Genomic DNA, 72089 nt, shown 5'->3' with positions numbered 1-72089 from the left:
ATCATATGACGTCATCAGTGAGAGATATCCCAAAAATTACACTGGAATTTCGGTGACTCAAGACAAGCGGTACGTTATTTATGATAAGAAAAGAGGTACCGCTAGAATGTACGTACCTCATTTCTTAACATATATTACAATGAACCACTTGTCTTGAATCACTGAAATTTCAGTGAAGTGATTGGATTCCTTGCCCCTATAATATACATAGCTTTTGTTACCAGTGTGTAGTTATTTTTTGAGAAAAATGCAAAATTAATCACAAAATTGATCATAGGGTGTTAAGCTATCAGTGATTGCAAGCAAGACTAATTATATGATGCCTAGTACAAATCATATAACATCACGTTTATTAATATATATATATAATATTATATTGGATAATATAATTCTGGAAAGGATGAATAATAAATAACAAATTCCTTGGAGTAACAATTGATGAAAATCTAACTTGGAAATTTCATATCAACAACATCTTAAAGAATATATCCAGAGGCGTAATAAAACAACTAAAACAACTACTCACTATATGCTATATACTTTAATACTTCCGTACATAACGGTATCTTACCATGGGAAAGAATCGTAAAAAAATATTTGGATTACAATTACAAGAATTACAATTTGCATTATGGTTACGGTACTTGCGAACTGGAAATACGCACTTTTATGTTTAGTGCTTACAAAATCAGTTACCAAATGCTTTCAATAGTTATTTTGTTGAGCAGAGATATCAATACAGGTATCACACAAGAAACACCGAAGATTACAAGATCTGTCCAACAAAAACAGAGATTGCTAACAAAACAATAGGAACTGCCGCGCCAAGAAAATGGAATTCGATTGATAAATACACCAAAACGGCTAACTGTTTAGGTCAAATTAAAACAAAACTTATGGAAAATTACACTTTGTGCTTCTTAGTTTTCTTTACTTTAATATAAATTTTTTTTATTTTATACTTTTTTCTCCGGTCTCCGCTACTTTTTGGTTTCCTTTCTCCCTCCCCATTTCTCCTCCTTTTTCTGTCTTTTTTGTCGTTGTCCTGTTTCTCTTTATTAAGTTTTTCTCCTCCTTATTCTTCTCTTCTTTGTCTTTCCTTTTCCTTTCTTCGTTTTCCTTCATTAGATCTTGTCGAAGATTGTTGACATATCGAACCGTACTCTTTGTTAATGTTCTGCAAAAATAGTCGCAATTCTCTTTCAACTTAAGTATCCAATTACGTTGGCTGACATTAGCATCTGAATAATTTACACATTTTTCAAAGGTTTCTTGCTTCAATACACGGAATGTTTCTAAGTCTTCAAAGAATTTTGGACCTTCGTTATAAATTCTGTTCCACAAAGTTCGGTTAAAATGTTCATACAACATGACGTCAGCAGTATTCCAATTTTTGATTTGCGTCGAAAGATTTCTTGAAATCTCAGTTTTAAATTTATTACTGCGAACATTTGATGGTAAATATAAAATGTCGGTAAAATTTAAACACATGATGTTTTTCAACAGAATAAGAGATTCATCTATATATTCAGTGATGAGAATCAAATCAAATTCCTCTTCAAGTTGTTGAATTTTATGTTTAATCGCAGTGCGATTTTCATAGAAAACAGGGTGTAATCCCAAGTCAAAGATTTGCCCATTCCATAAAGTGAAATTACCATACTTAATATTCTTGAGATAATGTTTTGGATTGGAAAAGAAGAGCTGTAAGGATTCAGTTGTTGGATATGGCTGGTTACAAATTTGTTCACTCACACGAAAATATCCAAAGCTTGATTCAAACTGTGTTACTGGATCTCGAAGTGTTGCAAAGTAAAGTGCGTTTGGGACCACAGTCTTCATTTCCAGACGGTTGTATCTGGCATGGTTGATTAACATCTGAAACTTCTTAGGTTTATAGTCAAAGACCATATTCCGTTGAAAAAGTTTATAGTAATCAAAATAATGTTCCTTTCGTGGTAAGGCGAGAGTTTTATTCGTCGATATTCCATATCGGAGTAGTATTTGGTTCAATAATGAACTCGCAGCCTTGTGTACTTTAATATACACAAAATTTCTTCCACATTTACCCGCAAGTGGTGATTTTGCAAAACTCGTCTTCTCTATTATCCTGTGCAAAAGATATAAAGCAGAAGTAGAAATATTACTGGAAGGAAAATGTTCAGAGCGTTGAAAGCTGTACAAAACATGTTTAACGTATAATTGCAATTATATTACGACCAAGGCTAATGAAAGTCGATTCCCAGTTTCTCGTCAACCGATCCGGTTGCGAATAATTGCCTGTCAAATAATTGTTCATGTTTTAGAGAAAGAAAAACTATTTGAAATGATATAACTCATACAAAAGATTCTTATCATTTGATTGGTCAATTAATATTGAATATTTTTGCTATTTATAGAAAAAAACTATTGTACTCCGCGCCCGTGCAATAGTTCATTTTCCATTGCACTGGCGCGCAGCTACCATGGCAACGCTGATAGACGCGGGCTTATATCACGAACGGTGACCCGACTCGCCAATTATAGGTGCAGGTGTCGCTTCGAAAATAAATACAGTTTGTAATATTTTGGTAATTTATTTTGTTTTCCGGTGATTTATAAAATTAAGTGAAAGATAAAGGATTTTATATGAGTTATATAAAACAAATATTGAATGTTTTCATTCGTTCAGTTGTTGTAGAGTCAAGTATGCGGTATACTGGATTTTGCCATTTTTTGGCCGCCATCTTGATTATCAAAATCTGAAAATGACAACACATTTCCTTCTACTTTTGAGAAAATTAGTTATAATTAAATTCAGTCAGATTTTCGAGGGTTTACATCCGACTGCTATTTTCTTTTTATCGTGATGACCCGACCGTCCGTAGCACAACCCCACATTGTTGGTAATATTGTCCATTCGAGTACTCGTAAAATGCTAATAAACATCTCAGAAAAAGTAATTAACTCCCTTAAATAATGACCATTGTTCACAAACGGGAGATTGTATTACAAATTTGTAAAATGCGTTGGAAGCAGAATTTATTTCTGCGCATTTTGACATCTCATTTGATACGATAGCCAAGAAAACAATAAAACACCAGTCAATTGAATGTACTGAGGTCCAGATTTGAAAGTTGCACTTAACAACAATACAAAGACACTCAGATATCATTACATACATTGACATTTTCAGTTTTAAACTCACGTGATTTAATGGTTTTTACAGATTTGTAATACAATATCCTGTTTAATAAAAAATAGCCATTATTTAAGGGGGTTAGTAACTTGTTTTGAGATGTTTATTTTTTATTTTTCATTCATTCATTTTCATTTTTTTTTTCATTTTCATTCATTCATTTCATTTTATTTTTTTATTTTTTCATCCTTATCACAAGTCAAATAAATTTGGCAGCCTAGCCATATTGGGATCCATTTAACATTGGTATATAGTTTTTAAATTAATTTCAAACAATACCTTGTCAATGGTATGCCTGTGATTATTATGAGGTTCATATACTTCCAAAGAAAACCAATTCTTTTTCATGTTTCAATGGTAAAAATGGTGGCCACATGAAATTTAAAATGACGGCCAATAATGACAAAACTGGAATGGTTCTCACATAAACTAAACAGATACAGACCAATCACCAACATCCAAAGTCCCAGCATCAGCGTTAATGGGCCAATCGTTCACGCACGTACATACCGCGTATTTTTAGGTCTGTGTTCGCGTCAACGCGAAGAAACACAACACACTGAATATCTCGTAACGTGAAGGCACGCAACGTTGGCGTGATTTGTTACAGACACGCACAATCGACGGATCGGCCCATGTGAGAATTCTCAGTATACAAAGCACTCGGACTTTACCTGTCTACGGTTCCAAATCCTGATTTTTTAGCATACTTTAAAACAATTTATACCTCATTCAGGGGCGTAACCAGACCTGACCTTCCGGGGGGGGGGCAAGATTGTAAAATTTCCCAATTTCTGAAAAAAAAAAATCGTAGTATTTATGTGCAAGCGGCTTGCCACGAAGCATTAAACGGGTCCAGGGGCCCGCCTTAGGGCCCCTGGTGGGGTCCAGGGGCAAAGCCCCGGCGGGGGTCAAGGGGGCGGAGGCCCCTGAAGCTCCTGTTTTTTGGCATATTAGAAGCTAAAAAATCAGTGTTTCAGAGAACAAATTTCACAATGAAAGTAGTAGGACCCTATAGATCTTCTTCCCTCTTTCTTTCCCTTTTCTCTTCCCCCTTCCCCTTTTCTCTTCTCCCTTCCTTTCTTTCTTCCCTCTTTTTTCTTTTTCTTCTTTCCCCTTTTTCTTCCCTCTTTTTTCTCTTCTTTCCCCTTTCTCTTCCCTCTTTTTCTCTCCTTTTCCCCTTTTCCCCTTCCCAATTTTTTGCTCTTCTTCCCAGTTTTTTGTGCCCGGGGGGACAGCTTGCCCCCCAGCCACCCCCCACTAGTTACGCCACTGACCGCATTTGTAACCAAAATAGCATAATTTCTTCTTCTTATCTTACCCATGTATGGTTCCGGGTATGGTTCCGTTTCGAATTCGGTTGGGAATTGGTTGCCAATCTGTAGGTGGATGATAAAGCAACGCCGAGACGCACGCGTAAATCAAAGCTGTTGACACTAAAATACCGATGAAGATATTTTGCTTCATCTGAAAATGAAAAATATGTACGCATGAAATGTTTTCACTTACGATATAGAAACATTTAAGGAAGTGATTCCAATATTAACAAAATAACGATAACAGTGAAAAATAATTATGTAATATTTAGGAAAAAAAACCAAACGTTCATTCTAACAGTTTGGAAAGTGTTTTAAAGCATCTATATTTCAGTTCATTTGTGACATGTTTATATCGTGTTGCTTATCAATGGACAGCTAAATTCCCTTTACAATGACACCACATTTGAAACAATCACCCTTTTCACGACTGAGTACATGTCTAGTAGTGGGGTCTCAAACAGAATGTGCCAATTCTGCAATTCTGTGCTCAAACAACACTAGTCACTAACCTCAATAGCGAGTGGAAAAACCATACGCAATCACAACAGCCTGGCTCCTCCTCCTCATCATGTTGCTTAATAGCCTTTTCACACGTTGCTATTGGATGGCATTCCATTCTTCAACCAGGATTCGTTGACTGACTCTGGTACGCACAGCACGACCAAGCTGGTCCCACAAGTGTTCAATCGGGTTGAGGTCTGTGCGGATGGCAGGCCGTTCCATTCTAATTCTCTCTACTCCCATATTCTGTAGGTAGTCGTTGACTACCGTGGCTCTGTGGGGGTGAGCGTTGTCATCTTGGAGGATTGCATTAGGTCCCAGATTGCGAAGATTATGGGATTGCAGCTTGCTGCACAGAATTTGGCACATTCGGTTAGAGATCCCACTAATATGCACAAGTCGTGTACTCAGCCGTGAAAAAGTGATTCAAATGTGGTGTCAATAGGGGGATGCATTAGCTGTGTATTGATATGTAACAGGATATGAACATGTCACAATAATCGGAGATATATGTGCTTGGAAAAGGTTCCAAACTTTTGTTGAGGAGTAAACACTGGATCGTGGCCATCAGAAGGACATCATGGTTAAGGTTAGGGTTATGGTTAGAGTTAGGGTTAGAGGAGGTCACGGTTCAGTTGACATGGATAACGACATTTCATTGGTTAAATGCCAAATAATATTATTAGTTACTCCCTGTTTGTTCACGAAATACGGGAAAATATCCACGGTCTGGTGCCGTATTCCATGAAGCCGAATATATTTTTTTGAATGCTTATGAATTATAGTTGTATTCATGGACTACTTCCTTATGATTTCCTTATGATTTATGTGCTAGATTACTACTACATGTACCATGTCGTTAAAAATGAACTCTTACCTTCATTCGCTGTATATCATTATGCATGGTTGTATTTAATAGGTCTATACGTTTCAGTGACCTCTATATAGTGTCTGCGTCAAGTAAGATCAAAGATACGATAAGATACAATGTGAATATTACATAACTGTATAAATTGCAAACAGGTCAAGTTCAGGAATACCGCTCTATTGTACCGCGCCACTGTGACAAGTTCTAAAAACAACAAACTCGGCCAAAGGTCAATAATATTTGGACACATCTGAACAGTCTCTGTGCAACGTCAAAGTTCAAATGTAACCAGAATCTCGTTGCAAAATTCCGCCACTTTTTTCTCAGTCGTCTGGTCTGGTACCGTATTCCATTCAGCCCTTCGCGTTATGAGAAACGGCACATAGATATTTCCCGTATTTAGTGAACAAACAGGAGGTAACTATTAGTTGTCTTGAAATTTTAAGATATACACAACTGCAACAGCTATACCGAATATAGAATTATTATAACTTGCAAGCAAAGATAGAAACCGTACCATATTTTGGAATTTTACCTGCTTAAAAACAATAAATGTATAGCGATAACTATAATAACATTGTGTATACATCGGGGGGGTAGGGGGGTTAAGGGTGGGTTGGATTATTTCCCGGTAAAACGAAGGACCATGATTAGTAAAGACAAAACTTTTTACCCCACCCAGGTGATATGGGAAGCTGTTAGGGGTTGTCACAGTCGTTGTACTGATGAACCCTGCGCCAATTGTAGGCTGCAAACGTGGTTCCGACATATTCTAATGACGGCGGAATAAATGTAAAGCGCTTTGAGGCTGTTTACGGCATTAAGCGCTATATAAATATCTACATTTTTTTATTTATTTTTTTTAAATTTACATAAATGTTTGTTTTATTGCATATCATTAGACGTTTGAATGCAAAGCTATAAGCAAAAGATTAACACAATTCTTCATCCATTTTGGTGCATCTGAACTTTTGTTCTGATTGAATTGTGCAACTTTCACTATTTAAACCCGTTAGCTTCAACTGCACGATAGACAATCGTAGAAACTTGAAACATCGATGCAGTGATATTTATAGAAAGCGTACCATGACATTTATGTGACTAAGAGGGTATACAGTAGTTGAACAAATATTATATTTCCCATGCGAAGACAATCAGATTTAACACAGTCTGTTTATAGGACGAGGTTACGATATTACTACTTACTAAACAAAGATATACAGTTTCTTAAGAATGACTTTTTTCTAGATGCTTATTTTCAATTCTCACAATTTTCCTCATAATACAATGAAAAACAAAAGCAATAGCTTTACAAACCCTAATAAAACAAAGTCAAACATAAGAATAATTAAAAAAGAATAAAAATATATTTCTTTTGTTTTTCATTGTATTCTGAGGAAAATTATGAGAATTGAAAATAAGCATCTAGAAAAAAGGTATTGTTATGTTTGACTTTATTTTATTAGGATTTGTAAATATATTTCTTTTGTTTTTAATTGTATTATGAGGAAAATTATTAGAATTTAAAATAAGCATCTAAAAAAGTCATCCTTATGTTTGACTTTGTTTTATTAGGATATGTAAATATATTTCTTTTGTTTTTCATTGTATTATGAGGAAAATTATGAGAATTGAAAATGAGCATCTAGAAAAAGTTATTCTTATGTTTGACTTTGTTTTATTAGGGTTTGAAAATCTATTTCTTTTGTTTTACATTGTATTATGAGGAAAATTATTAGAATTAAAAATAAGCATCTAGAAAAAAAAAGTCATTCTTATGTTTGACTTTGTTTTATTAGAAATTGTAAATATATTTCTTTTGTTTTTCATTGTACTATGAGGAAAATTATGAGAATTGAAAATAAGCATCTAGAAAAAGTCATGCTTATGTTTGATTTTGTTTTATTAGGATCTGTAAATCCATTTCTTTTGTTTTTCATTGTATTATGAGGAAAATTATGAGAATTGAAAATGAGCATCTAGAAAAAGTTATTCTTATGTTTGACTTTGTTTTATTAGGGTTTGAAAATCTATTTCTTTTGTTTTACATTGTATTATGAGGAAAATTATTAGAATTAAAAATAAACATCTTAGAAAATGTAAATATATTTCTTTTGTTTTTCATTGTACTATGAGGAAAATTATGAGAATTGAAAATAAGCATCTAAAAAAGTCATCCTTATGTTTGACTTTGTTTTATTAGGATATGTAAATATATTTCTTTTGTTTTACATTGTATTATGAGGAAAATTATTAGAATTAAAAATAAGCATCTAGAAAAAAAGTCATTCTTATGTTTGACTTTGTTTTATTAGAAATTGTAAATATATTTCTTTTGTTTTTCATTGTACTATGAGGAAAATTATGAGAATTTAAAATAAGCATCTAGAAAAAAGTCATGCTTATGTTTGATTTTGTTTTATTAGGATCTGTAAATCCATTTCTTTTGTTTTTCATTGTATTATGAGGAAAATTATGAGAATTGAAAATGAGCATCTAGAAAAAGTTATTCTTATGTTTGACTTTGTTTTATTAGGGTTTGAAAATCTGTTTCTTTTGTTTTACATTGTATTATGAGGAAAATTTTTAGAATTGAAAATAAGCATCTAAAAAAGTCATTCTTATGTGTGACTTTGTTTGATTAGGATCTGTAAATCCATTTCTTTTGTTTTTTTATTGTATTATGAGGAAAATTATGAGAATTGAAAATAAGTATCTAGAAAAAAGTCATTCTTATGTTTGACCTTGTTTTATTAGAAAATGTAAATATATTTCTTTTGTTTTTCATTGTACTATGAGGAAAATTATGAGAATTTAGATATACAACCCCTTATAAAACAAAGTCAAACATACGAATAACTTCTTTCTAGATGCTTATTTTCAATTCTCACTGTTGATTTTGTTTTTCATTGTATTATGAGAAAAATTATGAGAATTGAAAATAAGCATCTAGAAAAAAGTTACTGTTATGTTTGACTTTATTTTATTAGGATTTGTAAATATATTTCTTTTGTTTTTAATTGTATTATGAAGAAAATTATTAGAATTGAAAATAAGCATCTAAAACAGTCATCCTTATGTTTGACTTTGTTTTATTAGGATATGTAAATATATTTCTTTTGTTTTTCATTGTATTAGGAGGAAAATTATGAAAATTGAAAATGAGCATCTAGAAAAAGTTATTCTTATGTTTGACTTTGTTTTATTAGGGTTTGAAAATCTATTTCTTTTGCTTTTACATTGTATTATGAGGAAAATTATTAGAATTAAAATAAGCATCTAGAAAAAAGTCATTCTTATGTTTGACTTTGTTTTATTAGAAAATGTAAATATATTTCTTTTGTTTTTCATTGTACTATGAGGTAAATTATGAGAATTGAAAATAAGCATCTAGAAAAAAGTCATGCTTATGTTTGACTTTGTTTTATTAGGATCTGTAAATCCATTTCTTTTGTTTTTCATTGTATTATGAGGGAAATTATGAGAATTGAAAATAAGCATCTAGAAAAAAGTCATTCTTATGTGTGACTTTGTTTTATTAGGATCTGTAAATCCATTTCTTTTGTTTTTTTAATTGTATTATGAGGAAAATTATGAGAATTCAAAATAAGTATCTAGAAAAAAGTCATTCTTATGTTTGACTTTGTTTTATTAGAAAATGTAAGTATACTTCTTTTGTTTTTCATTGTACTATGAGGACAATTATGAGAATTTAGATATACAACCCCTTATAAAACAAAGTCAAACATACGAATAACTTCTTTCTAGATGCTTATTTTCAATTCTCATAATTTTCCTCATAATACAAAAAAAAACAAAAGCAATAGCTTTACAAACCATAATAAACAAAGTCAAACATAAGAATAATTAAAAAAGAATAAAAAATATTTCTTTTGTTTTTCATTGTATTATGAGAAAAATTATGAGAATTGAAATTAAGCATCTAGAAAAAAGTTATTGTTATGTTTGACTTTATTTTATTTGGATTTGTAAATATATTTCTTTTGTTTTTAATTGTATTATGAGGAAAATTATTAGAATTAAAAATAAGCATCTAAAAAAGTCATCCTTATGTTTGACTTTGCTTTATTAGGATATGTAAATATATTTCTTTTGTTTTTCATTGTATTATGAGGAAAAATATGAGAATTGAAAATGAGCATCTAGAAAAAGTTATTCTTATGTTTGACTTTGTTTTATTAGGGTTTGAAAATCTATTTCTTTTGTTTTACATTGTATTATGAGGAAAATTATTAGAATTGAAAATAAGCATCTAAAAAGTCATTCTTATGTTTGACTTTGTTTTATTAGGATCTGTAAATATATTTCTTTTGTTTTTCATTATATTATGAGGAAAATTATGAGAATTGAAAATAAGCATCTAGAAAAAAGTCATTCTTATGTTTGACTTTGTTTTATTAGGGTTTGAAAATCTATTTCTTTTGTTTTACATTGTATTATGAGGAAAATTATTAGAATTGAAAATAAGCATCTAAAAAGTCATTCTTATGTTTGACTTTGTTTTATAAGAATCTGTAAATATATTTCTTTTGTTTTTCATTGTATTATGAGGAAAATTATGAGAATTGAAAATGAGCATCTAGAAAAAGAAATTCTTATGTTTGACTTTGTTTTATTAGGGTATGTAAATATATTTCTTTTGTTTTACATTGTATTATGAGGAAATTATTAGAATTGAAAATAAGCATCTAAAAAAGCCATTCTTATGTTTTACCTTGTTTTATTAGGGTTTGAAAATTTATTTCATTTGTTTTCATTGTACTATGAGGAAAATTGTGATAATTTAGAATTACAACCATTATATAAAACAAAGTCAAACATACGAATAACTTCTTTCTAGATGCTTATTTTCAATTCTCACAATTTACCTCATAATACAATGAAAAACAAAAGCAATAACATTACAAACCCTAATAAAACAAAGTCAAACATAAGAATAATTAAAAAGGAATAAAAATATATTTCTTTTGTTTTTCATTGTATTCTGAGGAAAATTATGAGAATTGAAAATAAGCATCTAGAAAAAAGGTATTGTTATGTTTGACTTCATTTTATTAGGATTTGTAAATATATTTCCTTTGTTTTTCATTGTATTATGAGTAAAATTATGAGAATTAAAAATGAGCATCTAGAAAAAGTTATTCTTATGTTTGACTTTGTTTTATTAGGGATTGAAAATCTATTTCTTTTGTTTTACATTGTATTATGAGGAAAATGATAAGAATTGAAAATAAGCATCTAAAAAAGTCATTCTTATGTTTGACTTTATTTTATTAGGATCTGTAAATATATTTCTTTTGTTTTTCATTGTATTATGATGAAAATTATGAGAATTAAAAATAAGCATCTAGAAAAAAGTCATTCTTATGTTTGACATTGTTTTATTAGGATCTGTAAATCCATTTCTTTTGTTTTTTATTGTATTATGAGGAAAATTATGAGAATGGAAAATAAGCATTGAAAAGAAGCATCTAGAAATTCTTATGTTTGACTTTGTTTTATTAGGGTTTGTAAATCTAAAAAAAAATATGAGAATTATAAATTTATTGAAAAGTTTAGTGTCTCAAATGAGTAAGAGGTATTAGGGTTTCTTTTCAAAACATGTCCGGTTTTTTTCCGACCCTAAATCGTGCCGTATCTAAAATCATATAGGTAAGCTTAAAACTCACGCTGAAATAACGAACTACGAACTAGAAACACTGACTTCTGGTTCACTTCCGGGTTTCCGACCAGATTTTTCGCCGATTATCGACGCTATTATCGACCATGTGAGCAACTTGGTAAGCTTATTACACAAGATAGCATGGAAATGTCTGCATTTTTTAAACATCTTGGTTGACAAAAGTGGCGAGGGGTGTTTATTTTAGGGTGGGGGGGGGGGGGACATTCGGGGAAATACGGTACGCGGGCTTGGAACTTATTGGAAGTATTTTATTAGTCCATTTTACTTTTGGGTTGTATTTTTTTTTCGTTGAGGATTTTGATTTTAATATCCGTTTTAAGTTGTGCAAGGAAATAATGAAGCGCAAATACAAGTGTTAAAGTAAATGACAGGTCTGCGGGGTCAACTTCAATAAGAAAAGCTCCAAGGCGATAAAGTTTCATCTGGAACATTGAAGTGAAAAAGCAAATATGCAACCTTTATTTTTAGGTAGAATCCGTGAATTTTATTTAGGGAATTATTTTGTTTCTTTTAAACAAAGCAACAGTTTTACAATGGAAAGCGTAAGTCACTATTGTGAAATAAAATAGTACGTAATACTTAGTAAACATCTAAAAAAAAACAACTAACCCACCCCCTTAAATAATGGCCATTATTCAAAAACGGGCTATTGTATTGCCAATCTGTAAAATGCGTTGAAAGCAGAATTTATTTCTGCGCATTTTGACACCTCATTTGATACGATAGCCTAGAAAACAATAAAACACCGGTCAATTTAATGTAGTGAGGTCCAGATTTTTTAAAGTTGCACTTACAACAACACAAAAACACTCAGTTATCATTACACAGATTTCTTCCATTATACTGAATACAAATCAATAGAATTTACTGCAATTTTCAAATCTTGGGTTACATTGATTTAAATGTACGCTGTGACGTCAATATTTAGTCAATTGCTACAAATGAGGTGTCAAAATGTGCAGAAATAAATTCGGCTTCCAGCACATTGAATATAATGACAATATTGTGTCTGCTATTAGTGTAACCTGGAACCACCAAATGAAAACAAAATAATGAAGTCAATTTAATGTAAATGCCTTTGCTTTAAAAAGCCATAATGCAGGATCTTATAATATGAAATTGGTTATATTTTCAAACCTGATCTTTTTGGCTATTATGGGTAATGTTTACTTTATCCCAACGCACACCTAAATGAAATCAATTTTATGTAAATGTCAATGCCTCAAGTAGGACAAGCCAAATTCGTTGTGTTTGTAGGTCAACAAATCAACAAAAGAATTTCGATATAAAGTCGTATTGCGACATTAAGTCCCAAATAGAACTCCACGGCCAAAGTGGTATCTTTCATTTTACCTCATTATTTCGGAGTTATATAAATTGACAGAAACCCTGCCTGACAGTTTGTACTATAATTGTTGTTATTACAGCATTTTGGGTGAAGAATAACAAAATATAAACTTTAATGAAGTCGTACATTATTGCTTTCATGTACAACCTGGAAAGGTAATATTATGATGACCCTGCGATGTAATGTTAACGTAGTATACGTAGAAAAGTGCCACCCACATACATCACCAACTCAGTTATTTAAATCAACATTTTACGCACTTTTATTAGTATATGTTGTAGCTGCATATTTTTTATAAAATTATCAATATTAGATTGAACAACATTTGTTGCTATAAGAAAACACATTTTTACGCAGAAGCCTTTTGCTATTACAATGTTATTGTTGTTACACGTCAAAGATGCCGTGTGTTTTTGTAATGTTTCTCAGCAATTTTGCTGTTGAAAAAGACAGAGCCGTGTTCATAAATAGGACAATATTCACAATTTATAATAGAGCCTAGCCTATTTATAAATGCATTGATTGCAATGACATGACAGCAATATTGCATAAATTATATGATCGTAGATCGAACTTAAAAAACTAGTATAAATGTGAAAAAGAAAAAACCAGAATGACAATTAAATGGATTCAAACAAATAGTTACCGCAAAACTAATAAATTGCAAATCACGCGTAAGTGTAATTATTATGCTTTATGTACAGTAATACTTCCCTTATCAATTAAACTTAATTTATTTTAATCCATTCATAGGTGTAATTTCTTTATAGCCGATGCGGAAAATTTGTTGGGATGTAAACCTTTAGATATTAACCGAATGAGGAGCCGACGAAAGAAAGGCAACATGGTTTGTATTGAAATCGATTACATTACTAGTAACTTATACGATAAACTATGTCCTATCTTTAATGTTGTTTATACAGTTTGCTGCGCCTCACCCATTATTTACGTTTTTACTGCCTCGGACACATTATTTGCGTGTAAAAGATAAAGGATTACCCTTTATTTCTTAAGGATTACCCTTTATTTCTTATATAAGAACTGCCAAAATAGATGATTTTCCATTTTTGAACCCAATTCTTGACCGATTTCAACCAAATATATGTTACTCCCAGTAATCTTAACTTTCCTCTCGTGTATAATTCGTCATGTTGAGATCAAAATAAAAAAGCCTGTTGATCAACAAACACACACAATATTTCAATTTCCATTACCTTTGAAACTTTAGACTAAATACAATACATAATGTAATGTAATGCAATGCAATGCAATGCAATGTAATACAATGCAATGCAATGCAATGCAATGCAATGCAATGCAATGCAGTGCAATGCAATGCAATGCAATGCGATACAATATAATACAATACAAAATAAAACTTATGCACTTATTCACCAGAGATGTTTTCGTAAGAGCCACACTCCTTCTCAGAAGCAATATGACTATAGTATCATCAATTATTATTGGTTGCTAGGTATCGTTTCGAATGTATGCGTCATACTGATTTCGTTAAGAAGAAATGACTTGTTTTCGGTTTAAGTGTATGTTAAGGGCTGGGGTATGAGCGACCTTGAAGTTCCGGTATCTGGAGAGGGGAAGCAATGAGTTACCCCAAATCACAGCGGCAGGTAGTGACTGGGCCGCCGAGTGCTAATATATATTTATTTTGGAAGGTTCGTGTTTGTTTTAAATTTTGGGGCGTTTCTCCAAAATTTGATATTTTTGGTCATATTTCAAAAAAGCGACATGCCAAAGACAACTCTTTGGGCACATAGTTTGTTATTGTTATTGCAGTTCTTTTCCACATACCTACGTTAACATTCGATTGGGTGATTTACTAATATTATATATTTTATGACTGCAATTTGGCGTTTTCAATGCGTTTTACACGTATCATGAAATTAACGCAAATATCTAGTCACGCTGCTTTAAGAATTTTTACCTGATCGTCGGCTTTTGCAGGCAACAGAATGCAGATTGGCTCACGATAGATGTCGTATTCCTCTATGTGGTTCACTCATTGATAAAATGAGTTTGCATTCCTTGTAACAACACACACATTGCCGTCTGGAAACCGGGTCTGGTACTGATTTTGGGACAGCCAATAGACTTCAGCGCCGTATCAAATCTCATAAAAACCACACGACTGACGACTATGTGTTTATGTTTCCCGCACGAAAGCTTGTGTCTACATCTATTACTATACTTCTTTGGAAACGTTGACCTTTGACCATTCTTTGTATAACGCCCTGATATGACCTTGTTATGTTCGCTTGATTGGGTACGTTATAGCATCCATTTCATTGAGGTGTTAGGACTTGGTCAGTAGATAATACTTGCAGGGATACAATAGTTTAACATGGTGTGTGAGCATGGTGAAAGACTCATTATTGATTAGGCGCGGACATATTAAAGGCACAGGTCCTTTGCGTGTATAGCAGAAAATTATAATAGAATGTGTGAATAGAATGTTTGGAATTTTGCAACTAAAATACTAACTGCATTCTGCATTATGTATTTATTTATTTAAATTTATTTAGGCCTATGCCTATTTATTTATTTACTGACTTATTTATTTATTTTATTTATTTGGTATATTAGTTAGTAGGCCTAGTTAGTAATATTCCATGATAGGCCTACGTCGGTTTATTATTGATTGTTGATAACTTGACAACTTGATTGATTGATCGATTGATAGTCATTTCACATTATATTCCTAGTTTATAGGCCAATTTGAATAACATTTATTCTATTCAGCAATATCAAGGATTACTATCAAACTTCTCATAGGTGATTGTCAGTTGGCTCAGTGGTAACGCAGTAGGTTTTACAACACCGAGGTCCCGGGTTCGATTCCCACCTCTGCCTATTTTTTGCAAGGCTGAGAAAAAAATGAAATTTCTGGACTGCAAACTTATTTGGCGCGCGATCTGAGCTGGTCCTTTTCTGGTGGCTGTGTCTGTTACAGGCACACTCCCTCTGCATCCAAACCAGGTTCACGCTCATTACACTTCCCTTAAGAAGTGGAAAGATTTTATATTTTAACCTTAAGGGATCTAGAATGTGGGACATGAGAGCACCTCAGACGTATCGAATTGCATTCTGAATACGAAGCATGTCTTTCTGATATCAAATAATTTTCATTTTTTGAAATTCACGATATAATATAAATTTTATGACAAATTATTAAAATTTGATATTTTTCAAATTTTTGATATATAACAGTCCTCGAAATAAATTTTATAAATCTAATGATATATTCTTAAAGTGTATGTAGCTGGGAGGAAAAGCCGACGATCAATTGAAAATTTTGACCTTTTATATTGAAGATATGAATTTTTCCCAAAAGACCAATTTTTTTGGTGTTTTGGGAAAAAAATCCATATCTTCAATACGAAAGGTCAAAATTTTCAATTGATCGTCGGCTTTTCATCCCACCTACATACACTTTTATATAAATCATTCGAGTACTGTTAAATATCAACAATATCAATTTTTAATGATTTGCCATAAAATGTGTATTACATTGCGAATTTTAAAAAATCAAAATTATTTGATATCAGAAGGACATTCTTCGTATTCAGAATGCAATTCGATATGTCTGATGTGCTCTAATGTCCCACAATAAATACTGTCCAAACGTTCATACCCCATCCCTTAATCACCTAAGCACACTTCTAAATTTCATCTATGACGCATTTGCATTCGCATGTACCTAACAGACAAAACCACTTCATGTAATAACAGAACACATTCAATCTCCTCAGCATGAGAGGAGTTCGGAAGTTAAGAGCCCCGATATGCGTTTTCGCGATATTAAGCCTCGTTCAACTATTTAAGAGGCACGCGAATCTAAATTTAGCGCACATTAAAATGATCTCGCTGATGCAAGCAAATCCCGGGATCAGAATGAGGGTTCTTCTATTTCTTACGGTGTCTAGCTTGAAGGAATTTTGGCAGACTGCTCTAGAAATTTTCAATTTACTTAAATATCATTAGTTTGTGTAAATTAAAATTAAAATTGTAGTCTAGAGAAAGAGTACATTGTATTGCACCAGGGGGTATACAGGTTTGGTTGAGTATGGAAGTGGACCCATCAATATATTAATTTTCGGTCAAAATTAAAACGTATCGTTTTTAAAATTTTTAAGACAAAATTCTTTTTAAAACTTTTAAGGCAAATAGTTTTTAAAACCTTTATTGCTGCGAAACATTGAATAAGGAGATGAACCGATGTTTGGTACTCTGTCAAACCCATAACGATGTTAATGGTGTTCATAAAAGGAGGGAAGCAGAAAAGAGATAAAGACTGTACTGCGATAGTCTCGGAGCAAAGGGTTTTGAAAAATGGTCGAGTTCAACACCCATGTCTACCAATATTTGTTACCTTGTGTGTTAGACCCTCTGGATCACTGCTAGGGGGTAGTGTACTCAAATTGTAGGGTACGTTTTTTGCAAGAAGTCACGAAAGGTCACACAAGGATAAAATATTGAAAACGCTTCGATCTTGTTGAGAGCTATATCAAATTTCGTCTGATGACAATGATTAAGAAAATGTATGGTTTGTGCTATCTACGACCTATCGTTATTGAATTATCCTACAAAAACCTAATTTTTAGCCTAAATGACACGTTTTTGGTTGTACACGGATCAAAATTTCAACTTACTCCAATTTGGGCAAAAATGATAGCAAATTGTGTAGCTGAGTAGAACCAGGAAAATAATAGTTTTGCCCATCTACTGTTTTCACTTACTGAGATAGAGTGCAAACAAGGTCAAAGGCCATTTGTTGCCATAAGCTACTATTGATCTCTGTCTTCAATTGCATATAACAAGTACTTTAGAAGGTAAGTTCTACCGTTTCTTGATTCTTATATCAAGATAAGCAATTTGACACCATTTTTGCCCAAAAGTAATTTGGCATTTTGACCCTCGAACAACCAAAAACATAGATCGTAGATAGCACAAACTATACATTTTCCTAATCCTTGTCATCAGACGAGTAATTTGATATATTTCTCAACAAGATCGAAACATTTTTAATTTTTTACCCTTGCGTGACACCTTTCGTGACCTCTAGCAAAAAAACGTACCCTACAATTTGAGTCCACTACCCCATAGTAGTGATCCATAGGGTCTATCAAAACACATCATGGTAACAGCTATTGGTAGACATGGGTGTTGAACTCAATCCTTGATTAAGGCCCGTTTTATGATTTAGCTTGTAGACAATGACAATAATGCATATCAATCTATGAATTACGTTTTGGTCTTTAAAAAGAGACAGGGGTTATGTGGTGACATCCACCCGCTGGTCATCGTTGTAAACGAAGATTTAGAAAAACGAGGGCATCTCATTCTTAGGACCAATAATGATCCTTATCATTGTTCAGTTGTTAAGTCACACGGGGTTTGCTACGCGGCCTAGTTTCCTACACAATACTTAGATGGACGTGTTTTCGCCATTTCTCAGATGTGATCGAAGACAGTTTCTTTGCGTTTTATGATTAAAATGTTCTCACAGCTAAGGGGTACGATAAGTCGGTGAGTAATGGGGTGGCGTGTTATGGGAGAGAAAAGTTACAGTAAGGCCACGGGCAAGTTACAGTAAGGCAAAGCGGCGAGTTACAGGAAGGCCAAGCGGCGAGTTATTTATGGAAGAGTTACAGTAAGGGCTAAAGCCAAGCGGCGAGTTAAAGTAAGACCAGGCTGTGAGTTATAGTAAGACCAGGCGGCGAGTTACAGCAACGCCAAGCATCGACTTGCAAAGACTAAGTGGCCAGTTACAATAACACCAACTGGCGAGTAAGGCAAGGTGGCGAGTTATGATTCCTATATTGTACATAGGTCTGGATGTTATTGTGATGACATCATTCTTGGATTTTGCCAAAATCACAATTGGATTGGAGCATTGAAAATTGACAAAAAATGGGATCAAAAGGATGAACCCTTGTCTACCGAAGGTAAATGCTTAAATGCCAACTAACCAGTGGCTAGGTGTAGTTTTATAACCATGTTTATTGCGCTCATTTTGTGATTTGGGGCTTCATTCACTCAAAAAGGAGTGACAATTACTCCAAAAGAATTAAGTTCTCCCTCACAAAGAGCAAATTTCACTCCAATAGAGCGAAGATCTCTCCAAACAAACTTGTCCTTCATTTCACTCTTCAATAGAGTGGAATTGGAGCGAAATTGCATCTTTAGGCATATTTCCCTCCTTTTGAATGATTTTCACACCAATTAGGCCTACTCTCTTTTTAAGAGTCAAATTAGGAACGATTGTTTTTTGGAGTGATCCTTTATATGGCTCCTTGAAGTGTAAAAATGGGCAAGGATATGTCTATTGTCATGATTGTATTGTTTTATAATGTTCAGATACTTTCTATCACCACCACCGGATTTACCCAGACATATCAATATCGTAAATGCGAACACTTCTCGCCGTAAGCTCCATTTTGAGTTACAAACCTCTCGACTCACCCATACCCACCTTGACCAGGCCTGTTGAAATCATATATATATTTAAAAATCCTGCTGGAGGCTGGTTTTGAGTTAGACCCCTACCATCACTACCATCCCGTCATTGCCATACCTGTCAAAGCCCCCATGCGAACAGCCCCGCTGGAGGCGTCGTTTTCGAGTTACGGCCCCTACTATCACCAACATCCATGCTTACCTATCGAAATCATAATTTTTGTCCTGTAACTCGCCAATAAGCATTACTGTAACTCACCACCTGGTCTTACTGAACTCACCAACTGCTCTTACTGCAACTCGCCACTTGACCATACTGTAACTCTCCCATTAACTCGCCAGTTCTTGCTTACTGTAACTCTCCCATAAATTGCCGATTGGCCTTACTGTAACTCTCCCATAACTTACCGCCTCGTAACTCGCCATTTATCAATCGGCTAATGGGGTGTTGAATTGTGTTGTATTAGAAGCGTGTTTCGAGTTATGTTTTACAATAAGGTGTAGCCTGATTGCGTTTGACTAACACAATTCAAAGGAGTATTTTTGTATCAGGGATATCCCTGGTTGTATAGTCCTGCCTTGTATTTTGGTGTTGGGTATATAGATAAATAATGATAATCAATAGTGTAACATATAAATGCATTTATACTCGCCCTAGTTTCCTTGTGAAATATTGTCGTAAGGTCACTAATCGTTTCCCTTCTCTTTCTTTTCTCTATTATTGAATTTGAGAAAAAAGGAGTATATTTTGTCGAAATTGGTCTTCATACCTACAGGAGTGTTAACGGAGTTTTAGTTTGATTAAAACAGATCTCTGATTAAAATAACAGCAACTCAAAATCTTTGGTTTGGTTGTGAATTCCAATAAAAGCATGATCCAGTAATCAATGTGTTGCATATTAAACTTCTCTATGGGGAATAATGTATTGCTATAAACAATATATGTCAATCTTTTGACAAACTCAAAACTTTTACAATAGTTTTTGGAACTGAAAATAAAAAGCGTTGAAATGGCCAAATTTGTTCTGCACGTTAGAACTATGCCTCATAGGTACATATTGCCAATAGAGCCCACGTTATAGTGTTCAGTGCAACTTCGAAATTAGCATCTCTTTTGATTTAAATGGTCGCCATAGCAACAGTTATTATGATATTGATGCAAATGAGGTATCAAAATGTGCTGATCTTAGTTGCTATGTATCGTTTCGAATGTATGCGTCATGCCTGATTTCGTTAAGAAGAAATGACTTGTTTTCGGTTTAAGTGTATGTTAAGAAGTGGAATGATTTTATATTTTAACCTTAATCACCTAAGCACGCTTCTAAATTTCATCTATGACGCATATGCATTCGAACCAAAAACATGTCATTTAGCCTAAAATTTAAAAATTAAAATTTTTTGTAAGATACCTCAATAACAATTGATCGTAGGTAGCCAAAACTATACATTTTCTTAATCCTTGTCATCAGACGGGTAATTTGACATATATCTCAACAAGATCGAAAAAGTTTTAATGTTTTACCATTGTGTGACCTTTCGTGACCTCTAGTAAAAAACGTGCCCTACAATTTGAGTCCACTACCCCCTAGCAGTGATCCATAGGGGCTATCCTAACACGTCATGGTAACAGCTATTGGTAGACATGGGTCCGGGGGGGGGGGTACTCAAGTTTGGTTTTGGTAGGGACGTGCCGCTGAGATTTTGGAAGTGGACCCATAAATATACCAATTTTTAAAGAAATTTGGACACATTGATATACCAAAAGTCAAAATTTTCGGCCGAATTTAACCAAAATTGTCTTAGTTTTTACAAATTTTCCCAAAATGTTGGGAAAATTTTGAAAATTTTGGCTAGATTAAGGAAAAATTGGGCTGTTTTTCGAAAAAATTGAGGAAATTTTGAAAAAAGGACCCATTCATATACCAAAATAGGCTTTGAAAAAGGGGTCATTGATATACCAGAAGGCCGAAAATGCTACCCATGTTTGCGGCACGTCCCCGAATGGTCATTTGTACTGAGTACCCACCCCCCGGGACATGGGTGTTGAAATCAATCCTTAATTAAGGCCCGTATGAGATTTAGCTCCAAGACTACGACAACAATGTACAGCAATCTATAAAATTATGCCGTGACATCCACCCGCTGGTCATCGTTGTAAACGAAGTTTTAGAAAAACGAGGACATCTCATTCTTACATGTAGGCAGGTAGGTGCAATAATGATCCTTATCATTGTTAATGAAGTCATAGGGACTTGCTACGCGGCCTAGTTTCCTACAAAATACGTGGATGGACGTGTTTTCGCCATTTCTCAGGTGTGATCGAAGACAGTTTCTTTGCGTTTTATGATTAAATGTTCTCACAGCTAAGGGGTCCGATAAGTAGGTGAGTAATGGGGTGGCGTGACTGCCGTGTTATGGGAGAGAAGAGTTACAGTAAGGCCACGGGAATTCATCTGGAATAGCCCACTGCAACATTGAAAATTGACAACAAATGGGATCAAAAGGATGAACCATTGTCTACCGAAGGTAAATGCTTAAATGCCAACTAACCAGTGGCTGAGTGTAGTGTATAACCATCCTTATTGCGCTCATTTTGTGATTTGGGGCTTCATTCACTCCAAAAGGAGAGACATTTTCTCTCCAAAATATGCCTAAAGATGCAATTTCGCTCCAATTCCACTCTTTTGAAGAGTCAAATGAAGGACAAGTTTGTTTGGAGAGACCATCACTCTATTGGAATGAAATTTGCTGTTTGTGAGTGAGAATTTAATGCAATTAATTGGAGTAATCGTCGCTCTTACCAATTACTCTCTTTTTAAGAGTCAAATGAGGAACGATTATTTTTTGGAGTGATCCTTTATATGGCTACTTGAAGTGTAAAAATTTAGTTTAGCCTCCCCCATTCACCAAACCAATCCAACCTGGATGCCTTTATTCTAAATGTACAAGGATATGTTTACCATGATTGTATTGTTTTTAATGTTCCGATACTTTCCATACCTCTGTATAAGTAAAGTAAGTAATAGTGTTATTACGTTCCATGAAGACACTATCAAAATCAACTGGTCGACATTAATTTTATCAGCCCATTCTTTTTTCTTTCGGCAAAATAGATAGCTGCCGCGCGTAAGCTACTATAATGTAGTTTAGTTTAGTTTAGGATCTCCCGATTTTGCGAGCTTAACTAGTGAAGTTACCCCGCAACTATTGTTATCTACTCAACTTACTCTATCACTATCACACCGCTTTACCCAGACCTATCAAAATCACCTCTCGCCGTAAGCTCCATTTTTAGTTCCAAACCCTCTCGATTCACCCATCACCAGGTCTGCTGAAATCATATACATGTGAACATGCTGCCGAAGGCTCTGTTTTTGAGTTACTCCCTCCCCCAAGCACTACCGTTCCGTCCTTGCCATACCTTTCAAACCCCTCATGCAAATAGCCCCGCTGGAGGCTCCGTTTTTGATTTACGGACCCGACTATCACCAACATCCAGGCTTTAGCAAGATCAAAATCATAATGTTTGTCCTGTAACTCGTCAATAAGCCTTACTGTAACTCACCACTTGTCTTGGTGTTACTGAACTCGCCACCTGCTCTTACTGTAACTCGCCACTTGACCTTACTGTAACGCTACCATTACTCGCCAGTTGTTGCTCACTGTAACTGTCCCATATCATATATTGCCGCTCAGCTTTACTCTAACGGTACTTTAACTCCCACATAATATAACTTCCCGCCTCATAACTCGCCGTTTATCAATCCCCATACTAAGTATCTGGGGTTTGAATTGTGTTGTATTGGAAGCGTGTTTCGGGTTATGTTTTACAATAAGGTGTGGGAGTTGGCCTGATTACGTTTGGCTAAAACAATTCAAAGGAGTATTTTTGTATCAGGGATATCCCTGGTTGTATACATAGTACTGCATGCCTTGTAGTGTTGTGTTGGGTATATAGCTAAATAATGATTATCAATAGTGTAACATATAAATGCGTAGGTTTATACTCGCCCTAGTTTCCTTGTGAAATATTGTCGTAAGGTCATCAATCGTTCCCCTTTGCCTTCTCTTCTCTAATTATCTTGTTTGAGATCATTGAATTTGAGAAAAAAATTGTACTTTGTCTTAGCTTGATTAAAACAGATCTCTGATTAAAATAACAACTCAAAATCTTTGATCTGGTTGTGAATTCCCAATAAGAGCGTGATCCAGTAATCAATGTGTTGCATATTAAACTTCTCTATGGGGAATAATGTATTGCTATAAACACACCGTGTAAAATAGATGTGAATCTTTTGACGAACTCTTTTACAATAATTTTTGGAACTAAAAATAAAGCGTTGAAATGGCCAAATTTGTTCTGCACGTTAGAACTATGCCTCATTTTGCCAATAGGGCCAACATTATACTATTCAGTGCAACTTCAAAATTAGCATCTCTTTTGATTCAAATGGTCGCCATAGCAACAGTTATTATGATATTGATGCAAATGAGGTATCAAAATGCGCTGATCTTAGTTAGGCTGTCTTCAGATGTAAAATGTGCTAGAAAGGTTTTAAGACTCCTCTAGTCTGCTTTAAGAAGAACATTTCTTGTGACGTGTTTATGTGTCAAACATTTCTTGTGATGTGTCAAATGTGTAACCCTGGGCAGACAGATTATGTCATCATAATGTCTCACTCTCTATACGTGTATCATGAGTTTCTCTACCGGTAGTCAGTTTGAACATAATTCCTCCCCAAAATACAATATCCGCATTGTATAACAAAGGAGATGGACTAACCTCCGAGCTGTAGCCTTTTGTTAATCTAAGCGCCTTTGCAAAAAGTAATTTCGGTTAAAAAACAGCCTCCTGGTAGAAAAATCCAAGATATCACGTATTTTTTTGTTTACAAGTTTCTAATTACTGGATAACAATGGCTTATTTTCGTGAAAACAACAAACCTTTATTTATTATCATTAAAGCAAATTAACAGTATAAAATTATTGATCTATACAGATCAAGTACTATAGATGGCATAACGCAAAATAACAACCACATTTATGAAGACGCTTGTCGATCTAGCGAAAACGTTCCAGGTGAGCAAAATATATTTTAGTGTTGAAGTTAAAAATCTTAAATTCTTAATGGCTTTTCCGTGGGACAAGACATTTCAAAATTTAATAAAAGTTGGTTAAAACGTGAACACTTACGTTATGCTTCCCCTTGAAGATTTTTTTCACTTCACAATATTTAGTACTCACGGAACTTTTTTGTCGACGCATTGTCGACACGACGTTACTATTCAATCCACAAGTATGGATGACATTGTCATACGTGTACGAGTGACGTCAATTTGATGTCATTGAAGCGTATTCATTGTTGAAACGAAGGTTTAGTGGCAGGAAAAATTGATTTCACGCCTATAAGTTGTCGCGTACACGTAGGAAGATGTGATAACGTCGGGCCCTTTCTTATAAACTGTTATTCCTTTGTGATTCAAACGCGCTGTACACTCTTAATCCACAAGAATTTATGTTTCAATCCTATGCATATTATATCAAGCATCCTTTTTTTCTAATTGAACAGTTGTATTTGAACATGTAGCATTGTTTATCACTCGGTGGTGCATCAAAATAAGCTATTGACTCGTTACCTCTCAGCTAAATCATATTAAATTACAAATAATTGATTTGTTTAACAATAACAATACTTTTAATAATGTGTCAGTCATGATACAAATTGGCAAAGAAAAATTGACCTATCAATGTAGCTCGCATGTGGTTAACTCCTCTGTTCATTTAATTCCACAAATGTGTAGGCTTCTAATATTTCTGGATGATATTCAGAGAAGCTTAGGCTTTTCTTCCTGGTCTGATCATGCTTATGGTTGCTTTGTTTTCCATAAATATCATGACATAAACCACATGTGTCACTCAATCAAACCAAAACAAGCCATACTAGCGACATTTTATTTATAACGGTGTCGGTATGGCTATAACAAACCTTTTTTTTTTTTTTTTTAATTAACATCAAAATGACCTAATTCTTTCCTCCTTAAATCGTCGATTTGAAGAATGCAGGCGTCTGGCACTTTCTTTGTTGCCTCTTAAAACGAAGAAACGTAAAATTGTGACGGAGAGCCTGGAGGTAGCAGATACCGTGGACTCTCGGGTGGTGATCCTGGGCTGTAGTCATCTGCAAAAGAAGAAAGGGGATACACAGTGTGAAGAAATGCAATCGTTCAATACTTAAATATTTCAGTGTATTCATAAATTACTAAGTGAAAGCTAATACGGAAAAGGAAAACGACAGTGGAAGAATATTAAAAAGGAACTTTTGTTAATTAGCGCTGTTTAAACTTTTACACAACGTTTTAACAAACTCTTGCTTCATCTTATTATTTTCCGCGTAGACACGGGTAAATGTAAATCTTTGTTTGGAAATAGTTTACAATAACTATGATTTCTCAAACTGATGAACCCAGGATAAATGTCCCTTTGGATCATACTGACTATAGAGGGCGAAATTTTTGGCCATGGATGCGGTCGGCCAATCGCGTGTGACTATAAGGATTATACGGTTCAATTATAATAGTCAGGTATATTTTCAGTATTATGGAAATCACGATGAGATTTATGATAATAATAAATATAAGCCAGCGAGTTTAAGGCTATTTCTATTAAAGTTAATATAATAATACCCAAGTGGTCAGATGGGTTTTACTTAGAATGAATCCTGGAAAAATTACATTTTGGCATAACTAGTGACCAGAATTTCCGTCGATATAGTTTCCTTTACGACAGAAAAATAACTTTCAAAATTTAGTTTTTGAAAATATTATCATCACTTGGTGGTCTTGGAATGACAAGGCAAATTATACGCGATTACTTGTGACACTACAGCCATAGTAAGTTTTATCAAATGGTACACTACCAAACGTGTTGCAAATGTAAATTGATGCTTTTAATTTAGCTAACATCGTTATAAAAATGTGTGCCAACTGCCTCTCTGCTCTGTCCAGAACTTGAATCGTTGATCATACAAATGAAAGGGGACACAATAGACATGGTAGGTAGATGGGAGTTTTGAGAACATCACGCTGTTAACCGCGATCGCGCAAGCTATGTCCTTCATTTTTCTTTTATCAAGCGATCATTCATGAATGCTCTGAGGGATTTCTGAAAACTGTTGAAATGCTAATTGTGGGATATCTATTCGCTGTAGAAGTAGTGATGTAACAGGATTAATTACCATAGCGGTAAGTGAAAACAAATTTTAGATGTATTGCCCTGCACTACAAGTAGGCTGCACTCATCACCTGTGATAGATAGAGGTTATCCGTGTTCTATAAGCTGCATATCCTATCAGCGACCGTTATACCTTGTTTAGGACTTTCAAAAGAAGTACCTGCATGTGAAACCACAACTGTTTCAAAATAGCCCGCCAAAGGCATGCAGGTTGGTTTGAATGAGGAATACTACGGGGACCAGCGCCTTTTATTAGAAGTCACGCATGAGTGAAGTGGATAACCTCTATTGAATTTGATACTGCTTTTTTCAAAGACACTTATCGTACAGGTGCGCGTGGACATGGGCTCTGCATAATGTGACATTTCCATAGAATTACGACCCAAGTCTTTATGATTATTTTTGAAAATCAATGGTGCGATGCAGCGTCACAGCGTACGTCTAGTGTAGGGCAATATATTCAAAAATTGTGTTCACCCATCACTCTGGTAATTAATCCTGTTACATCCCTACTTCTACAGCGAACAGACATGACCAACTAAATAAAGGAATGCTGCGTCGAATAACTACCTTGAATGAGGAGCTTGAGTATGGAGCAAAACCAAGTTCATTTAAAGCCATATTATAACCATCTTATTTCCATAAGAAATAGAATTGCATTTTTTTGTATCAAATGTTAGTTTTCACTGTCAGATATGTCCGCTTTTAATTAATTTAACAGACGAGGCAATACAAAGAAAATCGCTATTTAATACCAGCACATATGTCGCCAATGCGAGCCACTCATTCGAACGTGAGTCGTGTCGGCTCTTTTGCTACGTCACGACTGCCCCCGCGAGTCATGTACGTACTGTGTTATGCACATCGTGTACGCGTTCGACTAATATTTTCATTGTAATAATAAAACGACTGTTCCTGCGGTTTATTCAAAATCTCGACTTTCGACAAAACCACAGCACCTAAAGTCTTGATTTGTGCAGGAAATGTTAGCTTACATAACAATCGTGTAAAAAACAGAATTCTGAAAAATACTGAGGGCGTCCTCATCAGCAAATGTTATCATATGGCTTTAATTAAAGTACGATTGAACAATAGATATTATTTGTTTAATTAAATTAATGAACATACTTCGGAAAACTACATCCTTAATTTCTGAATAAAGGATGTTATGAAAACAACAGACTGAAAGAAGTCACTAAATTAGTATATATTAAGATCACCATTGACATGGCTCAAGGGTTTCGGGTGCTCAACTGATGAGGTTAGAAAAGCCAAAACCAGACAGAATAGAAAGAGATAATGGCATCCTTTAATTTGAAGTCACGAGAGGCCGCTATACTAAGTACAACATAATGGTTTCATTTAAACAGCTGGTTTGGCCATAGATTGTCTCCCGAGGGCAATTTTGTGTAACATTGTCTGATTGATTGATCGTTGACTCGTGAGATATACGGGTGCTTCGTCCACACGTAGAGTATTTGTAACGAGCAAAATATCGCACCGTCATATAAGGTAGCGCTTCTTTTTTTTTTTTAATATTTTGTCTTCGATACAAATTCAATGGTCGTTATAAGTCCACGAACTGTAATCGCGTAATTGAGATATTGTTTGATTATTCGGGAAGCACGGTGGCCCAATGGTTGGGGCGCGAGCTTCATGATCGGAAGGTTGCGGGTTCATGCCCCACCACGGCCAGTGTGTTGCATCTTTGAGCAAGATAGCTTAATTCCCAATTGCTTCACTCCACCCAGGTGTAAAATGGGGAGCTGCTGGGGGTTATCACAATCTAAGTCGCTGAGAGTACCTGCGCATCAGTTGCGGACTTGGTGAAGCGGAAATGATTCTGATATATCCTAATGGCAGCGGAATAATTGTTGAAGTGTGCTGATAATGCCACGTAAAATCAAACAACATTTCTTTTATTGAATTTCATAATAAATTAGCATGTGCACTGTAATTCGACTCCGCAAAAAATAATGACACAATGAATCACAGTCTGTATTGTACCCATCAGTGACAATGTTACATAACATGTACATACTTTTGATTTGTTAAAGGGAATTGAAATAAAGCTTTCTTCATCGTCACTTTGCAGCGTAAAGCCTTAGCGCTTTTCTGTTTCACATTTGGCAATATGCTTCAGCTTTACCTCAAGGACGGACATCAAGCAGATTCTTACTGTTGGAGCTCTTTTAATTCACTTGAAACCATTTTGATTATATACTTCAAATAATTATGAAAACGAAAAAGAATATAATATTCTGAAATTGACATGAACATTTTTAAAGTATGAAATTCATACAAAGTTGAATACTTTTGCTCTAGGTAATAAAACACGGGGTTAATATGGTTATTAAAATTGCACTGCGTATGGGTGCTATTTTCTTTTATATAATACTAGCAGGATATGCCTAAAGGTAGCACAGTAAATGCATTGGGAACATTGAATATTCTCTTGAGCAATGGAAGTCAGCAATGGAAGTGATTCTCAAATTTTTCTGAATGTTAAATTTATGGAAGAGGGAACAAAAAAATGTTATAGGACATGAATTGGGATTTTACAACATTTTAGAGTTAATATACAGACTTGACATTTAATATGGAATATTTGTTCGCAAAATTCCAAGACTGGCCTGGAAGGAGTCTGCATAAACCGCACGGGCTAAATATTAATTGGGGTGTGTTGGGAGATGGTGTAAAATAGTTGTTGATAGAAAATGTGCTTTCCATAGGTTTTCATTATGTTGCTCTTTATGTAGCAAATTTGCCTAAAATGGCGGATTTAGGGAGGCTGAATTGTACCTTTGTGTGTGTTTGTGTGTGGGGGGGGGGCACAATTTCGGACCTTATGCAACATTGTGCTGTTATTATCAAATTAATAGGTGTTTGAGGTGATATTTCTTAAACTTCGTCAGCAATTGGCATTCATCACAACTGAAATACACTTTTAATGCACTTGTAATCTACCAGTTTGAAAGTGGGAGGAGCTTAAAAATAGGGCTCTTAAAAGTGGTACGTACTCAGAAGGTTTGAATGACCCACTGGGGTCAAATGTTATAAACCTACGGTATTCTTGGTTGTCCAATGAACTCACGCTGTTTCTTTGTGTACAGTAAGTTTATAACATTTGGCCCCAGGGGACCATTCAAACCTTTTAGTGCGTACCACTTTTAAGAGCCATATTTTTAAAGCTCCCCCCCCCCACTTTCAAATTGGTTGATTACAAGACGTGCATTTCAGTTATTCACTTATTGGTATTTAGGTTCAGTAAATATCGCCTCAAACCTAAATGAATTTGATATCAGAAAAAAGTTGCTCAAATTCAGAATTTTACTCCCACAAAAATCAAATTCAGTCTCCTTAAATCCGCCATTTTAGGCTAATTCACTACATTATGAGCGCCATAATGTAAATTAAAGGAAAGCACATTTTCTGTTAAACAATTATTTTACACCATCTCCCGACACACCCCAATTAATATTTAGCCCGTGCGGTTTATGCAGACCCCTTCCAGACCAGTCTTGGAATTTTTCAAAAAAATATTCCATATTAAATGTCAAGTCAAGTGTATTATGATCAAATTATGGTTTGGGTATATTTTTATAGTTAATCTACTATGGTGATTGCAAAAATGTGACACAACATCAAACGGGTTTAAAAACAAATGAATAAAGTTAAAACCTAACGTTTAGAAAAAAAACCCACTTTTCTTTATCAAGAGAGACCAGCTCTCAGTTGTAAATGTATCTAATAAGACACTAGTCGCGTTACAATGTGCAGATAATTAAGCTATACATGAGGCAGTGCAATGAAATCTAATGTTAGTGCTACACAACCAGAAAGACAAGTGTATCTAGTATTACAGAACTGAATATCATGCAAAGGTGATGACAGCACACTCTAAATCTTCTGTCATTTTAATGATCATCAAAACTGGATCTATTGTGCTGCTTTCTTGTGTGCGTTTTGTATGTGTCCGCTAATAAATTTGCTTATTTTACTTATTGGAAGTCAGCATGGTCATATAGAGTCGTTTTCATTAGTTTATTTCTAGTGTCAATATATATAGTCAGATGGTGATAGATTGCAGTCAAGTAACCTATTTAATGTTTTACAAGTAAGCAGGTAAGGCAACAATGCCGTAACATCAGTATTGGTGCCTAATGATATTCATCGTAACCATGGTTACGTAGCACACAGTACAATGTTTTGTGACCCTACAATTACATAGATCCGTTTGGTCGAGTTCAGTGTTCAATGTGGTAATCTTTAAATATTAGGTGGACCCGCTATTAAATGGTAAATAGACTTGTTAGCGTTTTTCCTGATTTCGTATATCATTTTCCCGGATCGTTTTCATTCTCCAATGTATGTTGGCTCACTTGTTATCGTATTTCTTTTAATTTTGTTTAAACAAAGTATCATACATTAGTAAAGACAACAATTTTTTACATTATACTATACGTTTGAATGCAAAGCTATAAGCAAAAGATAAGCATAATTCTTCTACCCATTTTGGTACATGTAAACCTTTGCTCTGATTGACTTTTGTAACTTTCACTTTCTTAACTCGCATCAACTGCACGATAGACAATTGTAGAAGTAACGTGTAATCTTGAAACATCGGCTCAGAGATATAATAGAAAGCATACCATGACCTTTATGAGACGTAAGAGGTTATACCGTAGTTGAACAAATATTGTATTTCCCATGCGAAGACAATCAGCTTTAATACAGTCTGTTGGGATGAGGTTAAGATATTGCTACTTACAAAACAAAGATATAAAGTTTCTGGTCAAGTTAAATATAAACCATGTGATTTTTGTATATACGTGGGTTTGGAAATAATACTAATACGATTGTTAAAATAATGATATCGAGAAGTATTTTATTACTCGGATTGGTTTATTTATGTTTTTTTCGTGGAAGGATTTTGTTTCTTATGAGTGCGAGTTTCATAATACGACTTTTACGTTGTTTAAGGGAAATATGAAGCGTAAAGAGAAGTGTAAAAGTAAATGTCAGATTTGCGTGGTCAACTTCAATGAGAATCAATCTAAGGCGATAACGTTTCACCTGGAACATTGAAGTGAATAAGCAAATAATTTTTTTATGCAACCTTTATTTTTAGGTAGAATCCGTGAATTTAATTTGGTCAATTATTCTGGTTCTTTTCATCAATGCAATAGTTTTAAATAGAAAGCCTAAGTCACTATTTGTACGTAAGTATTCAATACATAGGTACGTAGTATCTAGGTATTCATTATGTTAACGATTAATCCCAAAACGTTTTCGAAAAACAATGCGAATGCATTAGATTTAACCAAATACTAGATTCCTGATTTGCATATTCGTGAATTCAATAAATGAACAATTTAAATGTTTTCAATTTGTGATGTGCATACATTAATTGCAAAGCATTCAGTGGAATACAAATCAACTCAATACGATTATTTCAATTACAAATGCATGAAAATTTTACATGTTTAAATTTTAAAAACGACAATTTTGAGTTGAAATCTCTAAAAGCATGTTTAAACGAAATTACGACGATACTCTTAAAATTTCTGCCAGATATACAAGTTACATGCCAATCGATCGTGAATATAAAGACAATATTCACAGTATAAGGAACATTATTTTATTTTTGTTAAATTCTTTTTATTTCTTTGATTTTGCAATTATGACTTTAAAATGCCGGATGAAATTGAAAAATTGATTTATTCATCAACAATTTTCATTAACTATATCAATATGTTAAACATGTTATATCAACAATGTTCTGTGGTCGATCCCACAGTCATACCAAAGGATATGCCAGTATGGCTGTCGCAACCGAAAAACGCCCTCAAGAGATTGCCTTCATTATTTAATGCGTTTTGATTTGTTTTTCAACACAACATGTACAAAATATGGCCTAATAATCTAACCTGTCTAATCTGAGACTTGGCAATAAATAAACTGATAAATAAATATATAAATACAAATTAAATAAAAACAATAAAGCATTATTATTCAGAACTTAAAAACCTACAAAATTCCCATTGCCTCATTGTTTTGGCGATACTTTACAAGCAACTATTGCACAGCATTTACTATGATATTATAAGTCACCTTTTCGGCAAATCCCAGAAAGAACCCTTTGCAATCGATGTGCACGTCACTGCGAATACTGAGCTGCATGGACATCATTATAATAAATAACTGAACCAATATTCAAATCAGGAGATGTGACGTCATTTAAAACTTGTCCAAATTATTTTTACCGAAATATTACGAAGCTGTATTTTCTCCCGACGACCTACGTCGACGTGCGTGGTGCAAAAATTCTTGCCTCAAGCAGTGATCTTATTTTTTTTGTTTTTATTTTATGATCGCTGTTGTCTGAAAACCTGAGACGTAATTACATAGGGCACTACAATCGTGGAAATAAGTCTTGGAACACTTGCGTGTAAAGAATGGAAAACTGTCACCCCTCTCCCCCGTGCAATGTTGAGAAATGCCGTTATTTTCAGCGGTTTCCACATTGATTGATGGGGAGAGGAGAAGGGTAAATCATTGTTGTATATGCCATGTTTGTTCCCAATCACAATATATATATGTCATGCCCATAATCATAAGAAGTTCTGCACGGAATTTTGACAGAGTGTGCCAAGTGTTCCAAGTACTTTTTTCCAAGATTGTAGCTTAACTGCCTTATTGACCTGCGCAGTAACCGCAGAGCAGTGAGACGTACTTTGTGTTTCAATTGTAAAGGCTTTCTGGATTTTCCGAAATGGTCTATGAAGTGAGTGATTACCATGAAATGAATAACGCATGCTGTTAAAATACACACCAGCCACTCTACATGCACTAGTAAATTCTCCTGATGAGCAATAGTTTTCTACCAATATTATGGAATCCCTCGGAAGATGGTCTCGGTGTTTTCTGTCCTGTAACGTCTGCTCCACGCCCTGAAGCAATACTGGCTCTAATATCAACCATAGATCGGTCACTATGAACACTGTACCAGCTGCCGGCTTCTTTTAAAACTGGCGATGCTGGGGCACTTGAAAATTCATCGTCAGAATTCACTCTTTCCCATTTATGGAGAAGCAGGGCATCTTCAGAACCCAGATTTAAAGGTTCCAAAATCGGTTGATCTTGTGAATTGGATGATGGACTCTGTGGTGGTGGTGAAGGGCCGTCCAGAGAATCATTAACAGCATAGAGTTTGTTTGTTATGTCTTTGCCAACGTAGCTTTCAAATACGGTTCTGAAGAAAGGTTCTCGTCGGAGGAAGGATTCTAGTGATGAGCGTTTCCATTGGATATAACGACAATTAGTGTCTGATATTATTGTTACCTGGAACCACCAAATGAAAAAAACAAAACAAAGAATGACGTCAGTTTAATGTAAATGTCAATACCTTAAAGCCATGATGTAAGATCTGGCCCCGAAGGGAGTGTTGAGAGTACCAATCAGATTCAGATCTTATAATGAAATTGGTTATTTTTAAAGCTGATTTTGTTTGCTATATCTGTAATGTTTACCATGTCCCAACTCACATCGAAATAGAAACCGCTAAATTTGTTGTGTTTTAAGGTCAAATAGAGAATTTCTACATAAACCCGTCCTGACAGTTTGTACTAATATTATTTCAGCAAGAATAACGAAATTAAAATTTGACTGAAATCGTACATTATGGCTTCAATGTACACCCTGTAAAGGTGATATTATGATGACCCTGTAATGGTAACATATTTTTACGCATCAAAGAAGCATTTTGCAATTACAATGTTATTGTTGTTACACGTCAAAGATGCCGTGTGTTTTTAAAATGTTTCTGAGCAATCTGACTGTTCTAGAAATTTATATTGATACCTGAAATCTTCATAAAATGGGCGATATTCACAATATATAAGGCCATGCGTTTTGAACTGAACACCCAAAAAGGGTGGTGGAGGTAGCGGGGCACTCTGCACAAAACTGTAAGCCAAGTTTTCATTTTGGGAGCCTCGTAGTCGGTGTGCAAATATGTTGCTATTTTCCTTAAAAATGAGAGTTTATCAATAAATTTGGTATCAAAAGAAAGCTGACATTATTATCCACACTTGTATTTTGTACAAAGTTAAAATAGTTAGCTGCTTTAGGGTATATGATAGGCCAATGTCCTCCAAGACAATAAGAAAAATTAATTCAATTTTGGTCACTTTTTGAAGGGTCAAGTATCATTTTATGAAAGTGATAACCCCCATACATATATATTGCAGGAAAGGCCTTTCTATGATCTATTAGAAAATGACATAAAATAAGATGCAGGGGTAACACAGAAATGTTAGTGACATTATACCCCTGTACCACTGTCAGTTGATGTTTTGTCTCATTCACATAAATGTAGCATTTGACAGTATTTCGAAGTCTCTTGTTGGATTCCTTGTTCAATTTCCTTTCAGAAAATGTATACTTTTATCATGCTGGGGGTATGGTTTGAAAAATATGGGCATTTGAAGGTGAAAGAGTGTCGCGAATTTCAAAAATCAGTGTGTGACGAAAAGTCGGCGAGGTTAAAACGCATGGCCATAATAGAGCCTATAACCTATATATAGATATATTATTTGCAATGGCATTACAGCAATATTGCATTATTATATGCTTGAAATCGAAACGAGCAAAACTGTTTAAAAAAACCGATAGAAATTGCAATATATCTATAGATTCAAGCAGATAGTTACTGCAAAGCTCATCGCAACCAGACATTTCTGATATTCTGATTGAAATCTTCGCAAATCACGAGCACCTGTAATTTTGCTTTATGTAAAGCGATACTTCCCCGTATCAGTTGAACTTAATTGATTTGTTTGAATTCATTCATAGGTGTAATTTAGTGAGAGTCGAAGCGGAAAATTAGTTGGGATTTAACCTTTGATATTAACCGAATGAGATTTGTTAAAGGGACATACCGTCAGTTTACATGGAAACATTGTAAAAAGGTAAATATCCACTCATTTATATATTTTTCAAACAAAACATCATGTACAACCAAATTTTAGGCCTAAACAGGTAAAAGTGATATCAAGCTAATGTATTCAGATGCTTTTTAGTCTTTCTCAACTTACATTTCCACTCTTTTACACAAAATTAGTCACTTTTATAGTATTTTTAATGCTTTTTGGATATAAAATGTATCTATTAATGACAAAATTGGTGGCGCTATTTTGTTACTGGAAATTATCCTTTCAAGCTTTTAATACAAACAATTCCTTTTATTGTTTGATAAAATATGTTTATAAAATTTCCTTGTTGCTTGTTTCACCTATTCCAACCGTTTTAATGGCAGTATTAATCACCAAACCCTTGCAAATAAAGAAATATGATTTATGATAAATAGCGCCATCTATAGTTTGCATTTAGTTAATAATGAAGCCAATTCTATATACATCAAACAACCGTGTTTAGAATGATCTGAGGCACTGTAATTATGGTAAACAAAATCAATTTTACTCTCAAGGATTTCAAAAATAATAAAATATCTACTGAAATATCACTTTTCAACATGGAATTTGAAGCTCGTGCTTCTTCCACTTCTTGGGAAGTTGTCCGCTTTCCTCAAGTCAGCCTTTCACCCATTTCTCACAGAGTGCAATTTACACAATATAGGTAGTAGACTCAATACATTTGCCTCAATATTTGAGTGCAAAACCCCGGGACAAAACCGCACTATACACAAATGGGGGTTAAGTGTTCATTCTTATTTTATTTGGAGGTATTTGGTATTCGCAACACAGAGTCTATGGCTAAACTCTGCAGCAATTGGGGAAACCCTTATTATGCTCCTTTAAGCGTCCTATTGGTGTTGACTATGCGGCTACATGTAACTGGACACTTTAATGATCAGTCTGATTTAATGACCTAATTAAAGATAACATCGCAGGTAACTTCTGTGATTGTCTGTTTCAGAAATTGCTAATAATACAATTATATTTCCAGCGTTCACGTGATCATTGGAGTTTGCTCGTGACGTCACATTGAATAAATTCCATTCACTATCAGAGGAGGTTTGTGGGTGTAAATGCAAAGGAGCGAATAAACATTTAATTAATACATCATTGATTTGCTAAGAAAGTGACCGGAGGTGTCATCAAAGTTGTATTGAGGTATAATGTGCATACATTACATTTTTTTTGAGTATGGAATATTAGGACACAAAAGATGCTGTCTGGCGATTTGGATGAAGCGTTTGCAATGTGTATCATGAATTACAGATATTATTCGTCGGATAATGGAACAGTCACATTCAAAGATTTTTTTAATTGTAATCCTGTACCGAATATTGTCGCAGTTCAATTTTGGTAAAGTATTGAAAAAATTGTAATACTTTGGGAAAGAAATATAATAAAAAATTGGACTACTCCACGTGAATTCTACACTCCCTCTTTCGTTCACAGATGGAGTAAGGTTTTAAATAAAATAACCAATTGGGTAATTATCATTAGAAATTCTCACTCCAGCTGTAGAGGGTATAGGTAAAGCTATAAAGCTGTAAAGCTCATAAAACCTTAAAAACAGCGGCCCAATTAAGTGGAATTCACTTGAGAAACATACAAAGACTATAAAGACGATCAAGCATTTCAAAACCAAAGTGAAAGATAATATTATTCTTAATTACATTTAGTATTTTATCTAATTTCCTTGTACGGCTTAAAGTAATTTAATTTTGTATCGTATTACTAGTATCTGTAATATGGTTAATGTAGTATTGAATTTATCTCTGTAATTTCTTGCATATTCTTGATCACAAAACAGGCTCTTTTGGTTTTTGTTAGGGTAAATGAGGGGGAGGGAGTTTTTGACATTTTGCGGTATATTTTGTTGTTGTTGTTATTTTGAAACTTTTTTGTTAGGACAGGGGGTTCTTAATACAGGCCAACCGGCCTTCCGAGAACCTCCTCATTCAATGTATGTGTTTAATTGTTGTGCTGTTATATTTTATATTTGAATGAAATAAAGATGAATGAATGAATGAATGAATATATAGGGGACACGATATGTCTGTATTTCATTCATTTTGCTGATTCGTAGGAGCAAAAAATGGCTCCTTAAGACAAGAATTAAGGAAGGATTTGTTTCCCGGTTCAGTGTACATTTATTGTTGCAAGTGGGAATATTTTATATATATTTTAACCTTAATCACCCAATACACATGATCACGCATCTAAATTTCATCAATGACGCATATGCGTTCTAATGTTTCAACAAATAAAACAACTGTATGTAATAACAGAACACATTTCTGCCTCCTCGGCATGAGCGGATTTTTGAATTTAGGAGCCCCGATATGTGTCCTCGCGATATTAAGCCACGTTCAACTATTTAAAAGGCGCATGTATCTAAATTTAGCACACAACAAAATGATCGCTCTAAAGCTAACAAATTCCGGGATTAAAAGGCGGGTAGTGTTAAAAGGGTTCCATTTCTTTTGGTGTCTAGCTTGAAGGAATTTAGCTGTCTGCTCTAGAAAGTTTCTACTTACTTAAATGTCATTAGTTTCGTACAGCTCACGCTATATAGAGCACATCGTATTGCACACAATTTTCTGTTTAAAGTTTGTTTTGTCGCTTAATCAATGTTAACAATTCATATTTCAACGCTCTACGAATTTTATTCGATTAATGTATAATCCAGGTGCACAAAATAATACAAATATATAAATTATAACTAGAACAAAATGAAAAAAGCAAAAACCCAAATATGTACATCACTTTTCTTTTGTTGGTAGATTGCTATTATCCAGTAGCAACAATTGGGACCATTGACATGCAGTGTACTCAACAAGTCAAAATAAAAAGGTGCAATATGGTACAGTTGTCTAATTTGAAGTAAAGTTGTAATAAAGTGATATTTTTTTACTAATATCAATTGCAATTAGGTCTGGATTGAGTTTTGACTATAATATTTGAGAGACAACATAATCTCTACCTACCTGGAATAAGGTACTTCTTTCATCTTGGATAGCTGATTGCCATTCTGGTGAATCTATGAATTGCCCTGGATAAATGTGATGTAGGAATCTCCCTCCAACTGTAACACGCATTCTTGTAAAGAATAAAAGAGTAAAAAGAAAAACAGTTACCATGGTTACAGAATTACAGGTCATGATGATTGCTTGTAATCATGTCGATCCAGAATAAGAAGAAGAAGGAGAAGGATAAGAAGAAGAAGAAGAAGAAGAAGAAGAAGAAGAAGAAGAAGATGAAGATGAAGATGAAGATGAAGATGAAGATGAAGATGAAGATGAAGATGAAGATGAAGATGAAGATGAGGAAGAGGGAGATGAAGAAGAAGAGAAAAGGAAGAAGAAGAGCAAGAAGAAGAAACAAACCAATATGCATTATAAATATAGCTACATAATTTAATTGAATTAAACGTTGGTGACTTTTTTTTCTGGTTGACATGATATAAGGCCATGCGTCTTGAACTCGCCGACTTTGCGTCACACCTTGATTTTTCTGTCACGATGCACCTTTGTTGGTATAAATTGTCATATCTGGAAATCTAAACACCCTATGATAGTAAAAGTATACATTAGTCCAAGGAAAGCTATTGGTCCAAGGAATCTAAAAATGGAATCAGAATTAGTGTAGGGTATATGTGAAAAGAAATAATGTAAAAAATGCAAGCCCATTTTATATTTTTGATGAATTTTACTTGGGGTACTGGTTTTCATTCATGTGTACCCTCCATCAATTTTTAATGCAGTTTTGAAAAGTTCAGACCATTACCTTTCTGATGATATAGGGCTTTATGATAGTAAACCAATGTGTATTTCAGAAAATGGTTGGTGGAATTTTATACCGATTCAACCCATCAGTCTAGTACATTTTGAAAAATATTTTCTTAGGGTAACACCCTACACTAATTTCAAGTGCATTTTTGGATTTCTTGAGCCAAGAGCTTTCCAAAAATGTATACTTTGGCTATTCTAGGGGGTATACTTTTAAAAATACAGCGATGGTTATCTCTAGCAGTATATTGCGCTTGAAAATATGGGTTTACTGTGTAGAGAATAGGGACGAATTTGTATGTCATGTGACTTACCTGTGACTACCAGTCCTCTTATATTCTTTAAAGAAAATTAAGGTATTTAAATGTTAAATTTATAGTAATAAGGACACATTTGAAGTACATAATGAACAATTTTACAATTGTGTGCACTTAAAATACAAACTACCCATAGAGTTTGTACATGAGTGCACCGCTGCCACATGCACCGCTGCCACCACCACCCCTGGCTTGGTTAATTGGATTGGGTGCCATTCTGCCAATGTTCAAGATATCTTAATTATACTGTCCATAGTTACTAATCAATATCTTAGCCTTCATTTGATACCAAATTTACTGTCATACCTATATTTCTTCTAAAGATACACTCAAAAAACAAAATGATCACAGTGAAAAGTGTGACGCCACCACCCTTTTTGGGTGTTGAGTTCAAAACGCATGGCCTTAATTAATCACACATTTTCAAGATGAATGAGAGTATACACAGTGTTATAGCTACATTACATACAACTTTCCAAGTACTTCCATGCTATACCCTAATCTGAACATTTTATATAAATGCATGTATGTAGAAATGACAGTGAGCCCATTATGTTAATTGAATAAGTGGTGTGTAAGGTCAGTGGGTGTGATCTTGTGGTAGTGATAGTTTATGAGTGGAAATGGGATGCAGAGGTGTGTGGGAGTGTACATGTGGATGAATGGGTGAAAATAAATGTGTGGATGTTTTACTATGTAATTTGCTTTTTTCTTCATGTTTTTGCTGTATTTATATGTACATTGTATTTTAGCATTTATACTTATGTATTTTAATATTTTATATGTGTATACTTTTGTAAAATTGTTGCATTTCAGTTTTTATACTGCTATGACAAATTGTGTAATAAACCTTTAATGAATGAATGAATGAATGAATGAATGAATGAATGAATGAATGTTCTATGACATTGCAGTTTTGTTTCTTTGTTTTTAATTACGGTAATTAGAATTGGATCATAATTGCCGATTGACAGTCCGCATGGTTCTTAAGGTAAGAATTAGTACTTCAAGAGCGAGTACTTTTAATCATCTGTGTTTTAATATACATGAGGGTGATATTTTGAAACCATTGCTATTTTGCCAGAAGCTTTATGCACCCATGCTATTATGTATTGCCGTAGCGTAATCATAAGGCCAACGAACATAAATATTATGTTTCCTTGTTTAGTGAAGCAAGTTTACTATTTGGTTGACGTAAACCATTTAACTGATCATAAGACGCGTGCAAGGAAGATATTGATATTTATAATTCTAAGCCAAAACAATTGTGACGTTTTTAGCACCAAAGTGTGTATTTTTATCTTTAAATAAAATTTTGAATATCTTCGTGAAGATTAATATTCATCCAGCAGTTAAAAACATTATTTTGAAATTAAATCTAATACTCGAACTGAAATTTTACAACTCTCTTTGCTACTCGTTACGACCGAAACCATCGGACTTCATCAGGCATCTGATTGATGATGGTATGACTTCGAGGGGAGTCAGGGAATGCAGAGTGGAGGAGCTCGCCATTAAAAAGAAAGGGGGACCCACGCTTCTACACACATGGGACTCGGTATTACAAAATATTCCTTGCCGTCTCACGTCACGCCATCATCAATCAGATGCCTGATGCAATGCAGCAAAGTGAGTTGCAAATTTCAATTCCAGTTTTAGATTTAATTTTAAAATAATGTAAAATATTGAATGTTAGGTATATATCTAAAACGACTAGGAAAGAAAAATAAAGAAGTAATAGAAAAGTAATTTGTAAATTCTCAGCCTCCATTTAGTTACAATTTCTGAACAGAAAAATTGTCATTTTACCCGAATGTCGTTTAAAACATAAAAGCTTTCAATATTTATAATTCGATTATAATTTTTACGCGGTCTTTGGAATTAGTAGTCCAACTAAAATATTCAATACAAATTATCATTGTCCTAAAGTGTCTGAACGAGAAACATTACATTGAATTATCAAAGCCCTCACCAGACAAGTTGACACTCGCGGAATGTTGCATCGATCCCTGACAACTATCAGACTTATCTTGCGGTGACCTAGGCGGCCTGTGGCAAACATGACCAATCCTTAAGAAAATTTGAACTCAATATGAAGCACTGATTTCCGTACATTTTAAAATTAAGATATAAAACAATAATATTTCCTGTGAGCAAAATAGGGGGAAATGAAGCAGGGAAATAAAGTAAATGCAACAAATGGGAAATACATAACATTGGCAAGTGAAGTAATTTTATCCTCCTCTTTCAGCTTCGTTATTAGAATCGACCGAGTTCTAGATCGGCATCTTATTCACCCTCAAGTGAACTGCGCGTTGTATAGTTAACTTTAATATCATCTGATCATTGAAAATGTCAACTCCATAAATATTGAAGAGTTTTTCTCCTGACTTCAAGTTTTACAAATGTATGTTACCATCTTTACTATAATCATAATATGGATACAATGGTGAAAATATAATGTGTTCAAATAGTGTTTGTTGCAATGTCAAAGCACTACACCAACATAAAGTACGAGCATGGAATTTAGAAGTTACACTGTACATACGATAACTTAATTTATTCATTTGCTTCATTACATTGGATATGATCTAATAAACTGCTTAGCTGAAACATAACGTGGTGTGGATCCGGATGTAAACGTTATAGAGCACACACTACTTATTACAACGACTAGCTTTAATGATGTTTGTTATCCGAGTAAGTACGTTGTAATTTTTTAGCAACTGAAAACGATATGGTTTTGCTTTGTGGCTGAGTTGGGCGAAGGTTAATCTATGTAATGTGTTCAACTTCAAAGAAGATAATTGTACTATCGTTTTAATAAATAATATTTTACTCTGAGCAAGATCAAGTTTTAAGCACGTCCATGTGCATACGTTCGTGAACTTCTTAAAATATTAACATCATCAATCCTTGTCACGTCATTAAATTGAACAGATCGTTTGCCAGCATATACTGGTATGTGGTCTATATTCAGCCCGATTTTCTAAATAATAAGAAAGGCTAGATTTATATCAATCTATCAATTTTGAGTTCGTTAAGTGACGAATTTGATTTAATGCGAGGGTTGAAAACCATCGATCATAAACAATAGGAGCTGCGATATGATTTTCAAATCAATATTTGCTTTCGACGAAACATCTGTGACTTCTCGAAAGTGAAGGATATTCACGATATATTATAATGATCGGAATGTGCCCGTTCAATGTATTTGGTTGTGACAATCTCTTCTTCGCCGTTTCTCACTTTGTTTTAACTATTGATGTTGGTAAAACTTATAATCTAATAAATTGGTTAGCTGAAACATGAGGTGGTGTGGATCCGGATGTAAACGTTATAGAGCACACACCATTTATTACAATGATTAGCTTTAATGATGTTTGTTATCCGAGTAAGTACGTTGTAAATTTTAGCAAGTGAAAATGATATGGTTTTGCTTCGTGGCTCAGTTGGGCGAAGGTTAATCTATGCATTGCGTTCAACTTCAAAGACGATAATTGTACCATCGTTTTAATAAATAATATTTTACTCTGAGCAAGATCAAGTTTTAAGCACGTCCATGTGCAAACGTTCGTGAACTTCTTAAAATATTAACATCATCAATCCTCATGATCCTTGTCACATAATTAAATTGAACAGATCGTTTGCCAGCATACAGGGTGTAACAATAAAATTTGTACAATTTGAAAATAGCATGATACAAGTATCCCGCCTATTTTTTGGTTTGATATTTATTTGTCTTTCAAGATAATTTCTTTAGCCACCAGATAAGCTTTGTTCCAATAAAATCGTAGGTATACAAGTGAAGATATAGCCAAGTATGTAACCTAGTCTTAAAACCGCTTGGGCCACTTTTGTCTAAGTGTTACAAAAGTGACTGAATAGAGTTGAACCATGGACCAGTTGAACGGTGCTCTTATGATAGGTCGATTTAAACAATGGGGTATTCGAAGTGATAGAAATGATTGCATAATATAATATCTCCTTGAGTTTTTGAAAGTAACAACTGAGCACTGACATAACAATCTCATTTACTAGAAATCGTGGCTGCAGCTCACCACCTTCAACCCCAATTCACGTGCGTATTTTTATGGTTGTGACATTCGGTAGCACATGGAGTAAAGCAGGCAGAAACCATGATATTGTTTATATCTCATTTTCCAAATTCACGTCTTCCATCAAGGCATACAATTACATATAAATAAGAAGTATGTAAAATCTGTTGACAGAAATGCTGGCAATAGAACAGCTAGAAGCCCAGCTGAATTAATTTCAATTTTTTATTGTTTTGTACTTATGTGTGCAAAAACTGTTCTCAGTTTTACCAATGATATCTCAGGGATATGAGAAATAACTTTAATTATAAGATAATTTGAAAGAAATTTCATGACTTCATTTATAGATTTTAAAGAAATATCATATTATTATTAAGTTCATGTTAAATATATGAAGAAACGCCACTTATAATTCTTTTGTGTCAGTTCTTTGATGTTAAATGCACGATAAGCACAATCTACGCGGTTCAAGCTTATACGCTAACATGGCAAAAGTGGCCCAACACGTTTTCTGGACGATTTAATTAATTGAACATAACTTTTGAACCGAAGCTAGTAAAGAAACCAACTAAACGTCTTCTTTTAGCCAAGATATTACTGATTCTATTGCATATAACATTTGTGCCGTAACTCTTTTAGTGTTTTCCTGAGAAGTCAAAATGCAATTGTACAAATTTTATTGTTACACCCTGTATACTGGTACGTGGTCTATATTCGGCCCGATTTTCTAAATAATAAGAAAGGCTAGATTTATGTCAATCTATCAATTTTGAGTTCGTTAAGTGACGAATTTGATTTAATGCGAGGGTTGAAAACCATCGATCATAACAATAGGAGCTGCGATATGATTTTCAAATCAATATTTGCTTCCGACGAAACATCTGTGGCTTCTCGAAAGTGAAGGATATTCACGATATATTATAATGATCGGAATGTGCCCGTTCAATGTATTTAGTTTTGACAAGCTCTTCTTTACCGTGACTCACGTTCTTTTAACTATTGATGTTGGTAAAACTTAAAATCATTATTCTGTTTGATCAAGAGTAGAGTTGTAGTGTGCGGATCGGGGAATGGTAAAACTTCTTTATGATACGAAAATTGACAGGCCTGCTGCAACTGCTGTTTGATTGGTTTTTTTTTAAACTGTGGCTCCGTGTTCAGACACATGTGTATGATCGTTCAGGCCAATCGCCAATTGATCGCCACGTTTTTAGCTAAATTGGTTCAGTGGTTTGTATACAATGTATTATAGAAGCAACAGCGTATTATTACAATAGCCCGTTGAATCATATGGGCTACACCACCAATGTGGATGATACTAACACATTTTGGGTTTGTTGCAATGTCAAAGGACCACTACCAACATAAAGTACGAGGCATGGAATTTAGAAGTTACACTGGACATACGATAACTTAATTTATTCATTTGCTTCATTACATTGGATATGATCTAATAAACTGCTTAAAACTGAAACATGACATGGTGTGGATCCGGATGTAAACGTTATAGAGCACACACCACTTATTACAATGATTAGCTTTAATGATGTTTGTTATCCGAGTAAGTACGTTGTAAATTTTAGCAAGTAAAAACGATATGGTTTTGCTTCGTGGCTGAGTTGGGCGAAGGTTAATCTATGCATTGTGTTCAACTTCAAAGAAGATAATAATGTACCATCGTTTTAATAAATAATATTTTACTCTGAGCAAGATCAAGTTTTAAGCACGTCCATGTGCAAACGTTCGTGAACTTCTTAAAATTTTAACATCATCAATCCTTGTCAGGTCGTTTGATTGAACAGAAAGTTTGCTAGCATTTACTGATTTATATTCAGCCCGATTTTCTAAATAATAGAAAAGGCCAGATTTATATCAATCTATCAATTTCAGGAGTTCGTTTGATTTAATGCGAGGGTTGAAAACCATCGATCATAAACAATAGGAGTTATGATATGATTTCAAATCAATATTTGTTTCCGACAAAACATCTGTGACTTCTCGAAAGTGATGGATATATTCACGATTTATTATAATGATTGGAATGTGCCCGTTCAATGTATTTGGTTTTGACACCGTGTCTCACGTTGTTTTAACTATCGATGTTGGTAAAACTTAAAAATCATTATTCCGTTTGGTAAAGACATGGCTCGTGCATTAGCATCAACATCTCAGTACGCGTGCAACAAGTGATACGCATTTATTAACCTATAAATATTTCACTCTAGGCAAGATCATGTTTCTAAAGGAAACAGATCTCGGACCTAAACTTTTATTTGGTTGATGAGAAACAAAATACGTGGGTTTGCCAAATGTCATTAAGAATAAGATACTGTCTATCATAGAGATTTGAAAATTCAGATTAGTTAAAATTGTTTCTATTGAATCAAAGAGTTTTAATCTAAGCCCATAAACAGTATTGTCTTATTAATAAGCATCCACAAGTCATTGGTGTTATTGCGTTTATTAATAATAGTCAAGTATAGTTATTTTTAGATATCTAGTGGTGTTAGCAGACTTTACAGAAGGTTCCATTTCCATGGCAACCATAAGCGTATATATTAATCTGTCTCGATTGTGAATGTCATAAGCACTCTATTTCTATGAGTGTTTACAGATTTTTTGTACTATGCTGGTGTGCCTTCTTGTATATATTTTGACATGTCTATTGCAATCTGTTTTACAGATTTGTTATACTAGCCTGATATGACCTCTTGTATAGTTTAGCATATTTTGACATATCTGAAGTCGGTCATATTCAATTTACAGTTTCTGTGCAGCAAACCCCATTGAAATGGGACAATCAGTTCAAAAGAAATGAGCAGTTAAAGAGTTTCAAAAACAGTAGGAAATATTTCCTTTCTTTGGCTATAGCTTAAAATCAATATTTCCGACTTCCGACTGATTTTGCTTGATCACATCACATTATCCTATTTGATTTATACGCGGTATTTTATACCGGTCGGTTGTTAATGCGTTAATCCTCATCTTACTAAGGGGAATTCCCCAATAAAACACTCCAATGAACGACCAAACGGCTTCGGCTAATCTACTGGCCATCCCTTGTGCACATTTAAGTGATTTTTGTTTATCTACCACGACAAAGGTAGGGCGTCGGGCGGTTGATTAAGGCAACTCATATTTAGTTTTCATGGTTTTGCTCTTATCAAAATATTCCAAATGCCACTATATTGAATTAAAACTTGATATTAACATCAGATTAGTGATTTATTTCCGCATTTAGCTAAAAATGGCATAATTATTAACGTAAGCGTACATAGGCATATACGACTGTGAATTGCAACTTTTAACAGTGATAAAACCCGGCATGAATAAAACATGATATTTATCCACACGTATCTCTTTGGGTACTGCTCTATTGCCTTATTTCATCTGAAACGCCACACGGTGACCTGGAAAGTGCTATATCGACCTGAAGATATTGAATTAATACGGTTTCTATACTCGAGTCAAATGATCCGGGTTCTTTCAGGTAATAACATTTCATATACTCCTGGCCTGTTTCAGGAAACATCTTTGTCGCGACGTGCCTGCAAATAAGTTTTTGCTTGTCAATTTGATTTTAAGTATCTTCTCAAGTTTCATATTTTCTAGACAGCTAAATCAGATTATCAAGTAATTTTTACAACACATGTACATGTTGCAGCCATCTATAATGAACACGGAAAATGGTATGTATTTGATGCTCAGCAACAAGAAATAAAGCACTACACATCATGGTGACTCAATAAAAATCCAACCATTGTTTCTTCAAAAAGTTGATCTGTGAATTTCCATGTATTTGTTAGTAGATTGGTTGAAGCTTACAGTGTTTTTTTAATACTGAGAAAAATCGCGTAAATAGCACATTGGGTTGCTGGGAAATGCCAATATGTAACACAACTCGGTTTTAGTTCATTCCAATGGCATTTCCACAGTTAAGAGATGTGCATTAAATGTATGTAGCACATGTGTCCTAATCTTTACAAAGGTTGTTTTATCTTGTTCTTTCATTGTTTAAATTCTTGACATTTTGTTTTCTATTATTTGTTTTTGATTATTTTTTTTATTTTGATTGGTCTCCTATCAATGAACACTTTTTTAGTCATATGACTTGCCTGCATGACTTGCCAAGTGATAAAACAATTAATATTGTATTCATGATATAAGCAGCTTTCCATATATCAAGTGTAGTATATTTAAATCACCAATGACATGGAAAACAAGATCAACGCCTTTGCAACATCTTGCTACAGAGTCATGTTAAATATCAAGCGTGTGGATCGGATTCCAAATGAAACCATCTACAATCTGACCAACACCACTCCACTGATTGCCAGAGTCAAGATTCATCAACTCATATTTCTCGGCCATATACTGCGTCTTGAAGATGACGAGCCTGTGAAAGAATATGGCCCACACGGGAAGAGGAAACCTGGACGTCCTCGCACACTGTACTTACAGTATGTCCAGCACCTTCTGGGAGATACTGAAGGGATGCTGCAGCCAAACAAAATAATTTCGCTTGTCCAAGATCGCAATAGTTGGAGAAAGATTGTAGTCGCCTGCTCCGCAGCCGACTGATGATGAGGAGTATATTTAAAAAGTTATACTCACCTTACAGACTTGACAAAAAGTGGCATTTTGAATGTTTCCTGTGTCATGTTAGCAAGATGTATTTTGTAGAAGCAAAACTAGACTATTTTCACCTTTTGAAATTCATTAGAAAGGATGAAAATCACTTATTCTACATAAATAAATTTTTTCAGCTACTCGATGTGCTATATATATGATTCGTTCAATATTTCAAAGAAGACACTTAACTTTAATCTGACACCCCAATTATGGACATTTAATAAATAATTCTATGAAAAAACACGAATGTTCCAGAATTGCATTTTTATTAGGTCATCCTGTCTTTGGTAAGGTAAGAATATGCCTTTATGTAAAATTATAGTTGCCCTACATACATGTATGCGTCGTATTCATAGCTTTATCATTTTTCCCGATTATCGTATTTCCCCATCTATCCGCCCACACAACTATGATCACACAGTCCATTTTGTTTGGTTGGTTGAAATATACAATATTCGCGGAATGCAGTGGCGGCGCCAGGAATTTTTTTTCGGGGGGCATTAGGGGGCAAAGTGAATTTCAGGGCAAAATTACCGTAAAAAGTGGAAATTTTCGTAATTTTGAGTTTTTCTGGGGGGCAACAGGGGGAAGAGTTCTGACAGGGGGCATTTGCCCCCCATGCCCCCGTGGCGCCGCCACTGGCGGAATGCCGTTGCGAATTACAAACTAGACCAACGATGAACAGAATAAACGTAAGGAAAGAACTCTTGTTTATATCACGTCATGTCATCGAACTTTTGCTTTGAAAACTTGCTTGATTTATTTTGTTAATGAGGCAGGCACGTTTTAGAAAAGTGTTGTTGTTTAAGCCCTCTTTACAACATAACTCAAGAACCACTGGACCTACAAAAGTATATATGCATCTTCTATACGCTCGTTATGAAATGATCAATGCAATAACTAAGCTCACTACCAAATCGCAACAGTTTAAAATAGTTGCTATCCTTAAAAATCCAGATTAGTTGAATTTCCATCTATTGACTCAAGGATTTTTAATATAAGCTCAATAAACATCGGTCTGTTAATAAACGTCAACAACACATAGGTGTCATTGAATTAATAGTCATCAAATATCGCTATTTTTAGATATCCAGTGGTGTTCGCAGACTTTACAGAAGGTTCCATTTCCATGGCAACCACAATTGTATATATTAATCTGTCTCGATTGTGAATGTCATAAGCACTCTATTTCTATGAGTGTTTACAGATTTTTTGTACTATGCTGGTGTGCCTTCTTGTATATATTTTGACATGTCTATTGATATCAGCCCTACTATAATTATATCGTATTTTGATTTGTACTCATACGCGGTATTTTATACCGGTCTGTTGTTAATGTATTTATATAATCCTCATCTTACTAAAGGTAATTCCCCAATAAAACACTCAAATGAACGACCAAATGGCTTGGGCTAATCTATTGGCCATCCCTTGAATACATTTAATAGACATTTGTTTATCTACAACATTACACGGGGGCAAGGTGGATATCAAAATAATGGAGATTGGCGGTTGTGAAGGCAACTGTTTATATATTTTTGATCCTATTAAAATATTTTATGCGACATTGAATTCAAACTTAATATTAATATCAGGTTAGTGATTTCATTTAATATTTAGCAAAAACTCCGGTGAAAATCGAATGTTCATGTATGTTATGCCTACATGGCTGTGGATTGAAGCATTCAACAGTTGCATTTTTTTTTATGTCAACACAAATTGTTAGTGATTTCTAATACTTTTCTTTTTACCTCTCCTTTGTAGTTTGCAACATTATATTACAGATAATGTCTCGATTGGATCGCAATAGCGACAGCATGACTTTTTTAATGTTTTAACTTGTACTGAGGCCTCGATCGAAGTTTGGTATTTGACAATAACCCTTGTTTCCTCTTTTGTTTCATAATGTATTTGCTTTTATATTTTGTTACCTGACTTCACTGTAAGTAATATCAGATAGCAATCTTTGTACTTATCTTGTTAGCAAACATGGTAATATGTTTTGTATTTTGTTATAAATGTTAAGTTCACACAACAAACAATAAATAAATTTGTCTTGAAGAGATATGAAACCTTACCTGCCCGATACGAGCAATGCCATCTGCTTGCCCGTAGGTGTAATCCGTTCAACCGCATACTTTCCTGTTGCATCTAACTCATATATCGCACCATGGGATTCTAACAAAGTACGAAACTTCTGTTTACCGATCTCAAACGGTTGGAACATGTTCGAATATATTTTCTCAATATCATCGTCAAATCTGATGGGATATACTAAGTATACCACGTAAATTAAGTGACTTATGTTGAGTAAAAAACAACCAATGTTCCATCCAAAGGCATCGGGCCAGCATCTAGCGGGAGCAGCCCATAAGATGTGACAAAAACTTCCGATAGCAAGACATGAACGAAGCCATACTGTTTGAGCTAACCCAGCTGTAGGTGGAGCAAGAAATCCGTTGACGAATATAAAACATCCTAGTTGATAAATGCCCGATTCTGCTGGGCTTAGCCAGTTACAATCAGATAAAGATTCAGAAAATGGTCCAGAATCGTTGCTAGCAGCCATTGCGGTGATATAAATATCTAGAAATGAAGTAAAACGATTCTAGCAAGCCATTCAAATGTTGACGGAGCGTTTAGCACCGTCAGAAATAAAGCACAATATTGAGTTAATCTCGTCGTCGTACGTTCAGTACATTATCTTTTTGATTGAATAGATCGCGGTATTAAAAACAGTAAATTTGCCGGGATGTGATTCATAAATCCCATGTTACTGAACAGTAATTGTATTATCCATGTGTAAAGCATCGTGACCTGCCATGAGAGTTACAGTGAGGTTAAGTGTTGTATCCTACTCTGCATACTTGATAACTACATCATTGCATTTACCCGGTGTGTGATGTTACTGTGTGGTAGTGCGGGGATTGGAAAAACAAGATTTGTTTGTGATATGATGAGAGTATCGTGACAGCGCCAGCTGTAGACAACGTTTGATGACTACAATGATGTTAATAAATAGAATAGAAGTTTAAAACATAACTGTTGCATGGACAAAATATGTCTTCATTTGACAAACACTATTGAATGAATTGAAATGAATCTTTATTTTCATAATCATACTCAAGCAAAGCACATTAAAATCAACACAAACATATAATTGTAAATGTTCTCAGTCGTCCAGGTAGATAAATAAAATAAACAAATATTTAGATTAAATATAGACTTTTAAATGGCACCAGACCTTTTTACAGTATGAGACCTGACACTGCAGTTCAGATGAATTTAAATAGTTTGTATATTTCATCTCAAGCATATGGATGCCAAAAGGTTATGGAGGAGATGGGCCAAAGCCAACAAGGCCAGCATTGACTATCCCCTTTACCTTGAAACATAACTAATTTAAAACAATCATAAAAGATACTATTTACGCAAGAACATAAACAGGCTCCAAAAGTTAATTATAGAACAAGATTATATACCACTGTCTATATTTTTTCCATTTTTTCCAAGTTTGATTGCATCTGCCATTTTGATTTGATCATCAAGGGATTTCCATAAAAGAAGGCAATTCTGTAACATTCAAAAAGAGGTATTAGAGTGGTTTGATGAGACATGTGCCCTATTCAATTCTTAGCAAATCAATGCTGTATTGATTGCAGATTTATTTGCTCCATTATATTCACACCCACAAACCTCCTCTGACAGTGAATAGAATTTGTCCAGCGTGCCGTCACGAAGTGCCACCGTAGCTGGAACGTATTATAAACCCTTTCAATTTGCATCATATTCTACTTATTATCAACTCTACCTATATATAAATTTTCCCGCATGAAGGTTAGGCGTGTTTTAAGGGCTCAGGTAGCAACGTTTGGAAAGTATTTTTTGAGGGACATGAGAGCACATCAGATATATCGAATTGTATTCTGAATACGAAGAATGTCTTTCTGATATCAAATAAGTTAGAGATTTTTTTTTAATTCGCGATATAATAGACATTTTATGACAAATGATTAAAACTTGATATTTTGATATTTAACTGTCCTCGAAGTAAACTTTATACATCTAATGATATGTTCTTAAAGTGATTTTTTTGGATGTCTTTTGGAAAAAAAATGTATATCTTCGATATGAAAGGTCAAATTTTCAACTGATCGTTGGATTTACATCCCAGCTACATACACTTGAAGTACATATCATTAGATTTATTAAGTTTACTTCGAGGACTGTTAAATATCAAAAATTTAAACAATATCAAATTTCAATAATTTGTCATAAAATTTGCATTGTATCGCGAATTTCACAAAATCAAAAAAGGGCATTCCTCGTATTCAGAATGCAATTCAATATGTCTGGTGTACTCTCAACTCCCACAAAAAATACTGTGCAAACGTTAATATCCGATTCGATTCCTGAACATTCTTGAAATGTCTAAAGTAAACATTTGCCTAAAATATTGTAAGCAATAATTTATCGGTATACATTTATTAAGTGATACGTGTATATTGTTTTCTGTTCTGTATCATCTCACTAATAAACATTTCACGAGAAAATTTACGACTTGCTTATTCCATGCCCATACTACACGGTTAAAAACACTGCTTACCCTGAAAATCTAATAACCTATGTAAAAATTCATCCAACGTTTTGCAAACATTGAAATGGTTAGGTAAACTTTTACACGAGTTGTATAATATTTGAAGGAACAGTGCTGTGTATTTTTTACACAACCATTTAACAGTGTACATATAGCATTTCAAATATCGTAAATTGGTTAGAGCTTTTTTATACCCAAATGTATCTTCTTTGGCGGCTTATCACTGCTTATGCCTGCCTCTCCTTGTCCTGGAGGCTAAAAATAAAGAGTTTCTGCTCGATCAGATGTCCCATAGGTGATGACACGAGGAAGCCTAAACACATGCATTAACGCGTTTGCTGAATTCGTCTTCGTAGATATAACCGATCTGAACTTGTTTGATATTTCTTACACGTCCAATTAGTGGGACGTTCACCAATATTCTGGCTTTAATCAAATATAAAAACCCTTAGAGGTTGTGATTACGTCTAGACCACAATTAATTTAAAAGCTTATGGGCAACAGCAAATCTGTATCATACGAAATTGAGATGATTGAGTCGATCGCAAAAACGATTGAAACACTGCTTCTCTTGCTAATACGCATTGTGGGTATATTAAATATCATACTCGTAGAAAAGGCTAAATGCTGATCAGTAATTATTTCTTTTCTTTTAATTATAATGTTGGCCCTCTCTGCATCGTATAAAAATGACAAAAATTATTACCGCAAAATATGAATTTAAGGTGTCTTATTCACAGAGCAAGTAAAGTATTAGATTTTGTATTGTGTATATTTGCTTATAGAAAGTACTTTTATATTTTATCACTTCCATTAGACACATATACAGCGGCTAATTATTGGAACCCGAAGGGAGTCGTGTTCAAAGATTTATAACCTTTCATTATACCGACTTTTGAATAATTAAATGTGTATCTCCTATAGTTTTATTTTCTGAGAGTGAACACAAAGTTATATAATTACCGTCATTTTTTCACATCAGCTTCATATTCAAAGCAACAGAAAAAAATCTGCTTGTTATTCAAATGACCATTAGTCTTAATATTTTCGAAAACATTTACAATAATTGACACATTAGAAATACCACTTGTGGCGTTGTTGAAGCTGAGTGTGTATTTTATTTTATAATAAAGCCTGAAGAAAGTACGCTTGGTACTCAAAATTTGCTAAAGTAAAACTGTTTCACGAATCCGTTCGTTTCATTTCATTTAGTCACACAATGTGAAATGTTTGTGTTTGAAATGTCTATTTGGTTTTCAAGTATCACATACTTCATGTTTTATGCTTTTGTATCGTACAATATGCAACACGGTTGCCATGGTTTTTACATCCTTGATATTGAATCCGAGGAGGCGAAGAACAAGAACAAGAAATATTGGCAAAGAACACTGGGAAAGTCAATATGAACACATATACGTGTATAAGAAGAAGAAGACAAATTTACCTTGGTAAATGATAAGACTATAATATTGCACATGGCAATAACATTACAGAAATCACATTCTATTTGCGTGAGTCAGCTTTAGAATAACAAAAACATGTACAAAAAGGCTTGTGTTCTGTACTTAATTAAATAATTACGTATAGGTTTACAAGGCGTTGCAGCGGGTGGAAAGGTCTTGATTTCTATTTTGAATGAAGACAAAGAAATAAGTAGATAATAATTTGTGTTATTAATTAATGAATCAACGAATCAATGTGAACCGAGTATTTCCGAGTATATTCGGGAATGTGTTTGTCACATTTCTTTTTTGACATTTTGTTACATTGTCTTTAAAACAAGCCAACACGACACCAGTCCCATGTGTGTACTAAATTCCTCATAAGAGAATGTAATTTTTACTTCACATATTTAACAGTCCTCGAAGTAAACTAAAGTCTAATGATATGTTCTTAAAGTGATTTATCCCCCAAACACCAAAATAATGTTGGTCTTTTTGGGAAAAATGTATATTTTCGATATGAAAGGTCCCAGCAAACACAAAACGTGTTTGACAGTATTCACAAAAGGTTAGAAAAGGTGCCAGAAAACGTTTAAATGTCGGGTTATATAAAGGGTATAAAACGCTTTTATAAAATTCAAAAACATTTGTAGATAACCTACTGTAAATATTCTAACATAATGTTATTTAAATGTTAGCAAAATATTTGGCAAAAAATGTTTGCAAAAAAAATTTACAATAACATTTTGAAATTTTTTTGAAAATATTGTTGTAGTGTGTTTTCATTTAAAACGTTTTAAAACGTTTCAACGACCTTTATATAACCCGACATTTAATGTTATTAAAACGTTTTTATCTAAACCAAAACCCAGAGTATAACATGATTAAAACGTTTTAAAAACATTTTTGTGTTTGCTGGGGTCAAAATGTTCAACAGATCGTCGGATTTTCATTCCAGCTACATACACTTGGGACTTTAAGTACATACATCATTAGATTTATAGAGTTTACTTCGAAGAATGCTAGATACTAACACTTTAAAAAATATCAAATTTTTATAATTTGTCATAAAATTTCTATTATATCGTGAATTTCACAAAATCAAAAAAGGGCATTCCTCGTATTCAGAATGCAATTCGATATGTCTGGTTGTACTATCAGCTCCCAGCAAACACAAAACGTGTTTGACAGTATTCACAAAAGGTTAGAAAAGGTGCCAGAAAACGTTTAAATGTCGGGTTATATAAAGGGTATAAAACGCTTTTATAAAATTCAAAAACATTTGTAGATAACCTACTGTAAATATTCTAACATAATGTTATTTAAATGTTAGCAAAATATTTGGCAAAAATGTTTGCAAAAAAAATTTACAATAACATTTTGAAATTTTTTGAAAATATTGTTGTAGTGTGTTTTCATTTAAAACGTTTTAAAACGTTTCAACGACCTTTATATAACCCGACATTTAATGTTATTAAAACGTTTTTATCTAAACCAAAACCCAGAGTATAACATGATTAAAACGTTTTAAAAACATTTTTGTGTTTGCTGGGGTCAAAATGTTCAACAGATCGTCGGATTTTCATTCCAGCTACATACACTTGGGACTTTAAGTACATACATCATTAGATTTATAGAGTTTACTTCGAAGAATGCTAGATACTAACACTTTAAAAATATCAAATTTTTATAATTTGTCATAAAATTTCTATTATATCGTGAATTTCACAAAATCAAAAAAGGGCATTCCTCGTATTCAGAATGCAATTCGATATGTCTGGTTGTACTATCAGCTCCCACAAAAAATACTGTGCAAACGTTAATATCCGATTCCAGAACATTTTTGAAATGTATAAAGTAAACATTTGCCTACAATATTTCAAGCAATAATTTATCGGTAGACATTTATTAAGTGATACGTGTGTATTGTTTTCTGTTCTGTATCATCTCACTAATAAACATTTCACAGGAAAATTTACGACTTGCGTATTCCTTGCCTATACTACACGGTTAAAAACACTGCTTACTCTGTGAATCTAATAACTTATGTAAAAATTCATCCAACGTTTTGCAAACATTGAAATGGTTAGGTAAACTTTTACACAAGTTGTATAATATTTTAAAGAACAGTTGCTAGGTTCATGTATTAAACAAGGTTGTGCAGTTTTTTACACAGCCGTTTTAACAGTGTACATAGCATTCAAAATATCGTAAATTGGTTAAAGCTTTTCTATACCCAAATGTATCTTCCTTTGGCGGCTTATCACTGCTTATGCCTGCTTCGCCTTGTCCTGGAGGCTAAAAATAAAGAGTTTCTGCTCGATCAGATGTCCCATAGGTGATGACACGAGGAAGCCCAAACACATGCATTAACGCAAACGGTTAAAACACTGCTTACCCTGTGAATCTAATAACTTATGTAAAAATTCATCCAACGTTTTGAAAACATTGAAATGGTTATTAAACCTTTACACCAGTTGTATAATATTTTAAGGAACAGTGCTGTGTATTTTTAACACAACCTTTTAACAGTGTACATATAGCATTTCAAATATCGTAAATTGGTTAGAGCTGTTATGTATACCCAAATGTATCTTCCTTTGGCGGCTTATCACTGTTTATGCCTGCTTCGCCTTGTCCTAGAGGCTAAAAATAAAGAGTTTCTGCTCGATCAGATGTCCCATAGGTGATGACACGAGGAAGCCTAAACACATGCATTAACGCGTTTGCTGAATTCGTCTTCGTAGATATAACCGATCTGAACTTGTTTGATATTTCTTACACGTCCAATTAGTGGGACGTTCACCAATATACTGGCTTTTATCAAATATAAAAACCCTTAGAGGATGTGATTACGTCTAGACCACAATTAATTTAAAAGCTTATGGGCAACTGCAAATCTGTATCATACGAAATTGAGATGATTGAGTCGATCGCAAAAACGATTGAAACACTGCTTCTCTTGCTAATACGCATTGTGGATATACTAGTATTAAATATTATACTCGTAGAAAAGGCAAAATGCTGATCAGTAATTATTTCTTTTCTTATAATTATAATGTTGACCCTCTCTGCATCGTATAAAAATCACAAAAATGATTTCCGTAAAATATGAATTTAAGGTGTCTTATTCACACTGAGCAAGTTTTATATTTTTTATTGTGTATATTTGCTTATAGAAAGTACTTTTATCACTTCCTTTAGGCACAATATACACCAGCTAATTATTGGAACCCGAAGGGAGTCGTGTGCAAAGATTTATAACCTTTCATTATACCGACTTTTGAATAATTAAATGTGTATCTCTCATAGTTTTCTCTCCTGTGGGTGAACACAAAGTAATATAATTACCGTCATTTTATTACCTTCAAATTCAAAGCAACAGAAAAAAATCTGCTTCTTGTTCAGATGACCATTATAGTCTGAATATTTTTCAAAAACCTTTACAATAATTGACACATTATAAATACTACTCGTGACGTTGTTGAAGCTGTGTTTGTATTAAAAAGTGTGAGATGCGTATTTAATTTCATTTTAGTGCTACAATGTGAAATGTTTGTGTTTGACATGTTTTAAATGTCTATTTGGTTTCCAAGTATTACATACTTCATGTTTTATGCTTTTGTATCGTACAATATGTAATACTGTTGCCATGGTTTTTACATCCTTGATACTGTTGAAACTGAGTCCGAGGACATGAAGAACAAAAACAAGAAACATAGGCAAAGAACATTGGAAAAGTCAATATGAATATACATTAATAAGAAGAAGACCAACATACACGCAACTTGGTAAATGATAAGACTATATAATATAGCACATTGCAAAAACATTACAGAAATCACACTGTACAGGGTGTATCAAAATTAAGTATACAGTTTGAAAAATGCCGCTAGATTAAAAAGTATGAGGTCTTTGGTCAAAATTCTCTAGTTGATAACTTAATCAACATCTTGTACTCCTACAGCTGAAAAATCACTGGCGTGTGACCATTAATAAGGATTTGGTGGCTACTTTTGTGAACCGAGTACAAAAAGCAGTTGCGCGAAGTCAATTTAGGTTTAAATGCCTGGTGCTTGTTATTGTTGTGCAGCCAAGAGAAACATGCAGGTATACAGACCATTTGTCCTCATTGTTAGGGTTCCAATCCTGTGCATGTGTGAGTTACATAACACGTGACTTTTGGTAAATCTGGGCAACTATCTCCTTACATATGCTAGGTTTTACTTGACAAGGAGAATAGCAACATTAAAATGGATACTCCACATTACACACCGGAGCAAAGGGCCTTCCTTGTTGCAGTGACAAGACAAGATAAATGTACCATCACACCCAGAGTCCAGCAGAAGTGCTTCGGAGATTCCGTCAGCAGTATGCACTGCACGTCCCCCTTTACATGGCGCTATTTACAAAAACGTTGCGAAGTATCAGATAACTGTAACGAGTTGTATATAATCTGAACAGAGAACATTGTGGTCGCCCCCGAACTGGAAGATATGCTGTTTATATCAGAGCAGTCCGTAACACTCTGCAGGAGGGGCAAGCAGGAGGTCAGATTAGCTGCTGTCGAAATGGACTTGGAATATCATCTGCAACCTTTGACAGTTTAACTCGTTTTAGACGCATAATTGCAAAATTTGACATTCTCAGGCAGGATAGACCTCTCATTAGGAGTGGTGTGAACGCCATGTTGAGAAGAGCCGAAATCTGCATACAGAAGAATTATGGGCATGTGGAATACCAAGACTAAAACTGTCAATAACTGTAAACACTAAAGAAAGTGGTGATACTTTTTTGGTGATTTGTATGTTGTTTTGATTTTTATTGACTTCGCGCAACTGCTTTTTGTACTCGGTTCACAAAAGTAGCCACCAAATCCTTATTATTGGTCACACGCCAGTGATTTTTCAGCTATAGCAGGACAAGATGTTGATTAAGTTATCAACTGGAGAATTTTGACCACAGACCTCATACTTTTTAATCTAGCGGCATTTTTCAAACTGTATACTTAATTTTGATACACCCTGTATTTGCGTGGGTCAGCTTTAGAATAACAAAAACATGTAAATTTATAACAAGTTCCACATCTGACTGCTTCATGTTATAGGCAACAGGAATCACCGCTGAGGGCGTGATGAGTTGGTCAAAGATATTGTTGACTGAATAGGCCCCTCCTTGTTATTTAGAGTATCTTTTCCTGTTCGGCGTATCCATATGGCTTCTTTAAGCCACCTAGTGGTCTTCAGCTTCTCTGTCGATAACTTTTCAGTCCTCCCAATTGATAGAATGATTAGAAGAGGCAACGAGGTCGGTCTCATCTTCCGCAAGGGTTCAATCTTTCAGATATTCGGCTAGACTTTTTGAGTTCAGAACACGATGCTCATATTGGCCAATAATATAACTCAACATATCAGCAAGGGACTTGGCTACGCTGTATCCGATTGAGCATGTAAAGTCTACTATATGTCGAAGCGGTGTACAGTAGTTATGAATTTTGGGACTACCATCAATTCGAGGTACATTTTCTAGGGTACAGTTTATAAATCTGGATTTTCATTCCTTGTATTTATAAAAAACATAACAAAGTACAAAAAAATAAAAAAAACTCAATTTCGCGAAAGAAACAATGTCTAAAGTACACAGCCGCGTCAAGCACAAATAACCACAACGTCATTGCCCCAGAAAATTTCTGCACAGAAATTCTAATATCGCGTGTTGAGAGCCGGCTGTTTTTATTCGTTTTTATGGGCAATATGAGTTTGTTTTAAATAAAATCATGTGATTCGTGCTTGATCATTTTTTTTCTAACATATCAGGCATAATGCGTATATATAATGTTATGATTGCCGAAGACATTAACAGCTGAAGATGACCATTGCGTGATCCGGAATTTAGGGTATTACGTTTTTGCTAAATGATTTGGCCATTCCATCGTTGCTGTTGTTGTTGCTAGTACCACTGTTATCAGTGTATTTCGGTTATATCTATAAATGTGCTTTTATTAACAAAAATACGCACGTGACCCATGGGCACGACATACCAAGATCAGCAAGCGTGACTAAATCCTCATGCATTGACCACTGTACAGAAAGGGATAGGAACTCTGTAGATAAATATCATCAAATTTAAGTATTAATTGAATTGCAAAATTATTACACATTTTGAAATTCCGAATTTGTAATGTTATCAAAAACAACATTTTGAAAGTATTTGACGACGGAAAAAATATTCAACGACGAAAACGTTTACAATATGATCACAAAGTTGAACAAAATAGACAATTTTGCTACACAGCAGACTCATGTCTTTGCATTTAAATATATAGAAAGACCACTCGCTATGTAGAAGGTCACTTCGAGACTTACTGTCTATAAGCTGTTATGGCAGCGCGGAGATGGTCACGTGCGTATTTATATATATATATAACCGAAGTACGCTGGTTATTGTTCTTGTTCTTTCAAAGAATCATTCTTGTTCACACACACACACACATACATTATTAAGATAAAATACAATTTCGCCTAAACTGTGAATATTATTATGCATCCGATTATTATACATTTTCTTTACTGAATTTACAGCAACTAACATTTGAAGACCTGAGCGCTAGAAGACCGTAAGTCTACTTGGCCCCTCAACATTTATACACTAAAGTTACGTATGGTTTCCTAGGGTTTTATAATGTTTAATACATGTTCCAGGGTGAAAACATCATTAAAGGTTGTGAAAGATTTGTTTTGGCCCCTGAACATGTATAAAACATTACCAAACTATACGCAACTTTGAGTGTATACATGTTGAGGGGCCAAGTGGACTTACGGTCTTCTTGCGCTCAGGTCTTCATTTGTGTAGTTCGAATTTCAATGTGTATTTTTTTACTATAAACGTTTGCGTGATTGACACAATATTGGAAACATCTTCAGTGCAGCAAAAGCGTAATCTTGAACGACAAATTTATTGCTTTTGCTCAAATTTTATTGCGGGATCTCTCAAGTTTCAAAAAGGAAATGATAGATCTTAACAATACTAAGGACAAAATGGAGTTCTCGTAAGGACATGTTTGATTTGAAGATCTGTGTGCCATGCCTCTGTCATATTGATCACATCAAACATGTCAAATGAAGTAGTTTGAAAAAGAGTTCCTTGTTCTTACTTCAACCCGTTTCAACTAAGTAGCCAAATTGTGACTAGCGTGAACGTGTCTGTGAATAATATTACACTTTCATGATTGTTTGCATTTTTCTGCGTTGAATACATTATTACCAGGACGAGAGAAAGATAGAAAGAAATCGTGTGAATATTTGCATTAGTATGAGGTTAACTATATATATCCAAAAAGGCTCAATTATACAGATATCTACATTTAAAGCAGTTCATTTATCACCTGAAGGTTCAAATAATTGCACTATGGCAATTACACAAGTAGAACCGACAATATAGCTTTTGTATCTTAAAAATATAAGGCATTTGATAATGTGAAAGTAAGGTTTGATGTTTTAAATCAATTGTGAAATAATTTATATGAAATCGTATTAACGTTTTCCACTCCTTTGTTCAGAAAATCAGTCTATACTGTAATCGGAACTTTTTGTGCGATATTTGTCTTTATTTACTTCATTCCTCAGGGTAAATGGCGGGTTTGAGTTTCCTTTCTATAGTTTAAGATCCTGATATTCCTTATGCTTAAGGCAGTAATAAAGAAAAAGCAGCCGTATAGGACAGTTGATGAGGCCAATGCTAAAATACAAGTACATATGTGTGATTTTTAACATGTCCAATCAAAAATAATCAAGACTGTCAGGTACATAGGCATATACAGGGTGTATCAAAATTATTGGTATCCATCAATTTTGATCTTTATTGAAAACCCCGCCTCTTCCAAATACAACATTGGATACTCTTGAAATGTCCAAAATGTATAGTTTATGACTTGTTTTACAATTAATCTACAAATTATTTGGATCTTATGTTGAATTTTGATGTGTCAGACTCGTTCATTATCAATGAAAATGATGGGTACTAATCATTTTGATACAGCTTGTATCTGAAGTGTCTGATGAAGATTATAGTAAATCCCCTCATAACCTATGATGTACGCCAAGTCCTAAAATTGTTAGCCAATGTAAAAAGCTCGCAAAAACTGCTTAAGGCCGTGTAAAATTAATATTTTGGTTCTCGTCCCTCCCTCCTCAATTTCTGGGATTTGTCAGTTTTTGTTTTGTTTTAGATTTTTCAATTTTCTTAGACTTTGGAATGATTTATGAAATCTTCATACATATAAATAAGTTTATTAGAGAACAAGCATCACTTCCAAGTCTTTTTGTGGTACTCTAGGGGGTTTATCCCTCAGAATCTCACATTTGAAAAACTGTTGGAGAAGACCGAAAACTACTGACAATGCTAATTTTACATTGAAAAAAAAAAAAAAAAAACACCTCCCTCCCTCATCAGAAATGCATAGTCGCGCTAAAAGTCGATCGATACATGTTAAAATCAGCACAATTATTCAGAGATACACCTTTTTGCTATGAAATTTATTTTCTCGGTCAAATATAAAGCAATATTTTTTTTTCTTCAGTAATGTCAGTTAAAGACATAGTGCTTGGATATACATTTTTTTTAAATCCTGGTGTTAAAATTCAAGCATCATATTTTGTCTTTTAGTGTGATATTTTTAGACATTTAGTTCGCCCGTGAGCTTTTTACGGAATTCATTTTTTAGCGTCTCAAACTAATATAGTTTGCTAAAGAAAGATATTTCCCACCTCTGTAAAGCACATCGTGTGAGTCTATATATTATAGTTTTGTTAGAATTTCCGTTTTTATTTTACCCTTTTTCCTTCATGCTCCGAAAATGTCAAACTCAGTACTTTATCTCCAGAACAACCAGCAGAAATAATCGATATTTCAATTGTTGTCAACCAGGTCCCTTTTCCATTGAAAACCAGGATTGCCTGACCAGCGATTTGGTAGCCCAAATCCCCAATTCTGGTAAATGAGGTGAATTTGGGAAATTTGCTCCCGTGATAGCCTGCAATTTCAATTTATAGGGGCTATGGATTTCATGATTATGAAAACCATTGTGTCTGTTTGTTTGTTTGTTTATTTACCTAGGATGAGGTCCTTGGGAAAATCCACTGTCCAAACCTAGAAAAATTCGCGTGTTATTAGAGGGGATTTTAATTTTCTGTCCCTCCTATCTCCAGGTGAATTTTGAATGACCCCCCCATCGCGGGTTGGCATTTTCATTACACCCTTCAGACTTGCGTTCGGGTTTGTGTAGGCCTATTTGTCATAATTTAGCGCTATAGGACCTACTTTCTAAATAGCCGTGCTATATAAATATTATAGGGTACAGGTATGTAATATTATGTAGGCCTATGGGGGTTTGGTGGGTACTCAACACATTTTAACCATGACTTACAATGCAAGGCTCATTGTTGCCATAAATGATTTTTCCTTTAGGTCATTATAATAGGTTAAACTTCCATGTTTAACCTTGTATTTCGGTGGGTTTAAGCAATTTCAAACAAACACAAACAAAAGGCACTATACCCAGTCACCTTCATGACAATTGAAACACTAGGTAATTTCTTTGCTATATTGAAGTTCTGGCAACACTGTACCCAGGCCGGGCACCCAGAGATATCGATCCACAATGCTAGTATTAGCCTAAGATTTCACGCGTGGATTTGAAAATTTTTCAGCTGGTAGTCAAAAATTATGGAATCAAAACGGAAATTCTGACAAAACTATGATATATTGCTCACGGTGATGTGCGTTAGAAAGTTGGGAAAAATCCTTCTTTAGCGAACTATATTACTTTGAAAAGCTAAAAGATTGATCCAAAAAAAGGCTCGCGGGCAGAGTTGAAGGCTATCAAAATCGAAAATCTTACACTAAATGACTGAATTTCACGACTAAGTTTAACACTAAGATTTGAAAAAAAATACAGTATCAAGCATTACAGTTTTTCCTGACATTTACTGAAAAAATGAAAATTATTGCTTTTCATTTGGCCGAGAAAAAAATGTTTACACTGAAAAGGTGTAACTCAAAATTTTGTTCATTTGAATACCAAATTCGATCGTTTGTATTGCCTTATTAAATGACTAAGTGAGCCTTGCAGAACAATAACAATCGGTAGTCCCGCGTCCTAACTGCTAAAGCCCTTCAAATGGATGACAGATACGTCGAAATGTAGCCTAAACTATTTGCTAGTTTAGCTTAAATAAAACATTGGTTAATACGGCCATTCCTTAATCATTCACGTACTTAGTCAATCACAGACAGGTCATATGCATGGTTTCATAGTATGCATCGAGTCTTTGCACGAAGCGCGCCCTTTGAATAAAATATTACAAAAATACCACAGGGCTTTATAAATTAAATTTTCAGAACATTCAGGTGTTTATAGACAGCTATGCTCATATCCAGGACTGCATAAAGGTTGGAAAATGCGGCGGTATCCAATATCTGGCGGTATTATAGACTTTATTCCTCATCAGAGATGTCCCATAACAGGATATAAATGAACACCTCAAATAAAGAACGTCTGCAGTTATGTAACCCCGCCCTAACACCAAAACCTGACCTAGTTATGACAATGTGACTGATACCACATTTGCTACCAAACGCTCTAAATTGACTAAGATTGATACCAGTATATGAAACCAACTTTCATCTATGAATCTTTAATATTTTATTGTTTTTGGTATCACATTTGGTGTCAACTTGGCGATAACAAGATTCTGCACACGACCTTGTCAATCAAATAGTCATAACAAGATCAGGTTTTGGTGTAGGGCGGGTTACATAACTGCGGACTTTCTTTATTTGAGGTGTTTAGTTCGATGTGTCAGCTCAGCGGGATAAAGTCGTAGCTCCGTTATCCTACTGTGCGTATAATTACTTGCGATGCGCATGGATACTTGTTTAATCAGCTTACACCAAATGACCCACTTTTTGAACAATGTTTACATGTTTGGAGCATATTTAGCTTCAAAATGGCACATTTTCGCACATTTTTGCAAGAAAAGTTATTTTCACGGTCAATGACACCTAATTTTCAGCGTGTCCACATAATATAATGATCCCCATTTTCTGTGAGCCGCCTGTTTTCGACAGAAGTCGCCAATGGTAGACCCCTAGGACCGTATGCACAAAAGAGTTAGACCGGGTCTAAAGTTAGATCTGGTATAAGTGAAATTTAGTTACATCAGGAATGGCCCTTTACTATTATTTTCTTCGTAGAGTAGGTAGCAAATTAAAAAATAATACAAAATGACTTAAGCAAATGTAAAGGAAAATGTCCTTTCTCCTGGTACTAAATTACACAGGTCTAACTTTAGACCCGGTCTAACTCTTTTGTGCATAGTACGGACCCTAGTGTCGTACCCAGGGAGGGACAGTTACGTCACTTTCATATTCGAGTGCCTTCTCCCTAGAGTTCCACTTTTCTGCCACTGATTTCCCAAGACTCAGACAGCAAGACCTTCAATTACTTCAATAACACAAGGCAGGTTTATTCCTGTACTTCAATATTCTTGTATATGGTCCTGTGTCACAACCTGGGGTACCTTCGTGTTACATAGTAAAAAAAATGAAATGTTTCAAACATTTTATCTACACGTCTCATTTGAAGTGGTTTGAAGTTTTTTTTTATGGAAATCGGTTTCAAAAAGGAGAGAAAGCGGGCAAAAACAATCACATAGTATGTGGGATATATCCCCACCTCTTTTTTCCACATTTACAATCATTCTGAGCAAGTATTAGTCTTTTAAATGACCTTCTGTATTTATATACTTGGTTTAGATGTCTGGGAGTTCATTTAGACATTTTTTTACTAAATTCAAATTTTTAATTGGGGTTTTAGATCACATTTACGATACGAATCCCTCCCCTCTTAATCTTCAACCACCCTTGGCACATTTCATGCCAAACGTCATAAGAAAATAATTAAAAAATTATTTTAAAACAGGATAAAAACATAAGTAATATAGAATAAATTAGCCTCAATTTAAGACCTAATTGAATCTTCTAAGTGAAGGAATACTCAAGCGACACTGTTTTGAAGTCCAAGCTGCACATCAAAATGTAACAAAACCACCTTTTTGGGTACCCCAGTATATGACACAGGATCATATGTTAATCAGTATAAGATATCATAGGGACAAACCTCAAAAGACACTATTTATGAACACGGGGTTTTGTAAAGACAAGAGTGGGAATTCCAGAGCTATATTTGATATAAAATGGGACAAAAACAAACTCGAGGCTTTCTGTAAACAAATTATGCTGTGAAAAACCAGTTGAAAAACCAGTGAATGATGAATGTAACATTGTTTTGTGTGTCATCATTGCCAAAGGAAAGTCTGCAGTAGAGCTGGGATTTGTACATTACTTCAGAGAGTTCTCCGGAACTATTAGTGCAAAAAACATGAAACAAGAGAAAGAAGCTGGTAATAGTACATGGTCGTTTGATGTGATCATTTATTATTTTTTCTTACAAAACATTATTATAACGTTCAATTCTAGACCTGAATAATGCCAACAGATATCACACTAATAAACTGTACACATACACATATATTTTGTAGCAATATTTTAAACATAGATTTTCGTTTCTATATTAAATTATTCATCTTTTTCTGCTTTTTTGTGGTAATTTTAATTGTATAAACTGTACAGTTGTGTGCAAATTGAGGGCGCTGTTTACATATATTTAAAATTTAAATTGCCAAATAATATGACTTATACCTTACATTTCATGATAAAAAGTTTTTTGAAAAAATTCCCTTGTCATTTGTTAGTCTGTTTGCTGATGTTTAAAACCCATTTTACAATTTGGGCTTTCTGTAGATTGTGACTTTTGAGCTACCATCATCGTTGACATGTATACCCGGTAAAGGGAGTTTGCCCTCCTGTTCCGGTTCCGTGGTGAACTTGATGTTTGGATCTAAGGTATTGATGTGAGTGGTAAAGACATCAATGTCGTAATCATGAATGAGAACGAATGTGTCGTCAACATAGCGAAACCAAACCGAGGGTGGCTGGGGTGCCGTAGCGAGGGCCCTGGTCTCAAAAGTCTCCATATATAAGTTCGCAACAATATGGGAGACTGGCGAACCCATCGCCGCACCGTGGGTTTGTTTGTAATCACTACGCTGAATGAAGACGCCGTGATGGTGTCGCAAGCTACGTCTTTGCTCAACTCAGACTCTGAAAAGGTAACTTTTTAAGCTTATGTCAATATGACAGAGTCCAATATCAGTCTACATGCTGCTACTGTCTATAAGCTGTTATGGCAACGCGGAGATGGATCACGTGCGTACTTATAAAAGCGCATTTATATATATAACCGAAGTACTCTGGTTATTGTTCTTGTTCTTTCAAAGAATCATTCTTGTTCACACACACATACATACATACATTATTAAGATAAAATACAATTTCGCCTAAACTGTGAATATTATTATGCATCCGATTATTATACATTTTCTTTACTGAATTTACAGCAACTAACATTTGGTTTCCTAGGGTTTTATAATGTTTAATACATGTTCCAGGGTGAAAACATCATTAAAGGTTGTGAAAGATTTGTTTTGGCCCCTGAACATGTATAAAACATTACCAAACTATACGCAACTTTGAGTGTATACATGTTGAGGGGCTAAGTGGACTTCTTTGCGCACAGGTCTTCATTTGTGTAGTTAGAATTTCAATGTGTATTTTTTTACTATAAACGTGTGTGTGATTGACACAATATTGGAAACATCTTCAGTACAGCAAAAGCGTAATCTCGAACGACAAATTTATTGCTTTTGCTCAAGTTTTATTGCGGGATGTCTCAAGTTTCAAAAAGGAAATGATAGATCTTAACAATATTAAGGACAAAATGGAGTTCTCGTAAGGACATGTTTGATTTGAAGATCTGGCTGTCATGCCTCTGTCATATTGATCACATCAAATGAAGTAGCTTGAAAAAGAGTTTCTTGTTCTTGCTTTAACCCGTTTCAACTAAGTAGCCAAATTGTGACTAGCGTGAACGTGTCTGTGAATAATATTACACTTTTCTGATTGTTTGCATTTTTCTGCGTTGAATATATTATTACCAGGACGAGAGAAAGATAGAAAGAAATCGTGCGAATATTTGCATTAGTATGAGGATAACCATATACATCCAAAGTAGGCAATGCTATACTCAGGAGCTACATCCTGTTTCCAGTGGCCTACCTTGACTTTTTGTCGGGGGGAGGGGGGGGGGGCAAATAGAAACTTGTCCTTATGAGCTAGACTTATAGGCTCAATTTTACAGATATCTATTAAAAGCAGTTCATTTATCACCTTAACGCGGCTGTGTACTCTAGACATTGTTTCTTTTGCGAAATTGAGCTTTTTTGAAATGTATTTACTTTGTTATGTTTTTTATAAATACAAGGAAAGTAAATCCAGATTTGTTAACTCCAAATGCTCTTTTTTATGGATTTTATTTCACTATTTCACTCGTTTCCGCAATTTAAAAGGAAAGAAAATCTTTGTTGTACCATCGGGGTATACGCGCGCGACAACGCATCGCGTTTTGTAGACGCGCAATTTGTTAACGCACAGATACGCTACGCATACGCAACGCTTATCTGCATGCGCGGCGCATCTTATGGAAGCACCACGGAAGCACTGATTTCATAAAAACCTTGCGGTCAAATGGCTCCGTTTTAGCTGATAAAATGTGAATTTTTTCAAGTTCTTTCCCCCGATTTAAACACCAAGATATGAATAGATTTCGCCCAAACTTCTCAAGGGGCTATAACACTCTTTCCAAAATATTTTATTTTGTTTTTAGCTCAATCTTGAGGCTCCATTCCAAAAACTTTTTTTTTAAATTTGTTTGATATTGGCCTTATATTTTGAGATATTGACCATATAAGGCATCAAATTGAACTTTTTAAAATTCACAAACGCCTATTTGCACAAAAAATTTGCCTAAAATCGGAAATAGACCAACATATAAAAAAATGAGAAAACCGTTTCTTGAGTCGATCATTCTTTTTACGATGATCATATTTGCTTACCTATAGATGCTGTATTTATTGAGTTATCGTGTACCTAAATCGTCATTTTACCGAGAAAATGAACATTGAAATAATAGCCGTTGAAGTTTAAAGTTTAAAGACGCGAACATATCTGCTTGCTTGCGTCCGGGTATGCGTCCTTGTCAAAGTCGTTGCTAAGCAGTGTTGGCTTCACTACGCGAACCAAAGTCACTGGTCTAGGTACTTGTTTGTCTGGGGCTGGTACAACAAAGATTTTCTTTCCTTTTCAATTTCAAACACGAGTGGAATAGTGAAATAAAATCCTTAAAATATTGCAGTTGGAGTTTACAAATCTGGATTTTCATTCCTTGTATTTATAAAAAACATAACAAAGTACAAACATATAAAAAAAACCTCAATTTTGCGAAAGAAACAATGTCTAGAGTACACAGCTGCCTTAAGGTTCACATGATTGCACCATGGCAATTGCACAAGTAGAACCGACAATGTAGCTTTTGTATCTAATAATATAAGGCATTTGACAATGTGAAAATAAGGCTTGATGTTTTTAATCAGTTTCGATCTTAGAAATAATTTATATGAAATCGTATTAACTTTTTCCACTCCTGTGTGCAAATCAGACTATACTGATCTGTTATCGGAGCTTTTTATGCGATATTTGTCTTTATTTACTTCATTCCTCAGGGTAAATGGCGGGTTTGAGTTTCCTTTCTATAGTTTAACATCCTGATATTCCTCATCCTTTAATAAGGCAGTAATAAACAAAGCAGCCGTATAGGACAGTTGATGAGGCCAGTGCTAAAATACAAGTATATGTGTGTGATTTTTAACATGTCCAATCAAGAATAATCAAGACTGTCAGGTACATAGGCATATATCTGAAGTGCCTGATGAAGATTATAGTAAATCCCCTCATAACCTATGATGTACGCCAAGTCCTAAAATTGTTAGCCAATGCAAAAAGCTCGCAAAAAATGCTTAATCTAGCTGATATTCCAAATATCAAGAATATTGCAACGTTTTAGTGCCGCTTACTGAGCCCTACTGTTGTGGTGTTATAAATCTTACTTTAAAGTTATATGTGACGTCCCATGTCTAAACCAGACACTTTTGGGCAGAATATAGAGGTAGTTTTCTCCACAAAGCCGTTTTCCCCAATGAAATCGGACATTCCTAAGCGTGAGTTCAAAAGTTATGGTATTATAAAATTGGAATTTGAGAAATAAAACTATTATTGACAATGTTGGGAGTAGGATATTCCGACCTGAAACTATCAGACAATATTTTAAACATTAATAACATCACAAATTTGAAACAAACCCATATTGTGAAAAAAGTCACCCCGGGCAGATTTTTGTCCATTTTTCCATTATTTACGATCCTGCCCAAAAGTGTCTGGTTTTGACATGGGACGTCCTATAAGCAAACAACGTTGCTTCTCCGCTGATCAGTTGTTTGTGCGGCATTCCGGTTTGTTTCCCCTTGTTTTGTCCATTTAGCCCTCTTTCCGGATCATAATATTGTTACAGCCTACAGGCCTAGTACGATTTAATCAACTTCACCTGCCTGCAACGTTTGTAATTATTCCATATATTCAAATCGTAATTTCAAAGTGACAATGCGTTTTCGAATTGTACGCTAAAGCCCTTCAAATGGATGACAGATACATCGAAATGTAGCCTAAACTATTTGCTAGTTTAGCTTAATTAAAACATTGGTTAATACGGCCATTCCCTAATCATTCACGCACTTATTCAATCACAGACAGGTCATATGCACGGGTTCATAGTATGCACCGAGTCTTTGGCACGAAGCGCGCTCTTTGAATAAAATATTACAAAAATACCACAGGGCTTTATAAATTAAATTTTCAGAACATTCAGGTGTTTACAGAAAGCTATGCTCATATCCAGGACTGTATATAAAGGTTGGAAATATATAATAATAATAATATCTTTATTTATTCGCGGTAAAACATGTTCAATATAAAAGTCATTGTTCTTCCACATGTCCGTGGCATATACACATTAAAGTAACAGAATTATAAATTAGTACGTACAATTATTAAAACATTATTAAAACAATAGTCAGTATGCTACAAAATTATGAAAGCATAAGAACATATAATATTTTTAAAATTGTTAAAACCCAGTAAAACTCATTTCAGTATGACATCAAAATCTAAGAAAACAGGCAAGAAGATAAATATAATCACCAGAATAAAATAAAAGTTCTAGACCTTATATTGCAACATATACATCTGAATACCACTTACACATTCACCAAGTTCACACTCGCACTACAAACGCCTATACACACCCCAAGTACACCCCAACTCCAGCACACCCATAAATACCACACACCCACATAACCACACACCCCTTGCACCCACATCTTACTCCCAGCGCACCTTCATCCTAAATCCACAAGCATGCATCCATAACACAATGACACGGTTTTTTAAATATAAAATAGGTTATAAGCTATATTATAATGTACAACAATATTAATTAAAAGAAGAGCACCAGCAATATAGGAAAATTAAAGCACATTGACAAAAGTCTACATCAAATTCAGAATTAAGGCGATTTTACAAATTGCACTA

The 72089-nt window shown here is 34.4% G+C and overlaps 2 protein-coding genes across 3 annotated transcripts; both read right to left on the bottom strand.

The window, feature by feature from the left end:
• Positions 1-632: 632 nt before the first annotated feature.
• Positions 633-6059, bottom strand: LOC140156284 (galactosylceramide sulfotransferase-like). Its single transcript, XM_072179267.1, has 3 exons — positions 5876-6059; positions 4500-4645; positions 633-2110 (listed from the first exon to the last, which is right to left on the bottom strand). Exons 1-3 carry the CDS (start codon positions 5900-5902, stop codon positions 952-954), a joined length of 1332 nt encoding a protein of 443 aa, XP_072035368.1. The 5' UTR covers positions 5903-6059; the 3' UTR covers positions 633-951.
• Positions 6060-24307: 18248 nt separating this feature from the next.
• On the bottom strand, positions 24308-51328 carry LOC140156821 (popeye domain-containing protein 3-like). 2 transcript variants are annotated; one of them, XR_011859594.1, is made up of 4 exons: positions 50471-51328; positions 38585-38696; positions 33422-33966; positions 24308-25570 (listed from the first exon to the last, which is right to left on the bottom strand). XR_011859594.1 is itself a non-coding variant. In XM_072179810.1 (4 exons), exons 1-4 carry the CDS (start codon positions 50959-50961, stop codon positions 25482-25484), a joined length of 1149 nt encoding a protein of 382 aa, XP_072035911.1. In that variant the 5' UTR covers positions 50962-51325; the 3' UTR covers positions 24311-25481. The 2 variants fall into 2 exon arrangements, 1 of the variants encoding a protein (XP_072035911.1); XM_072179810.1 differs by having other exon boundaries at positions 24311-25570; positions 33510-33966; positions 50471-51325.
• Between the last annotated feature and the right edge of the window lie 20761 nt (positions 51329-72089).

This window comes from Amphiura filiformis, chromosome 7, assembly GCF_039555335.1.
Source record: "Amphiura filiformis chromosome 7, Afil_fr2py, whole genome shotgun sequence".
NCBI lineage: Eukaryota > Metazoa > Echinodermata > Ophiuroidea > Amphilepidida > Amphiuridae > Amphiura > Amphiura filiformis.
Note: the sequence above shows the minus strand (reverse complement) of the source record. Positions and strands in the feature narration are given on the sequence as shown.

Excerpts from the sequence above, each read along its gene's own strand:
- LOC140156284 (XM_072179267.1), bottom strand. The coding sequence starts at position 5,902 with ATGCATAATGATATACAGCGAATGAAG. Across the intron at positions 4,646-5,875 it reads ATGATATACAGCGAATGAAG|ATGAAGCAAAATATCTTCAT; the intron begins GTAAGAGTTCAT and ends TTTCATTTTCAG. Across the intron at positions 2,111-4,499 it reads ATACCCGGAACCATACATGG|GATAATAGAGAAGACGAGTT; the intron begins GTAAGATAAGAA and ends TCTTTTGCACAG.
- LOC140156821 (XM_072179810.1), bottom strand. The coding sequence starts at position 50,961 with ATGGCTGCTAGCAACGATTCTGGACCATTTTCTGAATCTTTATCTGAT. Across the intron at positions 38,697-50,470 it reads GCATTGCTCGTATCGGGCAG|AATGCGTGTTACAGTTGGAG; the intron begins GTAAGGTTTCAT and ends ATTCTTTACAAG. Across the intron at positions 33,967-38,584 it reads AAAGAAGTACCTTATTCCAG|GTAACAATAATATCAGACAC; the intron begins GTAGGTAGAGAT and ends TGGTGGTTCCAG.